The sequence below is a fragment of the Argentina anserina genome, chromosome 4, assembly GCF_933775445.1.
Source record: "Argentina anserina chromosome 4, drPotAnse1.1, whole genome shotgun sequence".
Taxonomy (NCBI): domain Eukaryota; kingdom Viridiplantae; phylum Streptophyta; class Magnoliopsida; order Rosales; family Rosaceae; genus Argentina; species Argentina anserina.
Window position 1 is genome coordinate 4,523,350 of NC_065875.1, and position 57,165 is coordinate 4,580,514.

A 57,165-nucleotide genomic window follows, 5' to 3' on the forward strand; every position below is an offset into this window, starting at 1 on the left:
GACACAACCACTGTTAGAATATCAAATATTACGAGCATCATCAATGACATAAAATTAACGCATAACTGCCAATTTGCTACGATAAGATATACCTTAGTATTAATTTATTACTTTAGATTTTATTTCTGCCAATTTACCACCCTAATTTTACAAAACTTATCAATTTGTCACTCTAAATATTAATTTTGTCAAAATATTAATCTTAAGCAAAATTTACAAATTAATTTGTTTATTTGGATTTTCAAATTAATTCACTTGTCAAGGAGAAGTGAAAATTTGATATGGCAAAATGATAGTAAAATAGTTAATTTTAGAAAATGGGATAGCAAATTAGCAAAATTTACTTTGAAGTAGCAAATTGGCTAATTATGAAAATCTATGATAGCAAATTGACAGAGATGAATCCTAAGATAGCAAATCAGCTATTAACCCTAAAATTAAGTCCCCTTATTCCAAGTCCGGGTTTTATGATAATTAATCACCTTAACCATCTGGATGAGAGGAACATTCACTTTTTAAATTCAATTATTAAGTTCATCATTGCGAGCTTCAGTCAACAAATGAGGGCATAACGTTCTACCATTAAATATAGCCATTAACTTAATCCCAGCAAATTGAGTTGCAATCAACTGAGCAAAGCATGTGACGTGAAACTTGAAGTTTCTTTTTTTATTAACAACGACTGGGCTCGGAAGTTGGCTATCTATCTTCACAGAAATGTCTCGTGCTTGTTCTCTTTCTATAAATCTTCATCAGGATATAGTTTTTGTTCTGTCATCCAAGCCATCTCATTAAGCTTCCCATACAGGCTCTCTTTCTTTGATATCTAAACCAAAAAGAACGAGTTTTGTTCTCTGTTTCCATTTCTCTTCTGATTCAAGTCTCACCTAGCCTACACACTTGTGGTTTGCTATCTTCTATTACTTTTACTTTGATTAGTGCTATAGTGCGTACTTCTCAGTTCTCACATTGAAAAACCCACAAAAAAAAGGTATTACTTTTATTTTGGCTAAACTTCTGATTTTGTGTTAAGAACTATTTAATTTTGTGTAGAAGGTTTTTTCATCCTTTTCTTTACCTTTGTCTTTGTGTCTTTTTACAGATGCGCATTCCGTTTGTTATCTACTTTGTGTATAAGCGGAGAATTTGGAGTAATTATACCTTCATTCATAGGTCCTTACGGAAACAACTAAGGTATGCTGCTTACTTAGGCCTTATGATTTAAACCACGGATCTGATAAGCCCGCGGATGCCCGCAAATCCGATGAGGTTTTACTCGGCCCGGCTCATGAGAAATCCCGTCAAAGTCTGTTTCCCTGGGTAGAGGGCCGAGCTTAGTTTAGAAGTGTGAAACCCGGCCCGGCTCACCAAAAACCCACAAGGCCCGACCCGTAAAAGCCTGTACGGCTCAGCCCATAAAAACTATTACATTTAAACTATAGCCAAGTAATAAAATACTATACATACATATTCTATTACATTTAGAATAAAACTATCGCATTATAAAACGAATATATGAAGGAAACTTCTTGAGGTCGATCAATACCAGCCGATATGATCGGTATATATATTTAGTGACCCTATAAAAATTTCAACCAATTCGGACCTTGTCTGACCATCAGAATTTCCGGTAAACCAAAAACACCACTAATATGCCCCAAGAGAAGACCCATTATCAAGATGCGAATGCCGAAACCGTTTACATATCTAAAATCACCTCATTTTTATCACCAATCGTACGTGGTCATACCGAGGAAACCAATTTGGCAAAGTCTCAGTCAATGGGGTTTTAATATGTCAAAATGTCTATTTCTTGTTAACCGTAGGTATAAACGGTCAAACTATGTCCAAAACGGACGAAAATTTTACGAGATCCCTAAATATATATACCGATCACATCTGCTGGTGTCGATCGACCATATTTTCAACTAAAGTGGTCGATCACCGAAGTGTCCACTAATGTATTATAACCTTTTATATTAGGTTTAGAATAAAACTATCACATTATGAAGTGACTATATGAAGCGACTATATGAAGGAAACATTTTAGGATCGATCGACACCAGCCGATGTCATCGGTATATATATTTAGTGATCTTGTAAACATTTCATCCAATTTGGAGCTCATTTGACATTCGGAATTTCCAGTAAACCAAAAACACCACTAATATGTCCTAAGTGAAGACCCATTACGAACATCGAACACCGAAAACCGTTTTCATATTTGAAATCACCTAATTTTTGTCACCAATCGTGCGCAGTTGCACCGAAGAAACACATTTAGTAAAGCATTGGTCAATGAGGTTTTAATATGTCAAAACACCTCTTTTTTAGTTGAGAGGTGCGGATAGTCAAGCCATGTATAAAAATGACGAAAATTTTATAGGATCCCTAAATATATATACCGATCACATCTCCTAATGTATACATTAGTTAACACAAGCCAAAGTGTCAACTAATGTATCATAACATTTATATTATGTTTAGAATAAAACTATCGCATTATAAAATGACTATATGAATGAAACTTCTCAGGATCGATCAACACCAGTCGATGTGATCAGTATATATATTTAGTGACCTTGAAAAAAATTTCATCCAATCGGACCTCATTTGACCGTTGAAATTTCTGGTAAACCAAAAACACCACTAATTTGTCCTAAGGGAAGATCCATTACTAAGATGCGAACACCGGAAACCGTTTTCATATCTGAAATCACCTAATTTTGGTCACCGATCATGCAGTCGTATTGAGGAAAGTCATTTGGCAAAATCCCGGTCGATGAGGTTTTAATATGTCAAAACACCACTTTTTTTGTTGACCGTAGGTACGAACGGTTAAATCATGTCCAAACAGACGAACTTGTACGGGATCCCTAAATATACATACCTATCACATCTGATGTTGGTGTCGATCGACCATATTTTGAACTGAAATTGTCGATCGCCGAAGTGTCCCACTAATGTTTCATAACATTTATATTAGGTTTATAATAAAACTATCGCATTATGAAGTAGCTATATGAAGAAAACTTCTCGGGATCGATTAACACTAATTGATGTGATCGGTATATATATTTAGTAACCCTATAAAAATTTCATCTAATTCGGACCACTATCATTATAGGTTTGAGATCAAATCCAAGTTTGCGATTAGAATTCTGGTTTTGAGATTCAAGTTAGGGTTAACTGGTGGTTCTTGAAATTGTTAACCTGCTCGATCTCCGAAAGCTAGTAATTGCAGTATTCTCGATCTCATTCTTATGAAGGAGAAATGATGATTCAAACATAACAAAATAGAGAGAGAGAGAGAGAGAGAGAGAGAGAGAGAGAGAGAGATGTACTATAATCAACACACAATCAGTTGAACAAGCCTCAGTAGCACCAAAGGTGCGTGGGTGGAATTTCAGCATGGAATAAGCTCTAAAAACTAAAATTTGAAACAAAACCAAAAACTAATCCAAAACAATTTGAAAAAAGTAAAGAAAGCAATAACCTACATGCATGAAATAGGGCTCGAAACTTGCTCATCCCTGCAACCCAAGATGTACTTTTCAGACCAAGAAACGAATGAAATCATACCTCACTCATGTATGGATCTTCCCTTAATTTCAAGGGATTACATCAAAGCAGCATACAAAGAAATTAATGGAAACCAACACAAAATGAGCCCAAATAAGTAAAAGAGGAAAATTGACCAAAAGCCAAAGCCCAGCCCACGTCCCCAACCCTCACCCTTGCACCTAGGCCGTCTGCTGTGAAGCCGTCACCACCGACTTAGTTCGGTGGCCTCCCTTTCTAGGAGAACATGGTGCCGAAACTCTGGTGTGCCGCCTGAGAGGACGGTGACACAGCCCTAACCCACTGTTGAAGCCCACCTACCACAGCCGCTTGCGAGATTCGCGACCCAAACTAGGTACCAACGCCTCCTCCCGTCGTACTCTCAGTCTCGGATTCAATGCGCTACCTTACTATTTTCGTTCAAGCCGGTCGTCGAACAAAGCCCGCCTCCTTACCCACCCGGCCAGAAAAGGTGATGAAAGACCGTAGGGGATAAAACTCGTCGTCTCCCTTCTTCCGAAACTCTAAGGTTTCAGTATACACGCTCTGATATTGATGGAACGACTGGCTATGTTATTTCCTATATATTATACGCCGGTGGCAATTTCAACAGTGTACCTACAGTAGTGAATGTTCACAAATGACAGTGTTCGGTCAATTTTGCCATTGGTGTTGCGTTGCGTTTTGACGACACTGCCCCTTGAGCTGGATATAGAAGACTTCTTTCTCTCTCTCTCTCTCTCACACACACAACCGACGTTTGCCCCCCTTTTCAGACCCGACCTCTTCTTTCTCCCTATTTGGGCTCTCCTCAGACTGGGTATTCACCTCAGAACGACCATTGAAACTGGGAACGAAGATGTTTGATCAAATTCAAGCAAACGCTCTTGGTAATAGCAATTTCAGTTTGAATTTGTTATCTGTTTCTGTTGGTTTTGAACTGATTGGGTTTTAATTTTAAAGGGATTTTCAACTGATCATTTGCATTTGTCTCGGTTGTTGGGGATCCGTCTGATCTATATAGCGAGATAGAGAGAGGATGAGGAGTTCCCATGATCGAGCGGGGAGTAGCTATCATGGATTTTTTACATATTAAGTTCTAGGTAAGCTTCTATTTGGTTGTTCACTTTTTGCATTTGGGTGTCTGCCAATTGAGCATTTTTCTGTATGGGTTTTGTACTCAAACTCCTAAAATTGATTCTTCATTATTCTTCAAAGTTCATATTTTAGAAGTCCAATTACCTCATTTTTTCTTCAGGGTGCAAACTTGAATTTCATATATGTACTAGGGAAATTGAGATTAATTTGATATGATTCAATGGGAGTTGGTAGCTCTATTGATCTATTTCGTATTTTTATTGAACTTAAACAAACCATTTTGGGTAATTGAACTTACGTTTGGATGTTCTAGGGAGCTCAAATTTGAATGAGCTGGATTTTGTTTTCTTTGCTTATTGACTTTGTTTTTGGATTCTTATGTTACTCTGTTTAAATTGTGATTGTTGGTTTTAATCTGGTTCCTTTTCCTGCCTAAATTTGTTGATCGTAAGTTGATGTTTCTGCTTGGAGGTTTGTCAAACTTTGCAAAAATCAGGTAGCTTATTCCTTGGTTTTTATCTCTTTATAATCCATTTTTAAGTAGCTGTGTGGTTAGAGTATAGATTTGGTTTGCCTAGGATAAAAGTGTGTATATGTGTATTGAGTGGGTGAAATTGATGTGAAAGATTCTTGAACATGTTGTGTAAAGTAGGCAATCTGTGAGTTATGGCTTTGAATATCTTCTTTGGTCAAATTGCTGCGATATGTTCCAATACACTGAACAAGTGTTAACTTTGGGTATTTTTATATTTCTTTCTATATAGCTGCAATACTTATGTTGAATTTAACATCAGAATTTGTTTTGGTTGAATTAACGGGAGACCCTTGATAGAGTGAAGCTGAAGTTTCATTTACAAAAAGTGGAATCAGCTTTCATTGTATTTCTTGAACATGAAAGTGCATACTGCACTCTTGCTGTAATTTCTATTGTTGTAGGTTCTTTATAACTGAATGGATGTGAGCTTAATGAGTTGTTATATAGTCTTAGTCTTAGAATTGCTTTGAATGATGACAGGGATGTCTAAAGTGGAAATAAATGCTCAGAACTTGAAATCAGACACATGTATTATGAGTGAATCTTGCTTTTTGTATCATGTTTTTGTGGCTGGTGAGTTTTCTAAAATGCCTTATTTGCAGTAGTGAGTTGTTCAATTGCATCATTGAGTTGTAGCCTATATGAATATTTAATGGAATTTCCTTCGGTCTAATCCTCTTGCTTTCTTTTCATAGGTTGCTCAAATTTTTTCTTATCAATAGTTATTTTTTATTCAGCAGGAATACCAAATTCAAATTGCAAAAGTCAAGAAGAAGGTTAGATAGGCAGAGTTGTGCTCATCTGAGGAAGAGGCTGTTGCTTGGGGTATGTTTTCAATCCAAGGTAACATATTAACACCATTCTTATGTTAGAATTGTGCGAGGGCGTTTTTGCGATTGACATGAATTTCTTCAATGAAATATAGCTTGAAATTTGCTTTAGTTTTCATTTTGGCATGCACATGATAAATGAGGCGCATAAATCAAATGAACCAATCTGAGAACTGTTACAGTTTAATCTGGCATATTAATTGATACTATCTTTCAATAAAAAATCGTGTATGGTATTTGGGATTTATAGAAAATATATTATTTTCATCCTATTAATATGTGGGTGAATTTTAACTGCTAGGTTAATCCTTTAGTATTGAATAAACAAATAAAATTTCTCAATAAACAGTAACATTGCTTTTGAAGTACGATGTTCAATTTTGGGGTCAGTCCAACTTTGTTATTTATTATTTTTTCTAATTTTATGTTCACTACTTTGTGTATTACCGAACAATAATGAGTTGAACAGTTTAAAAGTTTGACGATTAAGGAATTAGTGGTGGCCTTTCGGCTTCTGTTGTAATTTGTTACTGTATGGTTTTTTATTGTGTTATTTATTATATTACTACCTCGGTTCTTTTGTATAATCTCTTTGTATCAAATTCAAGGGGCCTCATACTCCATTTTGAAAATGAGGACAATTGGAATGTGATACAACTAAAGTATTATGCAGAAGAATCATACTTGGGAATTGTTCAATCTGTGTGTCAATGCTTAAGACTCAGCTGGTATGTGATACATGTTTTTGTTGATGGATCAATCTAAATCAGTATGATTCTCATGTTATTCATGTTGATAGTATCAATATAAAGTTTGTAACTCTATGGTCTGGGTTTTGATGCTTTGTGGAAGACTGAATCATTATGGTTTATTAGAATCCACAAAGTTGCAAATCGTTTATCAATTTTGTGACTGCATATTGTCTGTTAAAAATAAGTGACATTTATAGCACTGTGGTTTGCCAATGATGAATGCCATGTTGATCCAACAGGTCTCAGTAAAACAATAGCTACTATTGCATTCTTTCTATTGTTGTCCCCTCTTCAATTATGGGTTCACAAAACAAAGATAGTTGATTGAGTACTGTTTGGAGTTTGGTTTCTAGACACTAATTAGAATTCTTTGTTTTAGCAGGTTAACGAGCAGTCATCTTTTGCATTTTGGAGGTTTGTGTGGATGTGGTATGTTCCATAATCCATTCTTCTAATCCTTTGTGTTTACGTTGTATGCAATCTACCAATAGCAGATACAATCATTTCTTAATTTATAAAATTGATTGCAATGTGTCTTTATGTGTGTGTTCTGCTTTCCTTCTATCAATATAGTATTTCATTTCCTTTAGACATATTTGCTTTATGTCTGTGACGTATCTATTTAGTTATTATTAGCTAAATATTTTGTATCAATAATGTAGCTTCAAGAAGTGCCACAAGAAAGTGGTGGTGATTTTAATTTCCATGTTGATCAAAACCACAATTGGTGTCATTGTGGCTCTTAGTACACTATTTGCGCCTGTCCCAGTACATATGGTACTGCAAATCCCAAATGATACCAAGAGCATTTCACTTTGTTCTGAATTTGCTTTATAGTTTCCTAATATAGGTAGTGGAAATTAATTATAGATATATATATATATATATATTTTTTTTTTTGCTTTTTAAGTATATTTTTTAGACGGTAGCTCATGTGTTCTGGTCATGGACTTACTAGCAGATTCTGAGTTATTCTTATCTCATGGATTTCAGTGTGATTTGATGAATGTGGAGGCTGCGGATTGTTGTGTACAACTGAGATGAGATCAGTCTATTGTCTTCAATTAGAGAAAATTGTGTGATTTTTGAGTTTGATGTAAACCTCACAAGTTTTTATAACAAAACCTTATATTTGTACGCAGATTATTTCATTATTATGAAAAATGTTTCATACCCTCCTGAGTGAAATCCGTATGGTATCAAGATCTTCATTCTTCTTCACTACCTCTAAATGAAGTCATCAAACAATTCCATTTCCCTCAAATTCTTGGTTCTTCAACTATAAAGCCGCAGCAAAACGCGGCCTCATACCTAGTACTATTAGGATATGTATGTAATTGAGGCCGGGTAATTAACTGAAAGACTACGATAGGGAGTCTAGTTTTCAATCGAGGAAAATGAAAATATTGGTATACGTTGAACGAAATTTACACCAAAATATACCAATATCAGGTTCAATTGTTATCACAGGAATTTAACTGCTTTTAAATTAATTTTAACAGACATGGAGCTTCTCGTTGGAATTGCTACAAAGATTGGTGAGCACACAGTGGCACCAGTTATACGCCAAGTGGGTTATACAATCCACTACAAAAAGAACCTCAAAAAGCTACAGAGTGAAGTAGATAAATTGGGTCATGCCAGAGAAAGTATGCGGCATTCGATTAAAACAGAGGAAAGAAAAGGTAGAAAGATTGAAGCAGGGGTCCAGAAATGGCTGACTGAAGTGAATCAGCTAACTGAAAATGCAGATAGTATCTTGACAGATGAACAGCATGCGGCGACCAAGTGTCTCCAGGGCTTTTGTCCTAATATAAAGCTTCGCCATCATCTAAGCAGGAAATCAACAAAGTTGGCTCTAGAGGTTGCTGAAAAACTTGAGGAGAAAATGAATGATTTTGCTACTATTGCATACGATGCTTCCCCAGAAGAGGTGTGTACAATAGCCATCCAAGATTATGAAGCCTTTGATTCAAGAACTTCAACTGTGAATGATGTAATTGCAGAGCTGAGAAAGTCGAACACCTACATGATTGGAGTGTACGGTATGGGGGGAGTTGGAAAGACAACACTAGTCAAAGAAGTATACAAGCAAGTTACAAGAGGTGAGAAGCTGTTTGATGACGTGGTTATGGTACTCGATCTGAAACAGAATCCCAGCATTGAACGGATTCAAAAAGAAATTGCAGAGAAGTTAGGTCTCGAGCTTTCGGAAGCTGGGACCCCAGCTGGAAGAGCAACTCAAATATGCAACAGGATCAAGGACAAGAAGTCTCTTGTGATCCTAGATGATGTTTGGGAATATATTGATTTGGAGGCTGTTGGTCTTCCTCGCATGACGACTCTCACAATTTTGTTGACTTCACGAAATAAGCCAGTATTAGCTTCAGAAATGGGTACACAAAAAGAGTTTCCTCTCGAAGTATTGAACAGAGAAGAAAGTTGGAGTTTATTTAAGAAAATGGCGGGTGATATTGTTGAAAAACCTGACATCCAGACTATAGCAGCTCGAGTCGCCGAGAAATGTGGAGGTCTGCCGCTTTTGATTGTCACTGTTGCAAGAGGTCTGAAAGATAGTCAATTACACAATTGGAGAGATACTTTCAGACGTCTGAATAAGTTGGATGGTAAAGGACTGAAAGAAAAAACATACTCTGCAATTGAGTGGAGTTACAATAAATTAGAGAGTGAGGAGCTTAAATCTGTGTTCATGCTCTGTGTAACTGAGGTTGGGAGAACCAATTCTGCTTATATCCTCGACTTGTTTAAATATAGTATGGGGCTCGATTTCATCAAAGATGTTGATACAATGGCGGAAGCACGGGATGCATTCTATTCTCTGCTTAAAAAGCTGCAACATTCTTGCCTGTTGCAAGATGGAGATGATGACCAATGGATCAGAGTCCATGATCTTGTAAAAGACGTTGGTAACCATATTGCTGCTAGAGATCATCATGTGTTATCAGTATCTCATGGAAGTGAACTAAAAGAATGGCCAGATAAGGAATCCTGCGAAAAGTGCACTCGGATGTCTCTCAAGAACTGCAATATTCCCGACTTTCCTGAATTTTTACAATGCCCAATTCTAACAATGTTTCATATACACAGTGATAATGTCGACTCCCGAGAAATCCCAAGCAACTTTTTTGATAAGATGAAGAAACTCAAAGTGTTGGATTTGACAAATCGGAATATCCCATCGCTACCTCCATCTCTTAAATCCCTCAAAGATCTTCAGACATTGTGCTTGGATGCGTGCACGTTGGAAGACATTGCTTTGGTTGGTCAGTTAACAAACTTGAAAGTCTTGAGCTTTTTAAATTCCAAGTTTAAAGAATTACCCAAAGAAATAGGGCAGTTAACTCGTCTGCAATTGTTGGATTTGACTGAATGCTCTCAGTTAGAAGTAATTTCACCTGATGTTTTATCCAAACTGACTAAACTTGAAGAGTTAAGAATGGGGAAAAATAGCTTTAACAAATGGGAGCATGAAAGAGTCGCTGATGTCAAACAAAGTAATGCAAGCCTTGAAGAGCTGAAGTACCTATATCGGCTAACCGCATTACAAATACATATCCCAGATGCTCACATACTTCCGGCAGATTTATTCACCGCTAGTAAGTTGCAGAGATTTCAAATATGTATTGGTTCTGTGTGGAAATGGGATGACGTGGATGAAGCTCTCAATGCACTAAAGCTTCATCTCACTACCAACAATGAATTCGACCAAGGTCTAAAAATGTTGCTCAAAAGAACTCAAGACTTGCACGTGGAAGGAATGGAGGGTGTTAATGACAAGTTTTTCCGTGAACTAGTCGCAGGAGATTTTCATCAACTGAAACATTTGCATATCCAAAACAGTGCTCAATTTTTATATAATATTATTGAGAAGGTACGCTCCTACAATTGTTTTATACTTTCATTTTACCTTGTTTTAAATTATATTATTGTTATTATGAACCATAGTTATATTTTTGACGTCATGGCAGACAACTACATATTATTAGAGAGTTATCTAGGAGTTTTCCTTTTTTAAATTTAGTAAGATTAATTTTTAACTTTTGAGCAGTAAGTGTGGTGCAAAACCTATTCAGAAAAAGAACAAACGATCAATTAGCTAGTCTTTTTTGTTATGTCTTTTCATAGGAAGAGGTACGTTAGTGTTACTTTGCTTTAGTCTGCCTCGATTAGCCCTTGGGTTCAATTTCAAATGGCAAATGATAAGGTTACATAAGATATCTTGTATTAATATTAGTTCATAAATCGAACTCAAGCTATCATTTCTTTTTTTATTTAACATTTCATAAATGAGAGACATATGTCCCTACTCCCTAATCAAACTCAAGCTAATATAGATGAGGGACATATGTGTGCAAAAAATCTATGTTTTTCTATGTTCAAATTGGTGTATTTCCACCATTTAATTACATAATTGTCCAATGCATGATTACCAGGTGAGTTTTCCTAACTTGACATGGTTGGCGGTGAGTGAGCTCAACGGTATAAGATTTTTGTTATCATCTTCAATGGCCAGAGGTTTATCACAACTCAAACGTCTTCAAATATCAGGATGTCAGATCATGGAAGAGATAATTTCAATAGAAGAATCAAATACTGAAATTTTAGAGAATATATTTTGTCAACTACAAGATCTGGAGCTAAAAGGCCTTCCGAACCTCACTAAATTCTTCTCAAGAATTTGCATTGAAATGCCAAAACCATCACATGAGAAATTGAAATTAGAGGACTGTACTAAAAGTAGTACAACCAGCTGTGAAGAAATTCAAGAAATTGACTCCGGGAGAATCCTAGACAGTGTGATCCAACACTTTCTTTTTGACATTAAGGTGACTAGTACATTAGTTTTGGTTAATAACTTAATACCATACTAAATATACTTTCTTTCATAGTTGTTATTCATGAGTCCTTGGTTTTAACGACTATCGCTCATGTATATGCAGGTAGAGTTTCCAAACCTTAAGAAGTTGTCTATTCATGGCCTAGCAAAGTTGACGACAATTTGGAACAATAACCTCTCTCTAGCGAGTTCAAAGAATCTAGAGACAGTAGAAATTGTTTCATGTGACAATTTAAAAAGTATATTTCCAGCTTTAGTGGCCAAAAGTCTTGAACGGTTGAGGACCCTAATAGTGAAAAAATGTGGCGTGGAGGAAATCATCTCGAAAGAGGACGAGACACAAACACCCCCTATGTTTGTTTTCCCAAAACTGACATATGTGAGATTTGAAAAGTTGCCCCGACTTATGAGCTTATATCCAGGTTTCCATTCTTCTAAGTGGCCGTCACTCGTAGCATTGGCGGTGTATGATTGTAATGATGAGGTGCAGATATTTGCAAATCCGAATAAAAAATCTTTGTTTTCATTTGAGAAGGTAACTTTACTATTACATCATTCCTCTAATTCACATGAGTGTTAAAATCTAAATTTCAAAAGATGAGGTTTGTCGGTCTATTTAAAATGATAGCTGATCTATAATTATGTAATTGAAATTTCAGGAGTCATTCCCCAACTTGCAGACTTTAGGTTTCCGCATAATGAAGAATTGGGATAGTCCGCCACTCCACTTATTCAGGAAGCTCGAAACCCTTTACGTTTATGCAGACACCAACCCATCTTTAAATTCCCTGGAGGAAGTACTTGGCCTTGAAAAAGTCAACGGAGAAATTCATGCAGTTGGGGATGGGATCTTCCCATTCTTAAGAGAGTTGCACCTTTATGGGATGCGGAGGCTAACGAATCTCGGAGATGATAGCCTCGGTCCAGCTGGCCCATATTTTCCAAAAGTGGAAATTCTGGAGCTAAATGACTGTGACAGTTTAAAGAACTTAAGGTCATCCGCAATGCCCTTCAGGAATTTGACTACTTTGCAAGTAACTCGTTGTAAGGGATTGAAATACTTGATATCTTTCTCCATGGCCAAAAGTCTGATGCATCTCACAAAATTCGAAGTTGGTGAGTGTGAAGAATTGATAGAAATAGTTGCGAGCTGTGGAAGTGATGATTCAGCAAATGAGAGTGAATTCAGGGTGTTGAGACATTTGGAGCTATCTGGTCTACCAAGTCTGAGAGGCTTTTGCTCAGGGTCTCAAAGTGTCAAATTCCCATCCTTGGAAACTTTGTCGATGAGTGGTTGTACTCAACTAGAGGGATTCCTTTTTTACCCTACGGATGAAATTACTACAATTGGCCAAAATAGCAGAGACACCAGCTCAAATGAAAACACTGGAGTTGTACAGCCATTCCTTTTCGACGACAAGGTGAAATAACATATTCATTTTGTCGTATTATGAGAGTGATATTTAGGTCTTCCTCTATCTACATTTTATGAAATGTGGCTTTTCTTCTTATGAAATTTGAGTGTTAACAAATAATTTCTTTGTTACACTTCATTCATCGAAGATAAAAATAAAATATAAGCAAAAGTTATTGTACATTGTTTAATTTTCTTTATATTATTATTTATATGGTGCTTTTTTTAGACGAGTAACATATATTCTTCTAAAAAAAAAAGATGAGTAACATATATATTGTTTTATACAGGTTGAATTTCCAAAATTGAAGAGTTTGTCTCTCAAGGGTCTACCAACGTTGAGCACAATATGGCACAATCTACCATCAACTCAACTGCAATCTTTCCATTGTGAAAATCTAGAATATGTGAAGATTGATTATTGTGAGAATTTGATAACCATTTTTCCAACGTTGGTGGCAAGAAATCTCCAGCTGTTAAAACGTCTCATGGTGATGAAATCTGGAGTGAAGGATATTGTCACAAGAGAGGAGGGGTTACAAACAATACCTAAGTTTGTGTTTCCAAAAGTGAAATGTGTGAAGTTTCATCAGTTGCCACAACTCACAAATTTCTACCCAGGGATGCATGTGTCTAGCTGGCCGTCGCTACTTCATTTGACAGTCATTGAATGTTTTAAGGTTCACAAATTAGCGGAGGAAATGTCAATCTGTCACGGATATGATGAGCAAGAACATCTGTGTAATTCTATCCCACGATCTCTCTTTCTCATTCACAAGGTAACCCACACCCATAGGAACTTTTGACTCTGTATTTAACTTATAGTCAAACTTGTAAGATGTGAATCAAATTTTATAACTGCTTAGTATGGAAGTAATTTGATATTGTCTATTTTGTAGGATTCATTTCCCAACTTGGAAAGGTTGGTCTTCGAGGGCTCGGAGATTTGGGAAGGTCAGCTTCCGGTGCATCTCTTTAGCAAACTAAAGCATCTTGAAGCGGCTGCTCTACAGTCCAAGTCAGCAGTTTTCCTTGAAAGCAATAGTAGTAGTAGTGGTGTTGTTGGTACTGGGACCCACTGGCAACAGCAACAGTGGCAGCTCCCACATTTAACAGAACTGAGGCTTACCCGAATGGAGAAGCTGATGCATCTGGGCCAGGAGGATGAGGAGGACAGCTCACAATCAGCCCCAAATATTCCAAACCTGCAATTTATACGCGTGAATGGTTGTCACAGCTTGAGGAATCTGATATCATCCGCAATATGCTTTAACAATCTAACCACTTTGCATGCAAGTTGTTGCAAGAGACTGGAATACTTGATAACTTACTCAATGGCCAACAGTTTAATGCAACTCACAACGCTGGAAGTCGGGGGGTGCCCAAGACTGGTGGTAATAGTGGGAAGCATTAATGAAGACGATGATTCGAGAAATGAGATTACATTCAGGCGGTTGAAACATTTGAAACTTTACCGTCTACCAAGACTGCAAAGCTTTTGCTCCGGAAATTGCATTGCTAAATTCCCGTCGTTGGAAACCTCAACCATGAACAACCGCCTCAAATTGAAGATTTCTGCACCTCGTGATCAAACACTATAGCTAACAACCGAAGAGGAAGACACAGATGTCGATGCTTGCGGTAATCTTAAATAATTATTCATATTTGATATTTTGTATTTTCTCGATCGTGGAATTTCGTATATGAAATGCTGATATGCAACTATCTGTGTGATATTACCAGAGACTGATTGATTTCACTGTAAGTATATCTTCTTTATTTATGATCGTTTGATTTTACCTGCAAATTTGTTATGCTTCTGACAGAATATTATACTCCCCCTTCAAGACTCTACTGCTCCAGCTTGCTTCAATTTCTCATCTTTTCTGCTCCACCAGTGTTCGTCCGTGGCCTAATGTTAAGCCCAGCAAGTGTTCGAGAAAATGCTTGTCTGGGAACAGTGATTCAAATTGGAGCTCTCAATCGTGTGCAACCTTTCCTAAATTTAATTAATACTAGTAACTCAATTCATACCGGTGCTTTGTTCGAATTCAGTGCTCTCTACTCTCTAGCTACATTTGTGGATTATATGTTTGAGTAATTTTACTTGTATCGACCGACCTCATCTATAATTTTGCGTACGCTTGTTTCTTCTTGCTCATCAACTATTTGTTAAAATCCATTTTTTACAGCACATCAAACTTGAATCCTAGAATAGTTGCGACTTGCGACAACATAAGGAATTTGAGATCATCCTAATGGCCTGGGCTATGAGCACTAAGCGTTCGAGAAAATGTTTCTTTGGGGATTTTGGTGCATTTCAATTCTTATGCTTCTATTGATTTACATGTGTGCAAGCGTAACTTTCTTTCTAATTAGCATTTTATCGATTGAGGAAAATAAGAACATGACCAGAAACCAAACAGAGTGATTCACATTGAGCTCTCCACTCTGGTGTCGCAACTTTTGGTCAGTTTGGGGTTTAATACGTATTGACTTATTGTAATTGCTGCTTCAGATATTTTCATTTGTTTTGCAGTTCCTTTATTTGCTACTTGACTATGATCAAAGTTTCTACTTTCTAGGAGTATGGAATAGGAATAAATGTGGATGCAGTGTTCGATTCTATAAATGTGTTATAAACTTATGGCTTGTGTTATGCGCACCATGTGTTTCAGAAAATGCTTGTGCAATTAATGTTTGTGTGGTGATTTACTTCACTTCAATTTCTTTGCGTCTAGTAGTTGTATGATTTGCTGATTTGCATGCTTGTGCTCATCGGCTAATTCAATCCAGAGCTTTTTTTTTTGGTCAATAATCCAGAGCTTTCTTTTTGTGTTTTTCTCTCTTTTTCCCATCTCTGTTAGTTTAATTGTACAATTGTAGAGTTCGTCAATATTAGTAAACGTCAAGGATGCCTGTCAATTTGGTTCAGAGTATCGTCCACAAGTTTATGCTAACGCTTTGTCTTATTTTCGTAGCAATGTTTTGGTTATCGGGCGTTATCTTGTAACCTTCTTATTTTGCTCTTATGTCTGTCCAATTGCTCTGCTTCACTCCATATTATTTTACAAACTGTACTCCAATTCATTCATAATTCCTGTAATTCATCTACAATGTGCAGTTTCGTCCGAACGAAACTGAGAATCTTCAAAGTTTGATAATGGCATCTTTAATTTGCTGAATGCAGAAGGCGAATAAACCCGAAAGCTATTGATCTCTGTGGTGGATTCCTTCAAATTTTCGTGAAAATACGATAGCGAGTTGCCTAATGATTAAACATAAGAGTTTTTTTTCACCAACAGTCCCTCAACTCTGGTGTACCTACCAATGTGATACCTCAACTCTTAATCGTACCAATGTGATACCCAGACTCTAGTATTGCTATCATTGAAGTACTTCCGTTAGTTTTTTTTAACTTTTCCGTTATCTTGGTGACGTGGCAGTTACGTGAGGCCCACAAAGAGGGTTAAAAGACAAAATTAACCTCATCTGAGAGGAGCAATGTTTTTCCCGCCCTTTACCTTGAGAAAGACACCAAACAATTCCAATTTTGGCGCCAATTTTCCCTCCCTACTCCTTAATTTGTGTCTCTTATCTAAACTAAAGAACTACCGCCAACCAGTCGACCACAATCTGATAAAACCTAGATCAATCTCATTTTCTATTTTTACCCTAGCACTTGTTAAACTAACAGAATAAATATAAAAATTTATATGGAACATCTCATTTCCACAATCTCATAAGAATATAAAAACACATAACTTAACGAAATTCAAATACATGTTTAAGTACCATTAGTTGCCACATTTTATGTTGATCTGCCATGATTTTTGCTTGTAAGAACTTTTAAGTACCATTAGTACAATGCTTTATCTGCTGGTATTATTCCCTCTGGCTTAACGAAATTCAACTACATGTACCATTAGTTCTTACAAGTAAAAATCATGGCAGATCAACATAAAAGGTGGCAACAAATGGTACTTAAACATGTATTTGAATTTCGTTAAGTTATGTGTTTTTATTCTTATGAGATTGTGGAAATGAGATGTTCCATATAAATTTCTATATTTATTCTGTTAGTTTAACAAGTGCTAGGGTAAAAATAGAAAATGAGATTGATCTAGGTTTTATCAGATTGTGGTCGACTGGTTGGCGGTAGTTCTTTAGTTTAGATAAGAGACACAAATTAAGGAGTAGAGAGGGAAAATTGGCGCCAAAATTGGAATTGTTGGGTGTCTTTCTCAATGTAAAGGGCGGGAAAAACATTGCTCCTCTCAGATGAGGTTAATTTTGTCTTTTAACCCTCTTTGTGGGCCTCACGTAACTGCCACGTCACCAAGATAACGGAAAAGTTAAAAAAAACTAACGGAAGTACTTCAATGATAGCAATACTAGAGTCTGGGTATCACATTGGTACGATTAAGAGTTGAGGTATCACATTGGTAGGTACACCAGAATTGAGGGACTGTTGGTGAAAAAAACTCTAAACATAAAGGTGGTGATTGTTAACCATAGAGTATGGGTAGATTTGTCATTTCATTTATATTGTTCTATTTTCCCTATATAATTTGTGATGTACTCTATTCCAAAAGAGAGTGAAATACAAGATGTAGTCCTCAATCTTTTGATGCGTTTCTTTTACAATTCTGCTCTTTATTTTTTCAATAATCCATGAATGTTATCATGGTATCAGAGCCCATGGTCATGATCCTTGACCTTGTGGTTTCTGTTTATCTTCTTGCTTCCGCTAATTTCATTTTCAGTAGCTATCGATTTCGTTTTCCCAATTTCAAAACCCTAGTCTCAATCCAGTCGATTTCATGCCCAATCTTGTGAAATCAAAGTCGCACAGCTTTTAATCGGAGAAGCCCAGTGCCTCTTGTTCTCTTTTCCAATCTAATTTTCGTCGTCTCTCTGTTTTTCATGTTTATCTTCGCGACCGCCTTCGTTGCCACGACGTCCTCCTCTTGCTTCACTCAGATCTTCATTTTTCTTGGTTTGGCTGGAATCGGCAAATGGTCTAATTGAGATTGAAGGGTCGGAGGCAGCAGTAGAAGAGGAGATATGGGGGTGAATATACTGAGCTTATTATTCAATTTTTGTGAGATATGGGGTACTGGCATCCAACGACGCATTTGTTTTCAGTCCGAATCTTAACACATCTTTGCTTCAATTACATAACATATGGTATTTTCTTTCTGATTTGCCACTACTATTACTTGGTCCATGGAATCTATTTCTGAATTTGGATTGCTCTGCCTTGCTGCATCAGTTTTCCATTTTTCTTTACATCAAAGTTGAAGTTGCAGTCAAAATGACGTAGATATATTTTCTTTTGTTTTTGGACTGGTTCAATGGGTCGATGGCCAAGTCCCAGAATGGATTGTATGTCTCTATGTGATGGTTGTGTTTATTTTGAGAGATGTTTTCCTATGATCTATCAATGAAATCGGCGTCTGCTCTAATTGCAATTGATGGGGGCAGTAGTAGAAGAGGAGATATGGGGGTGATGAAGTGTGCTCCCATGGGTTTATTTCGTCATCAAACTCTTGTCAGCGTTACTCTGTGGCTCGATTCTCATGTGACTCAACCCCCTCTTACATCAGGTTCTTCTCTAATTTGGTAATCTCTTCCCAATTTTATGCTTCTAGTACTTGAATTGTGGAATTGGAGGTGCAATGATGTCAATTTCAGTTTGATGCTATGATTTCCTTTGCTAGTTGCGTATCCATATTTGGTTGATATTTCCAATCTCATCTCTCTGTATTCTCGCCACATTACTTGTTAAGTGATGAATTTTTGGGTGATGGCATAAGGTTGTTTGTTGTTGATTAGTATATTCCTACTGCTACATTGTTGTTTACTGGCTTCTGTATGACAAAAATATATGTAGATTGAGGGAGTATTGCCTCTGTGTAGATGTGGATGAGGTAGTATAGCATCCGTAGATGTGGATGGAGGTAGTACAGCCAAGTAAATGTGGATGGAGGGAGTATTGCCTCTGTGTAGATGTGGATGGAGGTAGTAACCTCATTATTAAATAATAAAAAATCACAGTAAGTCAAAATCTAAATGAGATGTAGATGGAGACATTAACTGCAGCAGCTATGTTGTTTATGCAATTTGGTGATATACAAGGGTTGAAGACTAGTTGATGGTAATCTGGGTTATGGAATAATGCTTTCTTAATTGGTTGTATTGGTACGCATGGTGAATGAGGGATTGAGTGAGAGATTGGTAGTCTTGTGCTTATTGGAAACTATGTATCTGGCATATTTCTCAATGTTGTGCATCTGTGTTAGGATTTATTGGTCTGTGCTAGTTCTTGCTGTTTGGGAGATGGTATCAAATTTAGTTGTTCTGTTGGTCGAGCAATGAAGGATTTGGCAAGTTGCAGACTGATTTCTTATCCAAGTATTCTCAGTAAAGCGATGTTGTTGTTGTGGGTTATCAGTTAATTTTCATTCTTGCTTGAAGAATTAGTGCTTGAAATTTGTGGTAAAACGATATGGTTGCAGCAATACGTATGCAACTCTTCAGCAGTGTGCAGACAAATTGAGAAAGATCAGTTTCTAGCAAATACATAGAGATTATCCGAATTCCCAGTATTTTAGTTGATTACTATTTGTTTCAACCCGGCCAAAATGTCTGCTAGAGGTAGAGGAAACCAATTAACATGACAATTTAGGTGAAAAAGTGTTTCTTATAGTACGCGTTCCCTGGTCTTTTGTACCAAACTCTACTTCACATTTCATTTATAAACTTTAGTTGTATCATCTCGTACGTGATCGCACATCCTTCTCTGTCCAAATTGATGTTGGTAGGTACCTTTTACTGAATGGAGAAGGCGAATAAGCCTTAGGGATAGTAATCTCTGTAGTGGAATGGACTCCGTCAAGATTTCACTATAATACCTAGCTGTCCGAGATCAATTTTGATTGGAATTTCACCTCAATTGGATGTGCTTTGAGGGGATATCACGTCACTTTGATTTGCCTTTTGTTTATATTTTTCTATTAGTCTTTGAAAATGCTCTCGGGATATTTTTTGAGGATGTAGGTTTTGGGATACGAAGAATATGCTTGAGTACTTTCCTCCAAAACTTCCACAAGTTTCTGTATGTTCTAATGGTTATTTCTCATAAATCTTCAACTGAAGAAAATCTATAGTTATAATACTATAGTTATAAATATGATAAAAATAACACTTTGTATTTACTTAAGGTGGTGGACACAATGCCGGCCCTGTGATAAGTCCAACAGTCACGGGTGTAGAGCCCCAAATTTTGGAGGCACAATTTAAAAAAAAAAAAAATATATATATATATATACATAACAAAAAAACAAAAAGGATGAGTTTGTGGTTTGGTTTTTGGCTTTTTTATGTTTCATCTTCTCTCACCTTTTCGGCTTTTTCATAGTTGTGTTGTGTGTGCCCACTGCCCAGGCTCCATCAATTGTCTTCATTGATGAGTTGAATGCTGTGGGAAGGGAGCATGGTTTGATCAAGAGTTGTAGTGGACAAGATTCTTAACTTGGTTGGTTATAAACGAATGATTGAACTTTTTACTCATTTATTATTTTATTTATATTTTATAGCTAATAGCTTAAAATTGTTCAATTTTTTTTCTTTTTGTGTGTTTTAGATGCTCCAGCTCGAATGAATTTGAAGGAAGGGGGGAAGTTATCACTATTGCTTCCACAAATAGACCAGACATTTTAGATTCAGCCCTGGTCAGACCTGGACGTTTTGATCATAAGATATTTATTGTCTTACAAGGTAAATACTTTCTCAATTTTTTCTTATTTTTCAATATTTTAATTTCATAAGATTAGACATTGCTTAATTGAAATTGTGAATACAGTAAACCCTAACATAGTATTGTGTTTTCTGAAAGTTCGGGAATTTAAGAATGGATTGAATGATTATTATGGTTTACAATTTTACATAATAATTAGATATCTATTCTCTCTAATGATTTGCTATTGATTTGCTATTTTTTGTTTAACAATGATGAATATCGTCTTATTAACTATTTATCATAACTCATAAGTTATAATTGGATGAGTAATATTAATCAATTGAAAATTTATTATGTTAGATCAGTTTGTTTGTTTGGTTTGCATAAGTGTCATATATATTGAGTAATTTGAGTAGTCTTATTGAGTTATTATCTTTTTGTATTTTTGAATCAGATTGTTATATAATGGCTCCAAATAGAATTAAAAGTCGACCATCAGGGGCTCAAAAAAAGAGAGAGGAGGCAATAAAGAACTGCATTAGATCAACGTGAAACCGGATCTTTCAAGAGGTTTCTTCAGAGAAAAACTAAACAAGTACATACTGATACTAATATGAATGTACATGACAATGAAATGAGCAGGAGAACAAAGATTGAGCATGAGAACAATTAGAATGAGAATGTTGATGGTAGTGGTAACATGGACATGCCTAATCTTTTAGAGAATGAGAAAGAAAGAGTTATAGCTGAAGATGATCAACAAGATGCATGTGATGATATTAATATGCAAGAGGAAGGAAGAAATTCTACTAAACATGTTGAACAAGATGCAAGAGGTGATAGTGATATGGAAGATGCATGTGAAAATATTGATATGCAAGAGGAAGATGATCAACATGGTTCAAGTGAAAAATTTGATTTCTCATCCGACATTGATGATCTAGGAAATTGGGAGAAGATTGAACATAATTCCAGAGATTTTATAGTTGAAAGAGGTCCTAAAAGAGAGTAATTTCACCTATCTAGATGATCACAATGGGAGACATTTTAGTTCTAATCCTTATTATCGTGTCTTACCTAATGGTGAAAAGAAGAATAGGAGGTGGTTGGTGTACTCGATTTCTTTGGACAAGGTATTTTACTTTTGTTGCAAATTGTTCAGGAAAGATCATAACAAGATTTTGTTGGGCCAACTTGGTAATGAACGACGGAGTGATTGGAAAAATGTTAGCGCAAGACTTGCAAGCCATGAAAGAAATAAGCACCACCTCAGTTGCTTTACTAGCTGGATTGAATTGGAAATAAGATTGAAAAACAATGCAACAGTTGATCAGGGGTTGGAAGAACAAATCAAGAAGGAGCTAGAGCATTGGAGACAAGTACTACTGAGGATCCTAGCAATTGTGAAAAGTCTTGCCAAAAATAATTTATCATTTCGTGGGAATAATGAGAAACTGTGTGAGGAGAACAATGGAATTTTTTACAAGTGATTGAGATGATCTCTGAGTTTGATCCAGTGATGCATGAACATGTTAGACATGTTTTGAAGAAAGAAACTCATTACCATTACTTGAGTCACAAGATCCAAAACGAAATGATTTAGCTCCTAGCAAATGAGGTGAAAGCTTCTATTGTTGCAACTATTAAAGAGGCAAAGTATTTTTCGGTTATACTTGATTCCACTCTAGATGCTAGTCATGAGGAGAAAATGTCTCTTATTGGCCGATGTGTAGATGTTACAGCAAGTTCTATTGTGGTGAGAGAATTCTTTTTGGGATTTTTGAAGGTAAATGATACAATGAGACTTGGACTATTTAATGAGCTTACAAATTCATTTGACAGTCATACACTTAATATTAGTAATATACGAGGACAAGGATATGACAACGGATCTAACATGAGAGGAAAGCACAAGGGTGTTCATAATATACTTCTTGAAGTAAATTCTGGAGCATTTTTTACACCTTATGGTTATCATAGCTTGAACCTTGCAATATGTGTTATGGTTAACTGTAATCCTAAAGCTGATTAAACAGATATATTCATTCTACTCATCTTCGACAAAGCGATTGCATGTTTTCAGGGATTATGTGGATGAGCTCAATCTTAAACCATGGCATGAAACACGATGAGAGAGTCGTGTTGATAGTGTGAAAACATTTAGATATCAAGCTCCTAAAATAAGATGCTTTAAAGTGCTTGGAAAAAGATGGTGATGATTCTAAAACAAGGTCTACTGCTCAATGCATGGCAACATATGAAATTGATTTTGAATTCTTGTTGGGGATGGTTATTTGGTATGATTTGTTTCATGCTATCAATATTGTGAGTAAATTTCTCCAAACTGAAGACATGTATATTGATGTTGTAATTGAAGAATTGGAGAAACTTATGTCATTTATCAAAAAGTACATAAACTGAATTTGATGAGGCCTTAGTTATAGCTAAAGAAATTGCAAATGAGATGAAATTTGAAGTTGCATTTTGTGAAAAAAGAAATACTAAAAAAGAAGGCATTTTGAAGGTGACACCATCAACGCTAGAATCATTCAAGGTCAGTTACTTTCTTTGTACAGCTGATCAAACATTTTCTTCACTTCAAAGTAGGTTTGAGCAATTTAAGAAATATGAAGAAGATTTTAGATTTTAATTCAAGTTGGAGAAATTGAAATATGTAGATAATAATAGTTGGAGGGACTATTGTATGAATCTTGAAAATTTGTTAAAAGATGGTGATGTCTCTGATGTTAATGGAAATGACTTATTCGATGAATTGAACTACTTAAGAAGAGCTATACCAAAAGAATTAAAGAGGGCAATTGATGTATTGAACTATTTGAAGTAAAGGGATGAGTGTTATCAAAATGTTTGGGTTACTTACAAAATTCTACTAACCATACATGTTTACTGTTGCCTACGCTGAGAGAAGTTTTTCAAAATTAAAGTTCTTCGATCAACTATGTCACAGAAAACATTGAATGGTCTAGTTTGTTGTCGATTGAAAAAGATTTGGCTCACAAGCTTGATTATTCAAGCTTAATTGAAACTTTTGCGGCCAAAAATGCAAGAATGGTCATTTTTCAAAAATCATGTACTGTTTTTTTTTGTAATTGTAAGATTTTTTATTTGAACTAAAATACTATCTTGTTAAGTCATAGTGAGAATTGTTTTTTTCTTTATCATATGTTGGTCGAAGAAGATTGTTTTTTTTGTTTAAGAGACCTTAAATTTTATGTAGCGTATATCACTTGAAATGTAAGGGCCGACCTTGAGTGGACAGAATATGGGTGGACGACAAATTTGCTTCCAACCCTCACTCACAACAATTAACCCACACGTTAAGAAGTTATTGCCGACCATGACGGCAGAGGTGGAGTCGGCGTCGGAGGTCGGCTCTGCGAGGAAGAAGATGATGGGGTCGAAGCGAGGCGGAGGATTGCGCCGGAGACGCCGACATCCATGCTATCCGACGAAAGTTATGAGCTCCTAAGTCTCGTCGCAAGTTACTATTAATGAAAACTTCATCGCATGCGAAATTGGCTTTTGCAACATATGACGACAAAGATCGGCTATGTTAAATTTGGTGTAACGACCCCAAAATTTCGAGCTTAAAAACTCAAAATTCTAAAGTCGTTAAACACCAAATAATCTCAAATAAATCGAAATCATTAAAGTGTAACAGCGGATCAATTCTGAGTTCTCAATACAACTCAGTCAACCAATTATTACAACCCAAATTTATAATCCAAACATAAAATGGAAATGTAATAATCCTCACAAATCACTCACAAATGAAATTACACAACTTCTCACACACAAATCCACGCTGAACCTCACCACAAGTAGGATACGAACGACTTCGAGCCTCCGTAGTCGTCACTCAACCCCCACTAATCAGCACCTGCAGAATTATCCCCTACACCATCGAATTGGTGCACCGGGATTGTAAACACAAACCCGGTAAGCTTATAGCTCGTATGAGTAAAATCAAAATATAATTCGCATATCAAAATATACGAAAGATCACAAACAACAAATATAAATGCCCTCATGAGTCATTGGTCAGCCCATCTGGTTGACCCAAAGAAATATGAAATGAAACGCTCATGAGAAAATTAAGTAACTCTTCTGGTTACCCAATGCATTTATAATACGGGTACCAAGAACGCTGGTACACATCTGTTACCCCTCTCGTAATACACCGCTGATATTGGATAGCCACCCGCTACCCAACATCCAAAATAAACTGAGTACCCATGAGCATATAACCACCTGTTACCTCTCATGCAGTACTAAGGCAGACAGACTAGTGCTCTAACTGTATCGTAACTTTCGCCCGGCCAAAGGCTAGGTTCCGACTTGCCAAACACGTACAATAATCTCACATCATATTGTACCAAAAATCAGGTCCGAAGACAATTCACATTTTAACAATCTCAATGTTAAAAATCACGTACAATAATCTCACATCATATTGTACCAAAAATCAGGTCCGAAGACAATTCACATTTTAACAATCTCAATGTTAAAAATCACGTACAATAATCTCACATCATATTGTACAATTCAAATCACATGCTCAATGTAATTACAATAAAATCATAACAGTATATTATATAGCAAACTATATATATTCGTACTTGTTTACCATTTATACAATATATATATCGTTCACTATATCTTATACATGTCATATTTCACCACGCATGCTCAATTCTCATACTTCCGTCATCGAAATGACTATTTTTAATGAATTAATAACAGTACGTAATTTAATGAACTATATATATATATATGTACTTATTACCATTATACTGTATATATGTAGTCCACTAAATTATATACATGTTGTAATTCATTTGATAAACACACTTGCAAAAATGTTGAATCACCACGAGGGTAGATTCGTAATTCAGTGAGATTTTACTCACCTTATTGACTTGAGCGTAATTCCACAATTCCCGAAGATAATTCCTTTCCTCGATTTAACGATCACCTTGAAAAGATAAGAAAAGAATTTAGAATCGTTTCGAACCTTTAAATGCCGAAACAATAATAATCGGTTACTGTTCAGCAATTTTCGGTTTTACGAAATTACTGTTCACTGTTACTATTCACTGTTACTGTACAAATATACGATTTATACGTATTTCTGTACGTATAAATATTATATACGTATTTCTGTATGTATAAATATTAATACGTATTTCTGTACGTATAAATATTAGTACGTATTTCTGTACGTATAAATATTAATATGTATTTCTGTACGTACAAATATTAATACGTATTTCTGTACGTATAAATATTAGTACGTATTTCTGTACGTATACGTACGATTTAAATGTAAATACAATCTCAGTAAATAAAATTTACTAAATTACCCTTTTACAAATTACTTTTTACATTTACTGAAAGTAATTTATAATTACATTTACCGAAGGTAAAATTTAATTACATTTACCGCAGTAAATAAAATTTACATTTACATTTCAGTAAATTACCAAAATACCCCTATCGGAAAACACTGTCGCACCACCGCACGTGGCGGCGCGTGGGGTACACGCGCCACCCGCCGGCAGGCCGCGCGTGGGGCTCACGCGCCGAGCCCAGGGACGGCGCGTAACACGCCACCGCCACCCCATTTCTCTCCCTTTTTCTCCCCTCTCCTCCGCCACAGCCTCACGCCGCCCCTAGCCCATCCACGCCCTCACACGCGCCGCTTAAGGCGGCGGTATCCCCCTCTTCCTTCCTCCTCCCCCGATATGCAACAAATCCTTCCAATCCCAACAAAACCACACCAAACAACCAAACAAACATTCAATTCAACTCATCCTTACCTAATCCACGCCTTGGAGTCACCGGAGATCGTCGGAGGGACGCATGCCAGCGGCGATGGAATTCGCAGACCTCGGGTTGGAGCGGAGAGACTCACGCCGACGCGGGGAGGTGTGGCGAGCTCGAGGGTTGCTGCGGTCGTCCGTGCGAAGCTTCCCAGGCCGGCGGTGTGGCTCACGGTGCGCCGGAGGGCGAGATCGCCGCTCGATCGTTTCGGAGGGGGAGGGAGAACTCGAGAGAAGAGAGAGAGAGTTCGAGGGAGAGAACGGCGGAAATGAAAGGGTTTCCTGTTATGGAAACCCTAGTTAAAAAAAATTCCTTTATATACTAGTTTCCAAATCGGAAACTAACTTCTGACGTTAATAACTTTTACGTACGTCGTCCGATTAGAACGCGTCACATATCCACGAACTCGTATCGACGAGCTCTACAACTTTCGTGAAGAAAGTTTTCACAACCGAGCGACGAAATAAAAGTCGATAAATTCGTTCGGAAACGTAACGTTTTCTTATTAAACGTTCTCGGAACGTTTCCGTTCCCGTTTCGTAACGTTTGCAAACAATCATAATCGGTTTAAAACAACTTCACAACTTAATAGAATTTAATTCAATTCAAATATTGTTTGAAAACGAGGGTTATTACATTTGGTTTTGAGGAGTGATGGTATTGTATTTGAACGGGTTGAACCTGGGGACTGTGTTGAAGACATGAAGAGATTGAGGTTGAATTTGTTGAAGAAGTTTGATTCTTCTACAGTACACTCGTAATAAAAAAGAGCATAATAGAGGCTTATGGATGGATTAAGATCCTCCTAATGGATTATGGATCTGAAGGTTTAGTGGTTAGACCACGTAGTGGTTATATATATGGGTATGTGTGATTATAATTCAATCACAGTTCATATTTTTTAAATTTGTTTTTGTACCGATTTGCTTATTATACCCTAAATTTGGGCAGAATGATTTCCGGTTGTCACAGCTTGAGGAATCTGAGATCATCAGCAATATGCTTCATTAATCTGACCACTTGGCAAGTAAGTGCTTGCGAGAGATTGGAAAACGTGATAACTTACTCTACAGCCAACAGTTTAATGCAGCTCACTACGCTGGAAGTCGGGGGGTGCCCAAGACTGGTTTTAATAGTGGGATGCATTAATGAAGACGATCATTCGAGAAATGAGATTACATTCAGGCTGTTGAAACATTTGAAACTCTTTGCTCTACCAAGACTGCAAAGCTTTTGCTCCGGAAACTGCATTGCTAAATTCCCATCCTTGGAAACTTCAAACATGAGCAACCGCCTCAAATTGAAGATTTTCTGCAGCTCGTGACCAAACACTAGAACTAACACACGAAGAGGAAGACACAGATGTCGATTCTTGGGGTAATCTTAAACAATAATTATTCATGTTTGATATTCGGTCTTTTCTCCATCACGGAATTTGATATACCAAACGTTGATATGAAACTATTTCTGTGATATTACCTAAGAAGTATCTGACTGCTGAGGATGAAATGAATACAGAGACTGATTCTGAGGATGAAGTGAACACAGGGACTGATTGATACTTAGCCAGTTTTCACTATAAGTAAACCTTCTTTAGTCATGTTATGACTATGTAAACATTAGAATAAGTTTGATTAAAGAATTTCTACATGCAAATTTGTTATGTTTCTGACAGAATTTCTTACTCCCCCTTCCAGACTCTACTGCTCCACCTTGCTTCAATTGCTCATCTTTCCTGGTCAGGCGGAAGATTGTTCACCAGAGTGTTCATTCGTGGCGGGGTCTTGATATTAAGCGCACCAAGTGTTTGATAAAATGCTGCTCTGGATATTTTGCTGCATTACTATTCTGATACATGCTTTAAAAATGTGTGAGTATTACTTCTTTCTACTTAGCATTCCCATGAAGGAAAAAACAGAACATGCACGAAAAACAGAGTGATTCATTGATATGCAACCTTTGCACTATTCAACGCATACTGGTGCTTTGTTTCGATCGAGTGCACGAAAACCTGTAGCTTCTTTTTTTTTGTGGATTAAATTGTTAGGGTAATTTTACTTGTATGTGATCCTTGTCTACAATTGTTATGAAATACTTGTTTTCACTTGCTCATCAAAGACCAAGAAATATATAACTGACTAGTAGAGTATGCACTAACACTAAACAGGTAACTGACCACATATGCTGATGAATCACATTAGTATAGATGTATAGAATAGAACTTGGGTGGTATGTAGAGTATGTTGACAAAATACCCTATGAATTGAATTTGCAAGTTTCAAGTCATGCGTTCATTTATGTAATGTGAAAAGAATTGTGATCGAGCGTTTTGCTTAAGTTGATATGAATGTGAACTTTGCACCGATTATAATATGCATAACTAACTTTTGCTTACGATATATTAAACATACCAATTCAATACAAAGAGTAGATCGGTCGGATCTTTATTTGATCATTTGATCAAGCCCGTTCAAACAAGTACTTATTTGAAGTAAAGACATTGTCCACCCGTGATCTTTTCCGGGTTTGAAAATACCTAATCAAGACACTTCTGCACCCTACACTTAGCTGACCCGGCCGATCCCAATCGCTTAGCATGCCATTTTCTCGCCTATTTGGGCCAATATGATCCTAGATAGCGAGCAAACACCTGCCACTCTTCTACTGGCGCTGATATTTATAACAACAATCGTAGCAATCGCAAACCTGCCACTCCAATATGATTACATATGCTTCATTCACACTCGTTTGATGAAAAAGCTTCGTTTGAGGAAACATTTTATGATGCATAGTGTCTCTTTCTAGGGCTGCCAAGATGTTAAACAAGTGTATTTGAAAAGAAAATGAGTTATATTCAGTCTCACACTTGCTTTATTTTACGTACTTCGTTTAAGTTCGACTCTAAGCCGAGGTAATTCCTTCTTTACCTTTGAGTAGAAGGTGAAGTGTTGATATGCCCTCATGGAAGTTTGAGAAAAGGGTTATTTCTCCGTCAAGTAGGGGTGGACTTTTAGACACCGAAAAACCGAAAACCGACCAAAACCGTTCTAAACCGATACAGAGAATCTAAAACCAAGTAAAACCACTATCGGTTTTGGAAATAACATCAAATCAATAATTTAATTTTCGGTTTACGGTTTCGTTCATGTAGAAAACTAATTAAACCGAACCTAACAGAATTAACATATATGTATTTGATTATTAATATTTAATATAATAATAGGTGTACATCATGTTTTTATTAGTTGAGAGTTACATATAATAAATGTCTAACTTAATTATTCCTGGTCTTTAACTCATTAAATATTACGTTTTGGGTAATACTCAATCATAACTTAATTGATTTTATTTGTTGTTTCCAACTTATCACAATCTAGTTTACTTATTTTACTAGTTTGATGTACTGAACTTGTAGTTTACTATTTTACTTTAATTTTAGTTTTTGTTTTAGATTAAGTGTGAAAAGTTATTATGGATAGTAGGTTATGTAACCAAAACTGAATCAAACTGAGTTGTAGGTTAACCGAAACCGTAGTTTCTAGATATTTTTTCCGGTTTTGGTTTCAAAAAATACAAAACCGAAATCTCAGTTTCGGTTTTCGATTAGCGCTCTTAAACCGAACCGATGGAACTGAATCCACCCCTACTATCAAGTCTGCATATAAAGTGGCTAGAAATCTTTACTTTGGTCATTACACTACCTCTACTTGTCAAGGTTATCTTTTTAATATGGCTATATGGAGAGCACTTTGGAAGGCAAAGGTGACTAGTAAGGTCGCAATTTTCAGTTGGAGAGCGGCTAATAAAGGATATGGAGATGTTTTGGACTGTGTGGTTTGCAATCAATCGGTGGAGACATTGGGCACTTGTTCTGTGAGTGTAGCTTATGTCACCATTCCTTATTTCCCCTCACCTATGTCTTGGAAGGACTGGTTCTTATGCCAAACACGCCAACAAGGGTTAAAAAAGAGTGACCAAAGCCTAATTAGTGCAAGTTAGCACCTCTCTAGTCAATGTTGTCGGCAAAGCGTCTTCTCCCGCGTCTAAGGCAGACCCGTCGTCCCGAAAAGTCGCTAGTTGATTAAGAGCCACCGGGAATGGGAATATGAATTAACAACAAATGGTAACTTATTGTCACGGACTTAGCCATTCGGCTGTCACACTTGGTCTATGCGGCGCTCCATCCCTATGGAGACAATGCACTGGTTTTGCCCTAGCTTGGGCTTATCAGAGGATCGGCTCCAGACCCCAACCTGTGTGTAGGGCGGCCAACTCCTTTCTTCGACGTTAAGTCTCCGACTAGCGACAAGCTCCCCAAACTGAACCGAGTCAGCCTGTCTGAACTCCTCGGAAGGAGCAACCATATATCTCTCACACTTGTTATCTTGGAGCAATCTCACTTATGCCTGATGTTCATTTAACTAGCGACATCCACGATTGATACTCCTGAAAACGGGACGTGACATTACGAAGGACATCACCATCTCTATAATTCAAATCTCGTCACAGTGAGAATGATTCAACGTTCACCTTCTCCATTATAGCCAAATAAATAAACCCCACAACGGACCAAACTTAAATTTCCCTACTCCCACACTTGTCTTTGTCTCTCGCAAAACCCACCTCAGCTTGTTCAACTCTTGAACATCAGCCAAAATTGGTTTCCCTGAAAACTGGCCTTGGGCATATTATTGCAAAGAAAAAGAAAAGCATTATTGATTCCTTGATTGTTTGTTGACCTTGACCAGCTCCTGCTGCTTCTTGCTTGGATAACGTTCATTATATGTAGCCACCATAATTGAATGTACACCCGTCTTTATTTGTTGGTTTCTAACCTACATAGCACGGAAGCTTGGTTGGACGACCGATTCCCGCTTCGGAAGCGGGAGCGGAAGCGCTCGGAAGCGCGGGGAAGCGCGACGGAAGCGCGATTCCGAAAAAGGTGGGTTTGGAAGCGCGACGGAAGCGTTGACTTCTAAATTGGAAGCTCGATGGAAGCGTTAGCTTCCAAATTGGAAGCGCGGCGGAAGCATTGACTTCCAAATTGGAAGTGTGATTCCTTCTCTACCTCTATTTCATCAATCAATGTCTTGAGATTCTTCTTGTCGTCTCATCTTCTTATTTATTCCGTTAAGCGGTTAAAGATGATCATCATCAATCAATCTAATATGTATCAGAAATAAGGGGAAGAGATATCAGGGAAATCTAGATGAGAGATATATAGAGAGAAGACAGAGAGTTGTGGACAGATATGAAAAAAAATCCATATGAGAAAGAGAGACAGAGGGAAGACGAACTTTTTTTTATTATCAATTTCATCTAAGTGATGTCTCTTTGACTTGCACGTGTCCAACACCTTCACACTATGTTGTACATTCTTTTGTTTGAATTTTGAAATAAAGCTTTAATAATGCTATAATTAAATATAATCATGGGTTAGAAAATAAGTCATTAATAGTTATCCAGTTATTTTAATACTAGATAAAATAATTAAAAAATAAAATATAAAAATATTATATAATATATATATATATATATATATATATTATTCTTACGCTTCCAAAACGCACCCGCTTCCTTAATTTTTTTTAAAAAAACGCTTCCGCGTTTCCAAACGCTTCGCTTCCACGTACCCGCACCCGATTCCATGCAGCCTAGTTTCTAACACTAGCATGCGATCCAGCATTTTCACTAAACCCATGTCACTAGAAAATTCATGCATGATAACATATGAGATGATTGCTCTCACGACTTCTACACCTCATAGGTCACTGTCTCTCTCTGTCATTTTAGTGTTGTTTTTTAGCTAGCTGCAAGTATTATATAGAAAATTCTATGGTGCAACGCTGCATGCGTGCAACACCCTTAATTCACTGTTTATACATCCCACAGACCCTACGTGTATTTTAAGACACTTTCTATCCACCGTCTGATTCAATATGTATGGTATGCAGCGCTACACAACAGCCAAACCCGTATTATATAGCTGCTTCATCCAATTTCATTCATTCAATTCAATGATTTCAATCACCGTTTGAGTAGTCTTATCATTTCTAAACTAAACCAAAAGCCAAGGTTAAAGAGCAGACTGCAGACTTGCAGCAGCTAGCTCTTCATTTTCCCAATGATTCGTCAAGTGTCCCTACATCTTATGTCTACCTTCTTTCGGTTTTAATTCGGATTATACGCCATATCATGACCACCCAGAAATAAAAAGAAGAATTATTTTTCATCTGAAAGAAGAACCGTACCAGGTATTAATTGCGTTTCAAAAATGTATACACGATCGATTTACATCTAGCTATTGGTTGATACTGCACAGTGTGACACTTTCACTTGATTTTTATTGTACAGGAACATCTTCCCATTTTATCTTCTTTCTGCGTTTCAAGTTTACTCCATCACAACAAGGTCGAGCTATATCTTGAGGAAACAAAAAAACAAAAACAAAAAAACAACGTCAAGCTATAAAAGGTACTTTCATTCATTTCGTTCTATCTTCTTAGAGATCAAATTTGATTATTTATCTTTATTAAATAAAGTAATTTGTCAGTAACTAGAAATTCCAAATTTATCCTTGGATTATAAAAACTTTTTTTATTTTTTGAAAGATACGAAATTTTATTAAGAACAACTGGGCCAAAAAGCCATTATGCTTAGTAGGGAGATCCCCATACCAACAATAAGAAACATTAGACTGGAAAGCCAATTTACCAAGTTTATGAGCTAAAGTATTGGCACCATGAGAAATATGAGAAAACATAGAAAACTGTAAGGAAAGTAATGAGAACTTAATGTCTCCAGTAACTGCACCAAGAGCCGAATCATACTCCTCACTCTGTACTGCCTTCACCATCGTCAAACAGTCCGATTTAAAAGACATTGGAACCAATCTAAACTCGACCCCTAACTGCGTTGCCGCACGACCAGCTATAGCGTCTACCATCTCCGCCTCATAACATGACTAACCGGAAAGCACACACCACTCACAACAGATGACTCGACATCCCAAATCACCACCCCAACTCCTCCCCGCTGACTAACCCGGTCAAAAGCTCCCCTAAGTTAGCTTTGAGCCAACCCAATGGCGGAGGGGGATTATCAAAACTCTAGAATTACAAAATATGATAGATAATAGATAAAATCGTAAATAAAAAAACATAAATAATTTGCAAAACTAATATGAAAGTGGGAGAAATTATACCCAACTACTCACTAATTGCTTAACCACAATCGTATCATGTAAACCTAAAAATAAAAATTCAAATAAATTCACGATTGAATTACACAATTAAAATTCATTTCTTAAACTGAAAAGAAACAAATTGGCACTACATACGTGAGTGTCAAGAGGCTAGTACATATATAAGCCAATTTTAGAAATAGGTTCACTCATTGGACATCAAATACGAATATATAATGGGAACCCTCTATACATAGATTCTTTAGTATCCCTTGCAACTAATAAAAGTAGCAATACTGATGAAGGAGATAAACTCATATTTGTGTTGTCTTTTAGTATTACCCTTCAAGAAGAAAAGTTCTTACTATGATCTTGAACTCATACGTAAAGGAAATTCCACCCTCTTAGGAAGATACAAGTGTAGCATCTTGATTGTCCACCACGTTGATGGGCATTTTAAAACCAACAATAAAACCCTGTAAAACCATCATTAGTAATATAAGCAAGCAAAGTATCGTTACAAGCCCGGGATCCAATGTCAGGATAAATCAACAAATTAAGTATCAATGATTGGATTTAAAGGTTTGAGATTTTATATTTTCAAAACAAAGAAAAATAAAACAGAAAATAATTACACATATATACATGTGGCCAATCAATCCACATAGAAAATAATCAAACAGTTTATACAAAGAAAACAATGTATTCTCAATCTTAACACATATATGCCGAGCCTTAGAGGACAATATAGAATTTACAAGTAACAACTTAACATCGAAATACATTACTTATGACATCTTTAAATCGAAACATGAACATACAATCTCTTACTTAGGGCCTAGATATTAACAAGTTAACATGCAATTCTCAATCCTACCACTTGTGATTCAATTTCTTATCTAATTACTTAGGGCATCTTAGATAACAAACTGATTCTGGATGTCACTTAGTAATTACTAACATATTAAACATGTCACTTACCAACATGTTAACAATAGCACTAAAGATGAATCCTATATGCAAAAATTGTACTTAGGGATTGAAGAGCATATAGCATAAGTACAAGATTGAAAATCATTCAGTCATAACAAGATAAACCCACGGCGAGCATGCATATCATTGAATTGAATAAGAAAAAAAGTTTAACTTTATAAATCTGAAAATAATTCATTACATAAGAAGTAATAAAAAAATTATAACTAAATCTAACAACAAAACTCAATCACACACACAAACATCATAAAGTTCGAAACAAAGAGAAAAACTATAGAGTTACACTTTGTAATATTCCTACGAGGGTTCAAGCAAAGAGAACGCAATAGCTTCCTCCTTCTATGAATGAACGTCCTTCGCTTCGAGTTTTAGAGTAGAGAAGATGATAGAATGAAAGAGTTTCGACCTATGTGTTTGGTGGTGGAAGAATAGTGTTTAGGGCAGAGCTTTGGCTTTTTTTTATGCAAGATTGACAACCCCTATCTTATGAATTCGTGCTCTAATATAGAGGAAAAGATATGACTCCATCTTTTGTACAACCCCTCGATTAAATGAAAATCAATTGTTGAGATAATTCAACCGAGTCAAAAATAACTTAGTGCAATGATTTCTTCACAACTCTCTCTAGAAAATATCTATTGAAGTGATTCCAACAGAATATAAAACTAGAGTCAGAGAGTTTTTTATCCATATATGTCACGTTTTCTTATTCATATTGAGCTGTCCTCGAGAGTCCATCAAAGTTGAAAATGTGCATAGACATATTTATGATTATGATAAAGATTTGACTTTAATTGTATATATTTTTTCTCCTTTAATTCTAATTTATTTTTCACGATTTTTTCATCAATTATACTTTGGAAATTCTTCTTCAACTGGATTTGCACTATTTAAGCTTGGCAACTTATCTCTCCATGTCCATATTTGATTTGTCTTTACACATAAATTGACTTAATGACTCAAAAACATAAGAATAAAGGGTAAACAAGAGTTATAATAAGGTATATAAACATTATAAAAGTAGCATTTTGTGCTCTTACCATACGTATAGATCATTACTAAGATTTAGGAATATAGCCTAGTAAATAGTACGAGTGATGGTGAGAATCATAAACTCTTGACTATACATACATGAAAGTTAGACACCTTGATCGTGGCCCCAAAACTACTATTTGGTTTGCACACCAAACAATATAGTTTTCGAGAGGAAAATGGACCAAAGCCAAAGCCCAACCCACGTCCCCAGCCCTTACCCTTGGCCATCTGCACTGGAACCCAGAAGATGGTGATTCGGTGGCCTACCTTTTACAGGAGAACATGGTGCCGAAACTTTGGTGTGCCGCCTGAGAGGACGGTGACACAACCCTAACCCGCTCTTGAAGCCCACCTACCACAGTTGCTTGCTAGCGCCTCCTCCCGTCGTACTCTCAGTCTCAGATTCAATGCGCTACCTTACTAACAAAATATTGGTATATGTTGAACGAAATTTACACCAAAATATACCAATATCAGGTTCAATTGTTATCACGGGAATTTAACTGCTTTTAAATTAATTTTAACAGACATGGAGCTTCTCGTTGGAATTGTTACAAAGATTGGTGAGCACACAGTGGCACCAGTTATACGCCAAGTGGGTTATACAATCCACTACAAAAAGAACCTCAAAAAGCTACAGAGTGAAGTAGATAAATTGGGTCATGCCAGAGAAAGTATGCGGCATTCGATTAAAACAGAGAAAAGAAAAGGTAGAAAGATTGAAGCAGGGGTCCAGAAATGGTTGACTGAAGTGAATCAGCTGACTGAAAATGCAGATAGTATCTTGAAAGATGAACAGCATGCGGCCACCAAGTGTCTCCAGGGCTTTTGTCCTAATATAAAGCTTCGCCATCATCTCAGCAGGAAATCAACAAAGTTGGCTCGAGAGGTTGCTGAAAAACTAGAGGAGAAAATGAATGATTTCCCTACTATTGCATACGATGCTTCCCCAGAAGAGGTGTGTACAATAGCCATCCAAGATTATGAAGCCTTTGATTCAAGGACTTCAACTGTGAAGGATGTAATTGCTGAACTGAGAAAGTCCGACACCTACATGATTGGAGTGTACGGCATTGGGGGAGTTGGAAAGACAACACTGGTCAAAGAAGTATACAAGCAAGTTACAAGAGGTGAGAAGCTGTTTGATGAGGTGGTTATGGTAACTCGATCTGAAACAGAGTCCCAGCATTGAACGGATTCAAAAAGAAATCGCAGAGAAGTTAGGTCTCGAGCTTTCGGAAGCTGGGACCCCAGCTGGAAGAGCAACTCAAATATGCAACAGGATCAAGGAAATAAGCCAGTATTAGCTTCAGAAATGGGTACACAAAAAGAGTTTCATCTCGAAGAATTGAACAGAGAAGAAAGTTGGAGTTTATTTAAGAAAATGGCGGGTGATTGTTGAAAATCCTGACATACAGCCTACAGCAGCTCAAGTGGCCGAGAAATGTGGTGGTTTGCCGCTTTTGATTGTCACTGTTGCAAGAGCTCTGAAAGATAGTCCATTACACGATTGGAGAGATACTTTCAGACGACTGAAAAAGTTGGATGGTAAAGGACTGACAGAAAAAACATACTCTGCAATTGAGTGGAGTTACAATAAATTAGAGAGTGAGGAGCTTAAGTCTGTCTTCATGCTCTGTGTAACTGAGGTTGGGAGAACCAATTCTGCTTATATCCTCGACTTGTTTAAATATAGTATGGGGCTCGATTTCATCAAAGATGTTGATACAATGGCGGAAGCACGGGATGCATTCTATTCTCTGCTTAAAAAGCTGCAACATTCTTGCCTGTTGCAAGATGGAGATGATGACCAATGGATCAGAGTCCATGATCTTGTAAAAGACGTTGGTAAACATATTGCTGCTAGAGATCATTATGTTTTATCAGTATCTCATGGGAGTGAATTAAAAGAATGGCCAGATAAGGAATTCTGCGAAAAGTGCACTCGGATGTCTCTCAAGAAGTGCAATATTCCCGACTTCCCTGAAGTTTTGCAATGCCCAATCCTAACAGTGTTTTATATGAGCAGTGGTAATGTCGACTCCCGAGAAATCCCAAGCAACTTTTTTAATGAGATGAAGAAACTCAAAGTGTTGGATTTAACAAATTGGAGTATCCCATCGCTACCTCCATCTCTTAAAGGCCTCGAAGATCTTCAGACATTGTGCTTGGATGCGTGCGCGTTGGAAGACATTGCTTTGGTTGGTCAGTTAACAAACTTGAAAGTCTTGAGCTTTTTAAAATCCAAGTTTAAAGAATTACCCAAAGAAATAGGGCAATTAACTCGCCTGCAATTGTTGGATTTGACTGAATGCTCTCAGTTAGAAGTAATTTCACCTGATGTTCTATCCAAATTGAGTAAACTTGAAGAGTTAAGAATGGGGAAAAATAGCTTTAACAAATGGGAGCATGAAAGAGTCGTTGATGTCAAACAAAGTAATGCAAGCCTTGAAGAGCTGAAGTACCTACATCAGCTAACCGCATTACAAATACATATCCCAGATGCTCACATACTTCCGGCAGATTTGTTCACCGCTAGTAAGTTGCAGAGATTTCAAATATGTATTGGTTCTGTGTGGAAGTGGGATGACGTGGATGAAGCTCTCAATGCACTAAAGCTTCATCTCACTACCAACAATGAATTCGACCAAGGTCTAAAAATGTTGCTCAAAAGAACTCAAGACTTGCACGTGGAAGGAATGGAGGGTGTTAATGACAAGTTTTTCCGTGAACTAGTCGCAGGAGATTTTCATCAACTGAAACATTTGCATATCCAAAACAGTGCTCAATTTTCATATACTATTATTGAGAAGGTACGCTCCTACAATTGTTTCATACTTTCATTTTACCTTGTTTTAAATTATATTATTATTATTATGAACCATAGTTATATTTTTGACTATAAGATTAATTTAGTAAGATTAATTTAGTAAGATTAATTTAGTAAGATTAATTTAGTTTTCCTTTTTTTAATTTAGTAAGATTAATTTTTAACTTTTGAGCAGTAAGTGTGGTGCAAAACCTCTTCAGAGAAAGAACAAACGATCAATTAGCTAGTCTTTTTTGTTATGTCGTTTCATAGGAAGAGGTAGGTTAGTGTTACTTTGCTTTAGTGTGCCTCGATTAGCCCTTGGGTTCAATTTCAAATGGCAAAACATAAGGTTACATAAGATATCTTGTATTATAATATTCGTTCATAAATCAAACTCAAGCTATCATTTCTTCTTATTTAACATTTCATAAATGAGAGACATATGTCCCTACTCCCTAATCAAACTCAAGCTAATATAGATGAGGGACATATGTGTGCAAAAAATCTATGTTTTTCTATGTTCAAATTGGTGTATTTCCACCATTTAATTACATAATTGTCCAATGCATGATTACCAGGTGGGTTTTCCTATCTTGACATGGTTGGCGGTGAGTGAGCTCAACGGTATAAGATTCTTGCTATCATATTCAATGGCTAGAAGCCTTGCACAACTCAAACGTCTTCAAAAATCAGGATGTCAGATCATGGAAGAGATAATTTCAATAGAAGAATCAAATATTGAAATTGTAGAGAATATATTTTGTCAACTACAATATCTGGAGCTAAAAGGCCTTCCGAACCTCACTAAATTCTGCTCCAGAAGTTGCATTGAAATGCCAAAACCATCACATGAGAAATTGAAATTAGAGGACTGTACTAAAAGTAGTACAACCAGCTGTGAAGAAATTCAAGAAATCGACTCAGGGAGAATCCTAGACAGTGTGATTCAACACTTTGTTTTTGACATTAAGGTGGAAATTCTGGTACTACAGGACTGTAACAGTTTAAAGAACTTAAGGTCATCCGCACTATCCTTCAAGAATCTGATTACTTTGTAAGTCACTCGTTGTAAGGGATTGAAATACTTGGTATCTTTCTCCATGGCCAAAAGTCTGATGCATCTCACAAAATTTGAAGTTGCTGAGTGTGAAGAATTGATAGAAATAGTTGAAAGCTGTGGAAGTGATGATTCAACAAATGAGATTGAATTCAGGGTGCTGAGACATTTGGAGCTATCTGGTCTACCAAGTCTGAGAGGATTTTGCTCAGGGTCTCACAGTGTCAAATTCCAATCCTTGGAAACTTTGTCGATGACTAGTTGTACTCAACTAGAGGGATTCATTTTTTACCCTACTGATGATTGTACTATAATTGGCAAGGATAGCAGAGACACCAACTCAAATGAAAACACTGGAGTTGTGCAGCAATTCCTTTTCGACAACAAGGTGAAATAACTTTTCATTTTGTCGTATTATGAGAGTGATATTTAGGTCTTCCTCAATTTAGATTTAATATATATTTATCTTTTTCTTTTTATGGAATTTGAGTGTTAGTAGATTATTATTATTCTTCTGTTACACTTCACTTATTGAAAATAAAATTTAAAAATTACATTTGTCAAATTTTTTTTTAAATGATGATCTATGCCGTTCTATTTTGGATGAATAACATACAGTATATTGTTTTGCACAGGTTGAATTTCCAACGTTGAAGACGTTGTCTATCAAGGGTCTAACAAAGTTAAGCACAATTTGGCACGATCAACCATCAAGTCATCTGAGATCTTTTCATTGTGAAAATCTAGATCATGTGGAGATTGATTCTTGTGAGAATTTGATAAATATTTTTCCAATGTCGGTGGCAAGAAATCTACAGCAGTTAAAAACCCTCAGAGTGACGAGTTGTGGAGTGAAGGAAATTGTCGCAAGAGAGGAGGGGTTACAAATAATACCTAAGCTTGTGTTTTCAAAAGTGACATGTGAAGTTTCATAAGTTGCCCCAACTCATAAATTTCTACCCAGGGATGCATGTGTCTAACTGGCCATCGCTACTTCGTTTGACAGTCCTTGGATGTTTTAAGGTTAACAAATTAGCTGAGGAAATGTCAATCTGTCACGGATATGATGAGCAAGAACATCTGTGTAATTCTATCCCACGATCTCTCTTTCTCATTCACAAGGTAACCCACACCCATAGGAACTTTTGACTCTGTATTTAACTTATAGTCAAACTTGTAAGATGTGAATCAAATTTTATAACTGCTTAGTATGGAAGTAATTTGATCTTGTCTATTTTGTAGGATTCATTTCCCAACTTGGAAAGGTTGGTCTTCGAGGGCTCGGAGATTTGGGAAGGTCAGCTTCCGGTGCATCTCTTTAGCAAACTAAAGCATCTTGACGCGGCTGCTCTACAGTCCAAGTCAGCTGTTTTCCTTGAAAGAAACAACACTTGATACTGGGACCTACCCCAGCAGCAGTGGCAACTCCCACATTTAAGTGATTTAACAGACTTGAGGCTTGTTCGAATGGGGAAGCTGATGCATCTGGGCCAAGAGGATGAGGGGGACAACTCACAATCAGCCCCAAATATTCCAAATCTGCAAATTCTATTAGTAAATGATTGTCCCAACTTAAGGAATCTGAGATCATCCGCAATATGCTTCAACAATCTAACCACTTTGGAAGTATGTGTTTGCGAGAGATTGGAATACTTGATAACTTACTCCATGGCCAACAGTTTAATGCAGCTCACAACGCTGGAAGTCAAGTGGTGCCCAAGACTGGTGGTTATAGTGGGAAGCATTAGTGAAGACGATGACTCGAGAAATGAAATTGCATTCAGGCGGTTGAAACATGTGAAACTCTCTGTTCTACCAAGACTGCAAAGCTTTTGCTCCGGATATTGTATTGCTAAATTCCCGTCGTTTGAAACTTCAACCATGAGCAACCGCCTCAAATTGAAGATTTTCGCAGCTCATGACCAAACGCTACAGGGGATAACCAACCGAGGGGAAGACACAGATGTCGAACTTTGGGGTAAACCTTCATTCATCTTTCAGGTTGAATGTTTTGTATTTTCTCATGGAATCTGTATATGAGATGCTGATTTCCAACTATCTGTGTGCTATTACCAGAAGAATACCTGATTGCTGAGTGCTGAGGATAAATTGGCGACAGGGACAGATTGAAATCTTAACCAGATTTCACTGTAAAAACCTTCATTCTTCGTGTACATTAAAATCTATGTACACATTAAAATTTCCTGTTTGATTCTACCTTCAAATTGGTTATTGTTCTCACATCATTTCCAATTACTCCACCTTCCAACATTTCCAATAATTATTGCTCCATCCTGCTCAATTGCTCATCTTTTCTGGTCTGACTTAAGTGGAAGATTGTTTCCATAAGTGTGTTCGTTCGTAGCCGGGTCTGATGTTTACCGCACCAACTGTTTGTGTGGGGATTTCGCCGCATTTCAGTCCTTACGCTTCTATTGATTTACATGTGTATAATAACTTAATAAGTACTAGTTCTTTCTACTTAAAACTTTACCGGTAAACAAAAAATCAGAACATAACAGGAAAAATAAACCGAGTCTTTCATATTGGAGCTCTCTTGTTGTGCAAACCTTAGCTAAATTCAATATATTCGTACGGGGGCTTTGTTTGGATCTAGTTATCTTTTGCTACTTTTGTGGATCAAATAATTTTAGCGATTCACTTCTATGTTATCCTCTTGTGTATGTCAATTGTGACCTAATCGTCTACAACTTTGTGTGTGTTTGAGTATACTTGTTTTCTATTGCTCATCAAAGTATCAAACGCCAAGATACTGGCTAGAAGAGGATGCAGAATCACTAAATAAGTACACACAAAGGTACATGAGATAGGAAAGAATAGAACTTGAGTAGTGCGTACGTAGAGTAGGTACATGTTGACAAAAAACCATATGAGCTTTAAAATTTCAATTCATGAATTCAAATCTGTCATGTGAAAACAGCCATGAGCGTTTGGTTTAAGTTGATAGGGGCTGTAGAGGAGCACTGGAGACATGAATCTAAACTCAATTTGCACCGATTATAATTTGCATAACCAACTATTAGTTACGATAAATTTAGCAGACCGATTCGATACATAGATAGAGTTGCTCGTTCGGATCTCTATTCAAATGATCAAGTCCTTTCTATCAAGTAGCTATTTGAAGAAGACATGATGCCACTGTCAACTTTGTCCACTCATATTTATCCCGAGTTCGAAAATCCCAATCAAGAAACTTCTGCACTCTGATTGGTTAACCTGCCATTTTCTTGCCTATTTTGGCCTACATATACAGAAATCATGAGAGACGACATATATATATATATATAGGAATAATAGGATCCTAAATAGCGAGCGTTTACTATTATATATGTATGTATATATATATATGATATAAAGAAACGGGTATAGTAATATAGTCATAGATTTTAATTAGAACATATATATGTATAATAGACTTTAATTAGAACAAATATGTGTATAATATATATAATATATAACGTATTTCATACTTCAGTTTGGATATAAATAAATATATATATAATATAGAGAAACAACTATAGTATTAGATTTTAATAAGGACATATATATGTATAATATAATATATTTATTATTTGGCAGGTTTTACGGGCGGGCCTTATGGGTCGGGCGGGGTTTTAAATCTCTAAACTAAGACCAATTTTCTATTTACTGTGGCGGGCCGAAATGGATAAAGGCTCATCGGACTTACGTGCCTCTATTAGATCCGCGGGCTAAATGATGAGGCTTTCAAAATCTAAGTTTTCTCTCCCAATGGCGCAAACTCAGATTCACACACTGCATTGAAACCCATTAACCTTTTAGTTTCTCATTGGCTCTCTCACTCTCACCCTCTCAATTTCTGTAATTTTAGGTGGAAAGCTTTGTGAGATCCAAAAATTGGCAGCGCCGGAAGGCGGTCGTTCTTCTCAGTCACCGCCTCCTCGTCTGACTCCTTAATCGCCGTTCACGATGGCGTCATGACGATTTCTTTGAGCCTCAACCTTCCTCACCTCCGTTTTTGTCGACCACTCCATCAAGCTCCCTCTTCACCGCGACCTAAAAATGGCTACTGTTTTTGGTTCATTCTCTCTCTCAGCTCCCTTCTTCCCTCACACATCTTTCATACCCTTTAATTTTGTTACTTCCTTTTGTGTGATTTTGTATGTATTTTCTTGGTATGAAGCTTTAAAATTGTATCATTCACTTGTTTAGATTATCAATTTGGGGGCGTTTTGTCTGTATCGGCTGAATCCATGTTAAAATCTAGAGAAGATCATCGTAAGCAAATTAGATTGAAAGAAGACTGGAAGCCCGAGCTTGCACCAACTGAGTTTGATGAGGATGGAAAGGAGATCAATCCTCATATTCATATGTCTTTTGCACCTTGGTATCTCATTTTCCGGAATTATTTCTTTTACCTTAAAAAAATCCAAACAGATTAAGATAAGTTTCTAATCTTATCTCATGTACAAACTTGTTTTTTGATGATGATCTCATGTACAATCTCATTCTCATGTACAAACTTTAACGAATACAATTACTTCAGCATACAATTACAATATAGCTTTGTATTCTTCGCTTTTGGGCTATTTAATGAAGCTTTATTCTAACCAAAGAAAGCATATGCAGTACACCATATATATATGTGATGTCTTGACCATAAAGTTTCCTAACATAAGAGAAGAAATATATAAGCAAGATCCTAGTCAAGTAGTGAGGAGAGTTTTCCTTAGCTTGGTGGAAATTCAAGTGAGGAGAAATCTCCATGGAAAATGATCTAGTTAAGAGGTCGGGCTTTTTTAGAATGTGTCATTCAAGCAATAAAATGGGTCTTTAAGCGAGAATCAAGTAAGGAGAAATCTCCTCGACGATGATTCAAGGAAGAGACATTTATGTTCATGAAAGTTTTCGGAAGAGAAATCGTCCCAGCAAAAATCTCACTCATTTGATATCCGAGAAACCTTAAACGCAACCATTACAATTAATTGATGTAAAATGTGTTTTTGCGGTGTTACTAGGTCCAAAATCAATCGAGGAAATGATCCAAGAACGACTTTGTTGTTATGAATTTGCAGTAACAACTTTGATTTACTTGACTGTAACAGCGACGATTCGCTTGACTGTAACAGCAGCAAATCGAATTCACAATCATGAAACTTACAGAAGGCGTGGTATGTGAGCTAGATGCTTGTGATTTCAGTAGAGATAGGATCACATGATTTATGTGATAATTAAGGTGTGGTGGGTATGGGTTTGGATAAGAGAGATATAGCTTGCTCTCTTGCTTGAAGCTTCTAGGTTTTTCTGGGTTGGGATCAATTGGATTGAAACAACTCCCTCTCTCTTTATAGTAGAGTCGATGAGGGAAGGGGAACCTCAAGAACTGCTGGTTCTTAGGATTCTTCTTCATCTTGTTAGAGATTGTATAGGAGCGGTGGTGATAAAGGAAATAGGCCGGCGTTACTCAGGCTTGGTTGTTAGAACCCACTAAATCACACTCTAAGGGATTGCAAATGTAAGAAATCGAAGAGATCTTTGGAAGATTTGTGCGTGATTTTCTCTCCTTGACTTTCTGGAGCTGCCGGAACTAGTTGAGCACCAATCCCAGCAGCAAAAGAGGTAGAACGTGTTTGTTAAAATGGGATGAAGCAACTGAAATGTATATGGGTTATGTGATGGGTTTTGGGCTAGAAATAAGCATTGGCTTTATTGGGATGAAGATTCATTTCTCTACTAGCCCAATGTTAAATTTAAAGTCACATAATACATGAATTTTGGCTCTCAAGCCCAAAATTTATTTATGTGCTTTATTTCGACAATGGGCTTTGTAAGATCTGTTACTTCACAGATAAATCATTAAATGTGGTAGAGAAAATAGAATGAACCTACTCATCTCATTGATAATCCTCTTTATATATGCGTCAAGATTACAATAGAAATAAATGGTAATTACAATGGCAATTAAGGCTACATAATGGTGATTGATCCGTTATATCCGTTGACCATAAACGTCATTAACTTATTCCTTTATTTGCTTTAACGAAGACACACTAACGTTGTTTTTTATTCAACACTCCCCCTTGTGCCGAGTTTAAAGATATAATGGTGCATAAGATGTTGCCTCATAAAAAAGATTGCCAAGTAACAAAATCCAATGGGAGAAAATAAAACCTTGGTCGAAGGAGAAAAGAGCACAACACACCTATTACATTTAAGATTAACATATATGTGATAGACTCCCCCTGATCTCTACACCTCCCCCTGATTTTTACATTAATCATGAGAGTTTTGATAACTTTTGCATATTTAATGATGCATCTTATTTGGTACGTATTTTTTTACGCCAAATGTGTAACGACATTATTCATTCTAATATTGTCGTTTTCTCTTTTCTTTATATGGACTATAAACCTAAACCTTTAGGTATTGTTGTTGCGTGGGCGCTAAGCTATACATCGATGAGAGGTCGAGTCAAGTATATTGTATTAAGTGCAATAAGTGCAATAATGCGTCTTTCATTTAGACGAAAACGGATCTATCTTTAAAGACTTCGACTGATCATGGGAGCTATGGAAGCCTCACTTTTAACATTTAGAGTGCTTAAAAGCCGATTGATGGTTAATCATCAATATTACAGTCCTCAAGATCCATTTTGAGATTGTGTCTTCCCAATGATCTTTTTCATTCTCGACTTAGGATTTGTAATGGCAACATCTTTTTAGTTCATCAAAAGACTCTGCAAATCCATATTGAATACGCAATGACATAACACATCTGATCCCTATTCATAATCAAGTATTTTACTTCGTGAACGTTTCAATTCCTTTTGTAACGCTACGTGATCTAGAACCATTTCTTGGTGGATAAAGTCTGTTCTATGACTTTCATGTATATCTATTAATTTCGATCCCCATAGAGATACCTTATTTCACCATTCATAAGCTGCATTTGTAAGTTTTTCGGAAACTACCAAACTGATAAGGTAGTGGAGTGCAATGACTTCCATTACGAGAATATCTCTTTATGGTCCATTACAAAAGAATATTTCCTCATAGTCGATTCCAGTGCGTTTGTGAGAGACCTTGCGCCATAAGGTGAGTCTATATTCTTAATTCGCATACGCATCCTAACAAAGATATATGATAGGGTTTACACTTGCGCTGTCGGCTTCACCTGCCCAAATACCTATCTCTTTGTTAGTGAACTTTAGTTCATGTTGGATCGCTTCTTTCCATTGGGCCAAAATTACTACGTTGTTATTTATCAACGAAGTATGGTTCGATATGAAGACTCAATATCCTATATCCTCATGTGGTTTGTATTTGGTAGAGATCTCTATATATTCAAGGATTTGTTCTAGCATCTGAGGCGTCCCCCAGTGATAACCAAAATCCAGGAATTCTCATGAGGCGGATTTGAGATTATGGATCAAAGGATCCAATTGTGCCAAACTCGTTTTCTTCCTTTAATCGAGTATATATCGAACATAAGGTGGTATCCCCCTCTTCCTTGGAGAGCCATGGCTTATGACACCATTTATGCTACTTTATGGTGCCAACATGCCACCTCTATGGTGGCAACACAATGCCCAATTCCTTTTGGATGGCATCATGTCCTCTTCTTAGGACATTGAACCTTGCAAGCATATTTGCAGCTAATATCTATGATCTCATCACTTTGTGTAATAGTGGGGATCAATATGAGACACAATGGGGACAAACCACGACAATTCATGTCGTTCCACTTGAACATTCTTTATTCTTATCTTATCTCCCCCTAACGACAGGAAGACTGTCTCATCAAAGTAATACATATCTAGCGAAAAAAGAGATCGCTTGTCAAAGTTGCAATATAGCGGACTATTTGGATGATCGTCTCCAGTAAGAACATTTATTCACATTAGTTGGCTTCACCATTATGCGATGTGGCGTCGCAATTTGGCACGTAGGTTAATCTAGTTGAGCTCAAGGATTGTAGATCCGTGTCAATCCTGGCGAGCTCAAGTATTTCGATCCTTTGATGATATCGATTGTAATTCTTTTTACAATGATTAAGGTGATAGCCAAAAACTAGTGAGTAATAAGTTGTTTATGCAAAAATTACATTACCCTAAACGGAAAGATTAGTGCGTATTACCATTTACCAATATCAAGACTAGTACTTTAGTCATTTTCCTTGAGACCAAGTGGGTTTGTAACTAGCATAAGTAACATTAGATTTAGTAGTGAATGATATGATGACACGTGACCAACGTGTCGACACATCAACCAACACCATAAATTATTTAAAGTGTCCGCAAGTTGGTTGAATTAATCCACATAATTTTTTTTGATTCAATCCTTGAACATAGTGACAATACATGTCCTTTGCATAAGATGATCTCAATCCAAATTTCTTTAAGAGTTCGATAAGCTTTGAATGATTAGCTTTATATATCTAATCACAATGGATATAAGAAGCATAATATGGTGTTAGTGCATATACTTGTGCATCAAACATTTCACGGTTCCGTCTTAGGGGAGCGACGAAATATAGGAAAGAAATCACATCTTCAATTCCTCCATAAAATTATATTGTAAGGATTTTCACAGTTCTTTGTTTTTGTTGTTCTTACTTCTATTTTTCTAAAATGTTAGTGTCCTGGTGTAACTCCTATATAATATATAGACACACATATCACGACCTGGGTATCCCAGTAAATCGTTTCAAAGCCCAAATATGTTAAAATCCCGAATGTCAATTTCTTTTGACGTTGTTGGATAAGTAATTTCCTATATATTTGATAAATGGACTTATGAACTTCTCTAATACTCGGTTACATTCGCAGTCATTAAAGATAGTGCAAAGGAAGTAAACTGTAATATCACTTATTCATTTCACATGAAAAAGTCATTGATATAAAAACATTTAGGACGTATGAGGGTTCGATTGTCTCTTGTTGACCCTTGTTACATAAAGTGTCAATGAAGTATATAGGTATGACATGAAATGAAATATAAACTCAATTTATTTAGAGTAATTAGATAGAATCGTAAAACGATATATTCATCTCATAATGCATGTACATTTTGAATTCCGAATATTTATATATTTAGCGATCATTATCAATTTCTTTGCATTCAGTTATTCATGTCATATTAATGTTTTGTGAAGTTGATTTACTTTATGCGGTACTTCGCAAAGTCAAATATTAAAAATCAAACCATAAAATCGAACCGCGTATATCTCGATTAATATTCGAATATTCTCAATTCATTGAGAAAAATTCATAACTTTGGTTGTATGTCAACGATTGCATCAAGGCCTTTTCCAATCCAAAGGTACTTCAATACCGAAATTTTAGGCATATATAATAGCCATTACAATTATAACTTGGAAAATTAGTGACAGACTGTAATCGAAGTCTGAAACATTTTGAATTGACATAGATTTGTGTCGCTCTTAAATTGAAGAGCTTTCTCCTCGTAGTTTGATATTAAATATATTTTTTCAAATTGTCGTACTCTCATTACTCTACACTCTTTTTGTAAGAGGGCATTCAATTGCTCATATTATATCCCCTATGCATTTTTTAAACGGTACATTGTTATCAATTGCCATGGATCGGTTTGTATGAACCTACATGTTCATAATATTTGCCATTTGCTTTAGGGTTATTTCTTCATTATTATCCATAGTTCGTTTTGAGAAGTTTTTCTCTCTCTTTTGAAAGACATTTCTTTGTCTTGAGAGACATTTCTTTGTCATTCAAGATTTTAAATATGCTTCCAAGTTACGTATAGGAAAACATGTTTGCATAATTCGATCATTGTTGAGCCTTGGTTGGCTTGTAGGGGAAGTTGGTACTCAAATTCATTAGAATCCAATATATGTCGTGATGGTTTAACCAACTGTAGATAGAGTATGAGACTTGTTAGTTTCGCGATCTAAAACTCTAAATAGACCTACACGAAAATTAAACATACCAAGATATATTATGGCCACTTTGGAGCTTTATAAAGTTGCTTTACCACAGTAAAGATATATAATTTAATTAATTTCCAAGAAATACAAATCAGATTGCAAGACCAAGAATTGAAATTGTCGTATTTTTCGATGCTTCATTAAAATATTTTATCATAAGAATATGTTTGTCCTCTCTTTGTTTTTGAATTATAAAATTATCATGAAATTTCGTTATCATGACAATGCTCATATCATATGCTAAATAACATAATTATAAAAATTATATAAACATAACATATGCAATAAATAGAGCATATCATTTAACATGGTTAAGTAATTTACAAAACTTAGGCAATTATCGTATTCATGATACATGCCAATGACCATGTATAAATATATAATGCTTAAAAATTTAAATCATAGCATCACGATTTAATGACATGCTAAGTAATTAAATTTTGATTAAAAAAACATAGCATATAACATGAATAATAGTTAGAGAGTACTTTGCTCATATAACATATATAATTTCATTTATATGAATGAAATGCAATAAAACCGACAATACTAATTTAGATCTTACTTGTCAGTTTGCCAAATAAACTGCATATTTAAGCGATTATTGATCTCATGATTCCATGTTGCTCGTCACATGGTTATAAATAAATCACATGCAAAAAACAACAACACTTATATGATTAGTCACTTTAATCATATGTAATGAAATTGCATTTGATTTAATTTACCTTTTTCAATAAAAGTAATAAATAATATATAAAAAGTAAAGTGGATTGCACATTTATCATTTACACAGTAGTTATTAGATTGAGATCAGTAACAGTGACCAGTAAATATGATTCACTCAAAGGTAAAAGTAATAAAATAATTACTTTTAACTGTTTTACAATAAGAGGTAATTAATTTTTTTAATAACCAGAGGTAAAAACCTTTTTTTTTCATGGGTCGGGTCGAGGTCTGCAACCGCAGATCTAAGTCAAACGTTGTCAGATTTGTAAATTTGCCAAATAACTGCCTGTAATTGTGGTTGTTTTTCACGCATCGTATTTCTCGCATCAATCGTCGTAGTGCAAGTGATACGTTACATACAAAACAATTAGAATTATATGATTAGGTCACATTTAATCATATAACGAATACTAATTTACTAATTCACCACATAAAGTAGTAAATAGTTAAATAATAAATTAAATGATTAGGTCTCATTTAATCATAATTTCCATGTAAATTAAGTGAATAGAAAATATGATTCATGTAATAATTTAAATTACCTTGTCAATTATACCAGAAAGAGGTAAACATATTTCTTTATGTTCTTGGGTCAAATTCGAGGTGACAATGGGGGAGAGCGGCAGTGGAAGGGTGCCGACGGTGAGAACAAAAAAGAATGTGGGTGCCCTGATAAGAAATATGTGTGCTTTTTGCCTTCTTCGTCTTCTTCTACAAAAATTCTTTTCGGCAGAAGCTATGGTTTCGATCTAGGTTTTTGTGTTATTTTCTTTGGCTAAAACTCAAATCCAAAGCGAACGTGTTAATAACGTGTTGTAGAGAAAATAGAATGAATCTACTCATCTCATTGATAATCCCCTTTATATAGGGGTCAAGATTACAATAGAAATAAATGGTAATTACAATGACAATTAAGGCTACATAATGGTGATTGATCCGTTACATCCGTTGACCATAAACGTCATTAACTTATTTCTTTATTTACTTTAACAAAGACACACTAATGTTGTTTTTCCTTCAACATTAAACACCTTTAAGTAGCCATTATCCCAACACAAATTTGCTGGAATATCACTAGCATTCCAAATTGAATTAGCAAACTTACAATAACGAGATAAATAATCAACAGTTTATTATCCTCGTTACATAAATAGCATGAATTATCAGTTGAAAGGGATTCAGGGGAATTCAATGATTCTATTCATCCCAATTCGGGGTTTATATACAAGTACAAGACGTCTGTAAGACGTGTTCTAATAGAAATATATTAGCTAGTTCTAATAGGAATATACCAGCTAATACCTATCACATATACAAGTCCCAATCCTATATACAAGCGGACTACTATAATTCAACACTCCCCCTCAAGTTGGAGCATAGATATCAATCATGCCCAACTTGCCAATCGAGTCTTCGTACGCCTTGTGTGATACACCCTTGGTAAGCACATCCGCTAGTTGCTCCTCAGAAGATACAAAAGGAAACTTGATAATCTTCCTATCTAAATTTTCCTTGATAAAAAAATGATCAACCTCCACATGTTTGGTTCTATCATGCTGAACTGGATTATGAGCAATCTCAATTGCTGCAATATTGTCACAATGCAGGTTCATTGGTTTCCCAAGCTTGAAACCCAAATCCTTCAAAATATTCCGAATCCATAGTAGTTCACACACCCCATGAGCCATACCACGATACTCTGCTTCAGCATTAGAGCGTGCAACCACCTTCTGCTTTTTACTGCGCCAGGTGATAAGACTACCACCAATAAAAGTAAAATATCCAGAAGTAGACCTGCGATCAGTCTTATCACCAGCCCAATCTGCATCTGTGTATCCTGTAACTTCAAATTCACCATCTCTCGTGAATAGCAAACCTCTCGATAGTTAATCCCATATCGTTGAGTGTATCCTTTAGCAACCAAGCGAGCTTTATATCTGTCAATGCTTCCATCAGCTTTCAACTTCACTGCAAACACCCACCGACATCCGACTGTCTTCTTCCCAAGAGGCATAGGAACAACATCCCAAGTTTCATTCTTCTGCAAGGCTTCAAGTTCTTCATTCATAGCCTGCTTCCACTTTGGATCCGCCAAGGCATCCTGTACATTACTAGGAATAGATACTGTAGATAATTGGTTGACAACAAGTGCATGTGATTCAGACAACCTATGGTGAGATATAAAGCTAGCAATGGGATATTTGGCTTTGGCTTCTAAGCTAGGCTCATATTGTTTCTTTGGTACCCCTTTTGTTTCCCGTTGAGATCTCCTAGGTACAAAAGTTTCTACATTACTTAATTCAATATTATCAGTTCGTACCTGAGGTTGGACATTCTGGACGGATTGTTCAGTCGATGGAGTAGAAGGGGGGTCTTCAGACACATTTTCGTCAGTTTGAGGAAGTTCACATTCTGGTTCGGGAGTCCTCTGGTCAACCCTATTCATCGATGGTTCGACTTCCTCTTCGACTTGCTCTGTTTCAAGTGGAATGGACGAGTTGCTTGTTTTGTCGACTGACAGGTCTTCTGTAGTTGACGAGTCAGCTGGTGCAATTTCACTAGCTTGATTTCTAATACCTAATTGACCTTCTAGCCTCTCCACTTCTTCAAATTCAAAGTCATTAAAAGGCAGAGGATTTCCTTCATACCTGCTCTCCCCCTGAAGGGAAGACTCTGAAACTCCCCCTGAGTAATAAGGTTCAGACTCACGGAAGGAGACATCCAAGGAAACATGCATCTTATTAAGAACCGGATCATAGCAACGGTACCCGTTCTGGAACTCAGCATACCCTACAAAAACACACTTCACAGCACACGGATCAAGCTTGCCTCTTAGTCGTTTGTTGATGTGCACATACACCGTACATCCAAAAACTCTAGGCTCCAAATTGGGCAACGACGGTACATTGAGCAACTGATGTAACTTCTGGTATGGGTTCTGGAACTCGAGCACACGGGAAGGTGTGCGATTGATCAAGTATGCAGCAGAGCGAACAGCTTCTCCCCACAAGTTTCGTTCCACATTCATACCAAAGATAGCGGCACGAATGACTTCCATCAACTGTCTATTCTTCCTTTCGGCTAGTCCATTTTGTTGAGGAGTATACGCAATTGAAGTTTGGTGTCGGATTCCATGTGAGCTTAAGAATGCAGACAGTTCACGATTGACGTATTCACCACCATTGTCAGATTGAAGTACCCGGATTTGTTGCTGGTATTGAGTTGCCACCATTCTATGAAATTCTGTAAACCTGGAACACACTTCACTCTTATATTTCATCAAGGATACCCAAGTCATCCTAGTGCATTCATCAATGAAAGTCACAAAGTAACGAAAGCCAGAAGGTGTATTTTCTTGTGCAGGGCCCCAAACATCAGAATGTATTTTCATAAAAGGAACTGAACATTTATTTAAACTTGGAGAATAGGTAATACGGTGGCTCTTGGCCAGTTCACAAATTTCACAGCTAAAATCAGACTCTTTAACAACTGAAAAAAGGTGCGGTTGTAACTTTCTAAGATAACCAAAAGATAAATGACCTAAGCGGCGATGCCATAACCACACTGCCTCTTTGGCCTTATTCGGACTACTGGTGTTGTTTGCTTGACTCAACGAACTCAACTGTTGTTGTCCACTTCTTGTCAAATCCAAGTAATACAATTTCCCCCTTCTAACACCATAACCAAGAATCCGCCTTGTCAGAATATCCTGAAAAATACAAAAATCGGGATAAAAGGTTACAGTGCATGAGAGGGCCATAGTAATTTGTCCCACAGATAAGAGGTTATACGCAAGAGAGGGAACTACAAGAACAGAAGTAAGGGTTAAGTCATCTGAAATTTTCGTTGATCCTTCACCGATAACAGGGGAAGGTGAACCATTAGCAGTAGAAACAACATGTTGAGGAGATGGCTTAACAGAGTCTACAAGGCTAGGGTTATTTGTCATATGATCAGATGCACCAGTGTCAATTATCCAATATCCATTCGTAGATAATGTAGATAGAGAAGATGCCTTACCCCTCATACCTGATTCAGCTACAAGTGCAGATGATTGTTCAGGAGACTCCATGATAGCTGCAGCTGCTTTGTTGATATTTTTCCGCGGCCTCTTGGTAAAATCCCACCATTCAGGGTATCCAATGATCTCATAGCATCGCTCCTTGGTATGACCAACATCCTCGCAATGAGTACAAGTAAGATGCGGGAACTTGGCTGAAGGTTTCCTTCCAATGTTAGATGTAGAAGCACCAAATCTAGGACGACCGGAGAAACCAGGAGGAGGACCAGACCGACGCTGGGAATCAGCGGCGCTGGCAACTGGCGCAGGAGATGATGCTGGTGGTGGTGTTGCAGTTGCCATGACTGAGGCCTCAGGTGCAGTTGTAGAGTGCATCATTCGATTGTTATGGACTCTTCGGATGCACGCGTAGCTTTGCTCCAAATCTAGCTTCGGATCCTTTCTAAGAATCTCTTCCCGAACTTGACCAAATTCAAGATCCAATCCACTCAAGAACATGTGAACTCTTAATCGAGCCATATATGATGCTTCATACACAACGCCATCAATTGTAGTGGAATGAGATGTAAGGCGTTGATCCATCTCTTCCAACCATCCTACAAGTTCATTGTAGTAGGCAGAAAGAGGTCTTCCATTCTGCTTCGCCCAAAAACACAGGCGATGGAGTTCAAAGAGTCGAGTTTCATCTGACTCATCATAATAGGTTCTGTACAAAGCATCCCATATAGCTTTGGCAGTTGGCAATCGAATATACCTATTCATCAGAGATGGAGACATGTTATCAATGAGCCAACACTTAACTTTTTCATTGTCAGTGGCCCATGCACGATACGCTGGTGAAGAAACTTCCGGTGCAGCTTCAGTGATAAGCTCAAGCTTATTACATCCTCCGATACGCATCTTCATGAGAGGAGCCCAGTTGGAATAATTGGATTCAGTCAAGAGCATGCCGGTAGGAAACGCCGAATGATCTTGAATAGTGTTGTGGTAGTGATTGTGGACAGGTGCGACTCCTCCTTCTCCATTGTTAAGATTTGGGACAAGATCCATGATTTGCAAATTTCAGATTCAAGTATACAGATTTCGGGTGCAGCGGAAGAAATCAGTGGTGATGGATTTCTGAGTTTCTCTCTGGTTCAGGTTTGGAACTTCTGGGTTTTAATTCAATTCGGGTTCAATGGCAGGAACCTGGCTCTGGTACCAAGTTGAAAGGGATTCAGGGGAATTCAATGATTCTATTCATCCCAATTCGGGGTTTATATACAAGTACAAGACGTCTGTAAGACGTGTTCTAATAGGAATATATTAGCTAGTTCTAATAGGAATATACCAGCTAATACCTATCACATATACAAGTCCCAATCTTATATACAAGCGGACTACTATAATTTAACATTATCTTGGATTTGGCTAAATTAGAGACCATATCTCAAGTTTTAAGCCTTCCTCTTAGAAAAAGCCAACAAAAAATTTTAATTGTTGTTGAATGTTAAGTTTCCATAACTTGTTTATCAAAATCATTTGCCTATGCTTTTGAATATCTTCAAATTGCACCCAAGTAGCATATTTAATAGAAAACTTACCATTAGAGGAATGGGATACCAAGAATATGTTTGGCAGTACCTTCCTCCAAAACTTCCATAAGCTTCTCTATATTCCAATGGTTATTTCTTAGGAAGTCCTCGACACAAGCATCAATATTCAAAGAAAATCTATTGTCCTTGGGGATGAGGTCAATTAACGGGTAATCAAAAACATGACATTAGTAAAGATATCAGACTATAAATCTAAAAATAAAGGCTAAAATAAAAGGGGAGTGAAATTTGCACTTCTCTTTTTACATTCTGCACTCCCATTTCATTTACATATTATTTTATTGAATGAAATTCCAATTTTGCTCCATTCTGCTTTATTTATATGTTCATCTCCATTATCAGATTATCTCACCAAAGCCTCTCTCAGCAAGTTCCCTAGTTCTCTATGACAAGTTGACAACGAAATTGGGTTCCTTGGATATAATTCAGACAAAATGGAATATTATTTCATCTTAAATCTCTGCAAACTGATTATGGCCGGAGATGTTAATCTTAAAATTCAATTACAGACCAGCTTACTCAAATTTGTTGTTGGTTTCAACGAAGCCGGAACCGACTGCTTCCAGTTGGTCTAAGAAATTACAAACACAGAGTCAGAGACCATCGATCATCAATTTTTGATGATGGTGCTTCTTCTAAATTCTATTGTTCAAACTTCAAAACCTCTAACACCTTTCTAAAAAATTAGAGAAGACCATGGTAAACCCAATCGAACAAGGGGTTCCTTTAATATCTTTCTGAAAATCAAGATATGAATCAATCTCGTGTCTCTCTCCACCAAGAAGTTCACTATGTTATATAACCCAGAACCAAGGGGGAAAAGAATGACAATGAGCTAGGGTAGACCGTTTTCTTCCCTTCTTTTGAAGTATTTATGTAAGTCGATAATCGCAACAAAAGAAGAAGATGATGATGAATTGATCATACAAATCAGGGGCGGAGCCACGTTAGAGTACTAGGTCCCGTGCACCATCAAAAGCATATGGTTTCACCTTATACCATAATAGCCTTCTTGGTGTAGTGGTGTTCTACTTCAATGCTTTTTCTAGGATACTCAATGTAATTCAAATATATAAGGTCTTCTTATCAATGAATAATGATATATTTATTCATATTCGATGTGTATTACATTCTTTTGTAA

The 57,165-nt window shown here is 36.6% G+C and overlaps 2 protein-coding genes and 1 pseudogene across 5 annotated transcripts; all 3 read left to right on the forward strand.

Annotated features, from left to right (window-relative positions):
• Nucleotides 1-739: 739 nt before the first annotated feature.
• LOC126790751 (probable disease resistance protein At4g27220) lies at nucleotides 740-17,671 on the forward strand. 4 transcript variants are annotated; one of them, XR_007671763.1, is made up of 11 exons: nucleotides 740-991; nucleotides 1,103-1,194; nucleotides 8,279-10,668; nucleotides 11,231-11,623; nucleotides 11,738-12,169; nucleotides 12,294-13,055; nucleotides 13,339-13,827; nucleotides 13,948-14,689; nucleotides 14,792-14,809; nucleotides 14,897-16,335; nucleotides 17,547-17,671. XR_007671763.1 is itself a non-coding variant. In XM_050517095.1 (8 exons), exons 3-8 carry the CDS (start codon nucleotides 8,281-8,283, stop codon nucleotides 14,647-14,649), a joined length of 5,166 nt encoding a protein of 1,721 aa, XP_050373052.1. In that variant the 5' UTR covers nucleotides 740-991; nucleotides 1,103-1,194; nucleotides 8,279-8,280; the 3' UTR covers nucleotides 14,650-14,784. The 4 variants fall into 4 exon arrangements, 1 of the variants encoding a protein (XP_050373052.1); XR_007671761.1 differs by lacking the exon at nucleotides 14,792-14,809 and having other exon boundaries at nucleotides 14,875-16,335; XR_007671762.1 differs by lacking the exon at nucleotides 14,792-14,809.
• On the forward strand, nucleotides 8,134-41,818 carry LOC126792049 (probable disease resistance protein At4g27220; annotated as a pseudogene).
• On the forward strand, nucleotides 21,493-22,824 carry LOC126792048 (uncharacterized). Its single transcript, XM_050518551.1, has 3 exons — nucleotides 21,493-21,800; nucleotides 21,955-22,171; nucleotides 22,396-22,824. The coding sequence occupies exons 1-3, from the start codon at nucleotides 21,493-21,495 to the stop codon at nucleotides 22,822-22,824; spliced, it is 954 nt and encodes a 317-aa protein (XP_050374508.1).
• Nucleotides 41,819-57,165: the final 15,347 nt, after the last annotated feature.

Bases quoted from the DNA above. Each gene is read 5' to 3' on its own strand.
- LOC126790751 (XM_050517095.1), top strand. From the start codon at position 8,281: ATGGAGCTTCTCGTTGGAATTGCTACAAAGATTGGTGAGCACACAGTG. The intron at 10,669-11,230 runs GTACGCTCCTAC...CATGATTACCAG, and splicing joins TATATAATATTATTGAGAAG to GTGAGTTTTCCTAACTTGAC. The intron at 11,624-11,737 runs GTGACTAGTACA...ATGTATATGCAG, and splicing joins ACTTTCTTTTTGACATTAAG to GTAGAGTTTCCAAACCTTAA.
- LOC126792048 (XM_050518551.1), top strand. From the start codon at position 21,493: ATGGACATGCCTAATCTTTTAGAGAATGAGAAAGAAAGAGTTATAGCT. The intron at 21,801-21,954 runs GTAATTTCACCT...CAAATTGTTCAG, and splicing joins GAAAGAGGTCCTAAAAGAGA to GAAAGATCATAACAAGATTT. The intron at 22,172-22,395 runs GTACTACTGAGG...GAAATGATTTAG, and splicing joins AGCTAGAGCATTGGAGACAA to CTCCTAGCAAATGAGGTGAA.